We start from the raw sequence: 72,089 nt of genomic DNA on the forward strand, positions 1-72,089 counted from the left end.
GAAGCTTTCCCTGATGATGAAAAGCTATCGTGGATGCTACTTGTGGATGGATGTGCTCTTCTACAAATCTTGGAGAAAGCAAAAATACATTATCCAGAAGAAATGAAAGTCAAGGTTGACCAGTTGGTTCTTTTGTGGCAGGATGTGTTCTTGTTAGAGAACCAACTTCCCTATCAAGTGCTTAAACTGCTGTCAGGCCCCAACAATGATGCCACGCTATTAAAAATCATGAAAGATTTTGTCAAGTGTCATCATTTGTCGCCTGAAAAACCAAAACAACAGGTTAAGAAACAGGACACGGTCAAGGTTAAAACCAAGGATGAGGACAGGTATATCTCAGATTAAAGCTTATATATAATTTGAGTTTTGGTATGTATTTCTTGTTTTGTTAAAAAAGCAAACACTTTAAGATTGTGGATTATCGTGAGTCTTATTGCATGTTGACATGTGAGATAAGAATTCATTTTAGATTTATGAATAAAACACATCAATAATGACACCTTAGAGAGTGATATGTTCTAATTGCATGTCACATTTCAATCTAGATATAGAAAAAGAGACATGAACTAAATAACTCTAATTTTGGAAAAGAACAATCTTGTACTGTTGTTTATCTCTTCACAGATACATGAATAATACCTCAAAATCTATCATAAAAATATATAAACATTTCTCTAGAAATCTGTCCTAAAAATCTCTAAGGATCTCTTTAGAAATTTGTCCTAAAATTTGGTTTGATACACAAAATAATTGATTTGGATTAAAATATATCTAGACCCTCAAACTAATAACAGTATGATTAATTGTGATATGAACATGTTATGCGTTTAGTAAATCCTCAAAAGGGCACACCCTGCAAGGAAAACACACAGAAGAAATACCCCTGGAAGAAGTCACACAGCAAGGAGAACACAGAGTAGACATACCCCCGGAATCACCTATTCATCTTCTTGATCAGCTTCGCAGATATATCCTTGAAGACTCTCACATAAAACACCTTGGTGGCCCAAGAAACACGAACACGGGGCAGACGAGTGAGGAGATAACATACAGGAACATAAAGGAACTGAGAGCAGCAGGGATTAAACTGAAGACAAACAACTCACACAGTCTCAGAGACATCTCTTTCTCTTATCGCTGGCTGTGTCTTTGTGCAGAACTGAAGCTTCCTCAGATCACAGTTGATGACACAATAGCTCCTACTTTTCTCAACCTTATAGCATATGAGGTGTGTCCAGATTTTAAGAACAACTACGAGATTTGCTCCTTTGTGGCCTTCATGGACTCGCTTATTGACCACCCTGATGATGTTAAGGAGCTGAGAAAAGCAGGGGTTTTGCACAATGCCCTTGGGAGTGATGAGGAAGTGGCAAAGCTCTTCAACACCATAAGCACTGACTTGGTGCCTGACTCAGAGAGCTATTCGCATGTTAGAGCACAAATTGAGAAGCATTATAGGAACAAATGCTGGACGTGGATATCTCTTGGTTGTCATAGATACTTTAGCAACCCTTGGTCAATCATTGCTTTCCATGCTGCTGTTCTTGCTATTCTTCTCACTTTCATCCAAACTTGGTTTGCTATTCACCCTGCTCATGCTGGCTAATTCACTCACCATTTCAACTAGGTTGGGATTATGTGTCTTTCTTTTCTTTTTATGGACAATATTTAGATGAACTGCTCAGATACTTTTCGTGTTGTTTTCTTATCAGAATTGGAGTTTTACTTCACGTTTAAGTTAAATATCACAATTGACTACCAAAGTAAACTCCAACTCTTTTGAGAGAATAATAACATTAAAAGTAAAAAAAAAAAAAAAATTGCATCTAATTGTGTTTTTTAAGTATGTGTGAAATTAATATTCTTTTTATAATATAAAAAAAAACATATATTAAGATTTAAGTTAGTTCAAAGGTATATGCTCGTGCATAACTCACTTGGGATTTCATGTTTTGAAGACTATTAGATTCCTTTATATTAGAGCTATACAATCATGCTAATCAAAATGTAACCCAGATAAATAGACAGAGTCACACAGACAAGAGTAACACTTGATCAACAGGTATATGATTCATTTGCCTCGCATTAGAATTACACAATCATGCAAATAAAAATTAGAATCAGCACAATATATTACAAGAAAATTAGAGAAAGTTAAGAAATTTTCAATCTGATATTTGGATTCTGACTTCTTGACTTCGATCTTAGGAACAGTAACAGTGAGGACCCCATTTTCCACGGTTACTTTGATGGCACATGTTGTTCTTGTCTTCCTTTTCAAAGTTCCTTTCACCACTTCTTTGAAGGAACCTGTGATCCTCTACTTTTTCAGCTCAAGCACATCCTTTTTCCTAATAGCAAATTTGAATCTCTCCTTGAATTCATGTAGAATAAACTTACCACCTTTGAATTTAAGAAATTGAAAGAAAATCTTCAATTTTAATGCTTCGTGAATTTAGGTGTGACTGTCCCTCGCAACCATTCTTAATAAAAATTGAAACGGTTATGAAATCAGTCTAAATAGTTTAATAGTTTATTGGTCAAATCATATTCACATAATTAAAAAAAAAAATTAAACTACATAAAACTAGTGGGACTAAAATAAATTTCAAAACACTAAAATTAAACTATATAAAAATAGTAAAATTAAATTAAATCTTAAAATAAATTAAAACATCAAAACTATAATTTAATCGAATTTTTGTTACTTGTGTACAAATCAAGTAATTGTTTGTTTAAAATATATTAATCTAAGGTTAACTAAAGCATTGAGGCATTACATTGCAGGGATTGAAATGCTTAATCGTATTGTGATTAAAAATAAAATCGTAAAGAATAGAATAATGTTTTTTCAGTAATTAGTATATTAAAAGAAACTTTCAAGTAGCATAAACTGACATGGTTATACAACATAAAAAATAATTGACATGTTATAAAAACTAAAACAAAAAAGGTAGCATAAACTTAAGGAACTAGATAGGCTAATTTTTATGCACTTAGTGTAGGTTCACTTCTATAAACTATTGCAGCTCTTCATTGGCTATTACTTACTCTCATGAAGTCCAAACTAGATAACATAAAATAAAACATTAACAAAAGTAAATAAGCCTACAATCTTTATGATAAAATCTGATTCTACAAACTTGTTTGATGAAGCTTTTTCCCCACGAATCTATTCACGCTAGAAATATTAGAAAAGCAAAATGCACCCAACTTTCCTTTCTTAAAATTGTTCAGTAAAAGATCCCAAGATTGTTTATTGAGGTTCCTTTTCACAGTGAATTTTCTATCAGTGATTCCAAACTTGACACATTAACAAAGCTAAATGCATCTAGTACTTGGTTAATAAAAATATAGCGCAGAAGTACTTTTAATTTATTTTCTTCATTTTTCCTTTTCAATTCTGTATACTCCCAACTAATCGTAATCAAGCAAAGGATATTGTTTAATATATTCCTGAATTACTGAACTCATAATTCAAATTTGAAGTACGAGCAAAGCTCAGTGATTCTTAATACACCTTAGTTCGACTATATAAACTGTTACATTAAGTGTTTTTACGGGTTATCAACTTCATTAATCTAGAAAACTAAACATACCCACCAATCTTCCAATAGCATTATTCCACAACAGACTGAGACACCATCCGTCAGCCTAAAGTTTAATTCACTGGTGTTAGATTATTTAATTTAATAATAACTCGTGTAATTAAAGAATAATTTTTAATTAAAAGATGTTTAATATGATGATTGTTAAGTTTAAAATATATTAAAAGTCAATTAAAAATTATTTTAAAGTTATTAAAATCAATTCTCTCTTTTTTCATACCATAAGGATAATTTTGACATCAAAGAAAAACATTGAAAAAGGAAGTCGTAGAAATTAAAGTTGATTATTTATAAAAGTATAGTTTTTTTTTCTCATGACTTGGTTTTTAAGTATCTTTTAAAAACTTGTTTTCATAGAGAAAATTGTGAAAACTTAAAACAAAACTGTCAAGAATCAATTAAAAAACTTTTAACATTATTATAGAGACAAAGTAAAAGAAGTAAGAGAAGGGGAATAATTTATTAGAAATTTTAAATTACATTATGAATTTAGGTATGTCTTTTAAATTTTCCGATAGATATTAAAAAATATGATAGAAGTAAAAAATGTGTTATCTAAGATCTAAGGAAAATATAATTTTCTTGTATGATATGAACATTACAGAATTACATGTAATCATAAAATGTAATCATAAAATTTACTAACAAGCAGATCTAAGTAGCACAAAATCCAGTTCCAAAGATACAAAGGGTAGCACATTACCTCTGAGATCGAAAACATTTTGCCAAGCTACTCACCCAGGTTGGTGTCAATTGGTCCAATCCATCATGGTGCAAAGAACCTCCATCCGGGAGAAAAATACAAATATATGTGAGCAGCAATGTACCTTAAACGCACCAAACAAGAAGCACAAGCTTTGTACCAAAAGATTGAATCAAATATCGAAGAGCTGAAGGAACTGTTTTCTGAGGATGTCATTGGAGATTTCCCTGATGATGAAAAGCTATCATGGATGCTACTTGTGGATGGATGTTCTCTGTTACAAATTTTGGATAAGGGAGAACTTGATGAACCAGAAAAAATTGAAGTTTAGGTTGACCAACTGGTTCTTGTGTGGCAGGATGTTCTCTATTGTTAGCTATGAAGCACCGATACTTCAATTTGCTTCACGTATCCGTATCCGACACGATATTCTTGAATACTTCATCGATACGTGTCAATGAAGTATCCTAGTCTTTAAAAATATTATGAAAATTTTATTCAATTCTGATACTCTCAGATACTTCACCGATACTTATTAGTGATACGTATCGATAAAATATTCAAATTTTTTAAAAATTATGAAATATCCATTACAGATAAATAAGATATATAAACATATTTAATATAAAAACATAGAAATATTGGTCCTTGATGAACTATAAATTAAAATTGTCTTCTATATATGGATAATTTTAAGAAAGGAATGAAATTGGTAATATTATTTCTATTTATAAATAATAAAAAGTAATTTATGATGAAATGATTTATAATTGATTTATTTTTAGTAATGTACAATAAGTATGTTTTTAATTTGGATTTGCAAAATAACAATTATATATTTAATATTTATGAATTTTGATCAAAATTACAAGTACACAATTATTATATTGTATGAACATCGATATATATGATGACACGTATCTTACAAGTATCATATCCTATATATTTTAAAATAATCATATCGTCATATCGGATACGATACGCGTATCGTATCGGTGCATCATAAATTGTTAGAGAATCAGCTTCCTATATTATCAGGTGCTTAAACTTTTGTTAGGCCACGAGAATGATGCCAAACTATTAAAAACCATGAACAACTTTCTTCAGTGTCATCATTTGTCACCAGTTAAACCTGCTATGAAACAGGACATGTGTGAAGACAGGTATACCTCGTATTAAACACTTTAACAATATACCGAATTTCAGTTTTAATTCTTAATTCTTTTATAATTTTAGCTTTGATTTGTGTCTGTTAGATTGTTAAAACAACCAATTAACCAAACACTTTAATAGGTTCATTACATGTTGATATGATAATGAGCTCAGAATTTATATAACTTGGATTTTATGAATCAGCAAAAAGAAACTATCAGCAACAAACATGATACATTTTAATCGTATTTCACATTTTAATTTAGTTATAGAAAAAGAGACATGAAACTTGACAGATGATTTGAGTCCAATCATGAAAACAACATAAAACAGCACCTTGTTTTTCATCAAAGCTCATTTTGAATAATTGAAATATAGATAAGAATGTATATGAAGAGACTTGATATAAATTTTATTATGCAAGTTCTTAAATATGATTGAGCCAGTATGATTATGCTACGAACATGTTATGTTTCTAGTGCACTTGTAGAAGAAGGGGTATACAAGGGTTTATATAAAGAACAATGACACCCTGCAATGACACTGCACCCTCCTAAGATCATAGTTGATGACACAACAGCTCCTACATATCTAAACCTGATAGCATATGAGATGTAATATTCTTTTTCCTGATTGGTTTTTTGGTTGTGTACTTTCTTGGCAAGTATCTCAATTGAGTGTCATGTAGCCATGAACAACAGAGAATCTTGATTAAATCATATAACATTCATCCACTTATTAGTTCTAAGGTGCTATTGGAGAAGCTTTGCCTTCAAATTCAGATAAATAGACACAGACAATACTAACACGTGATCAACAAGAATATCTTATTTATTTGTCTTACATCAGAGTTACACAATCACGTAAGTGAAAATTACGTAAATTCAGAAGCAGAATAACATATATTAGAAGAAAATTATTAGAGAATATATAGCAGAAGTTTCAATTTGGATGGCTTTGCTTTGATCTCAAAGTTATTTGAACAACTTCCACCTTCAAATCCTCTTCTCTTTTTCGTAATTCTAAAGACGAAAACAAGGATTGTAGACTGTTGAAAAGCAAAGTGTTTCTAATTCTTTGATCGTCTTGTACCCATGTTGAGTTGTTGACGAATACGTGGTGAGGGCATTCTCATAAATTCGGACCAAATGCTTTTGGTGTTTAGAACTTTCTGCAAATTTTGAGTTTATTTCTCATGCTAGTCTTTCAATCTCTATTTTATTTATTTACCTTTTTGTGTGTTTAGTCTGTAGTCTTTCAAAGCATAGAAAATTCTTACTCCTACCAATACTGTAGTATATAAAGAAAAACAGAAAACTCTACTTCTCCACCTATTTATAAATTAAAATCGACTAATTTTACATTAAAAATTAATTAAATATATTTAATTTTTATAATTTTACATAAAAATATATATTATATTTACTAAAATATCTTTAAGCGCATATATATATATATATATATATATATATATATATATATATATATATATATATATATATATATTAGATAGTGTTCTTGTTTATTATCTAAAATGTATTTTAGTTAAAAAAATATTAAATAATGTTGATCGATTAGATTTAAATTTGTTTATAATTTTAGTTTAAATATTTTAAATATTTTTTCTATAAAAGTCCTGAAAGAATAATCAAATTAATATTGTTTGTTTTATTTTTTAATCAAAATCCTTGGTATGTACCAGTATTTTATTTAACATTTTATTTTAAAATAATAAGAATATTACTAAAAAAATTGTAAGTGTATTTAAAATTACATAAAAATCATAACTCAAAGTATTATTAAAATTAAAGGGTTTGAAATACTTCGTGTCTCTAACAATATTATATAGATAAGATATTAGATAGTTGTGGTTAGTTATTCAAAAAAAATGTGAGAAGTTTTTTTTTTAACATATGAAAGGTATAATGGTCTACTAAAAATAGAGACAAAAAATAATTATATATTATTGTATCCCTTTTATAATATGTATAGAATAAATGTATAGATAAATAAAATGAAGATAATACATCCTTTAAGAAAAATGACATTTAGGGGTGTAAGCAGATACGAGTGATCTGTGAACCCAAACTGACTCAAAGCGACTCAATAGATTCAGATCAAATTTTTTCAATGTTTGGATCAGAATCAATCCAACCCGATCAAATCTCAACATTGTACGTGTCAAGTAATGAGTTTTGTGTTTTCAACTCGTTATCCAACCCAATCCGATCATATAATAATAATAATAATAATAATAATAATAATAATAATAATAATAATAATAATAATAATAATAATAATAATAATAATACATTTATTCAAGACAATACTTACTTTTACTCTTATTTAGTAACAAGTTTTGTGTTTTAGGTTGATATCATTGTAACAATATAATATATTTATTTTAAATTTTATTTTGTATTAATTAATATTGGGTTTTTGAGTTGATAATGATATAACAAATTAATAAACTTAATTTAAAATTTAATTTGTATCATTGTTTACTTTATAAATTCATAACATTATATTTGCGTCAATATATTAATGATTTACATATATTTTGAAATATTTAAATTTTCACAAAAATAAATAAATTTAATTATGTTGAAACAATTAACCTGAACCAACCCAACTCAATCGTGATTCGATTGGGTTAGATTGATTTAAAAAAAAATTGCACAAATTAACTCATCCAATTAGTTAAATTTTGATTTAATTGAGTAACGAATCTGTTCAACCCAACCCACTTACACCCCTAATAAAATTTATATTTTAAAATTTTATTAGCCATGAAAATTGAGAAAATAGGAAATAAAAAACATCTTTAGAAAGGAAAAGGGATAATATAAACTAAAATGAGACGTTTGTTTTGATGTTTAATATTTTATTCTCATAATTTTATTTTTTTTAAAATGTTATATCCAAGTTTAACGTGTTTAGTTGTCATTGTTAATAAAAAAAATTAATTAAAAAATAAAATAAATAATAAATGTGAAAAGAAGTAGTTTATTAAAAAAAAAAAAAGTAATTTTCATTCTCATGATTATATAAAATACCCGTTTTTCACTTGGAAATGAGTAACATGTCAAATGTAAAAATTTTAACAAAAGAATAAATTTTCCTAAAAATAAAAAAAATGCAAAAATATGTTCTTAATTATAACCTTTTTAACAAAAGAATAAATATCCTTACTTTCACATTTATGAGAATAGAAAAGTATTACTCGAAAGAAACGTATTCAAAAGACTTTTTAACAACCCATTTTCCCATCATGTTCCACTTTTTGGGTTTCAACTTTGAACTCACTCTTCATCCCCTTGTATAAAAGGGATCCTCTTCCACACTTGTAAAACCAAAAGTCATGGCTCTCATGGGCTTGTTGGGTTTTGTTGCTTTGATCCTTTCTTTCTTTCTCTTACAATTTATGTCCCTTCAAGCACACGCATCAAGCCGTGCCTTTCATGGAAGAAAATACGTCGCAGCTCAACCTCCACTTCATGGCTTATGCACCTCTTCTGTCACCATTCATGGATACAAATGTCAGGAACTTCAAGTAAGACCTCTAAACATGTACTATATACTAATACATATTTAGAATATAACTTGCAAATGATTGTGAAAAAGATTTTATATTGTTGTTATTATCTGTTAAGAAATTCAACCAACATTAGTTGGCACTTGGCATCGTATTTTTTATTTCTTAACCAAGTTATTCGATGTTTAAGTCGTAGTTTTAAATATGAAACATATTATATTAGAAGAGAAATATTTATCTTATCTGTATTTATACTTTTAATGATAGATACTCATATCATATTAAGAAAAATAAAATACATTTCATGATCTTAAGAGATATTCTGAGTATATATATACTTCTTCTTCTTCTAACACTTTATCATTTTTATTGAAAATCATAAATTTTGTAAGTTAATTTTATATCTAATTTAGAGGGTCTCTCTTTTAATTCAGAAATAAAACTTATCAAAATTTATAATTTTTAGTTAATAAAAAAAATATTAACAGTAAAGTGTCACGGAAATTTCTCTAATCTTAATATACATCAAGTGACAAATATTGTTACATGTCGATTAATTAGAATAAAAAAAACAGTCATACACATATCTAATTACAAAACATTACATATAATAATTTATGAACTTTTGCTATAATTATTTTAAAATTTATTCTAACGATAATATTTGATTAATTGATAGAAGAAAAAAAAGTTTTTATAATCAGAAAACATAATCATTTAAGTCTTAGAATAAATGATTAAATGTTTCATACAACTTTACTCAGGTTACAACAAAAGATGGGTACATTCTTAGCCTTCAAAGGATCCCTCAAGGTCGAGGTGAGGTTAGTGGCGGTGTGACCAAGAAACAGCCAGTGATACTACATCATGGAGTATTGGTGGTAAGTTAGCAATTCACCATTTTCAATTTGGTCCTTCTTGAATGAAATAATAAATGTGTTTATAGTTAATTAAGATTTTATAATAATTTTATGTAGCTATATTATTGATATAAAATATGTAGTTAACTATTATGTTGATAACTAATTTTACCAAAAATTAATTATATTTAGTAAAATATATTTTTTAATCATATTCTTTTTATCAGATATAAATTTAAATTTTTGTTTAAAAAACTAAATCTAATATTGTTCAGATTAATAATTTGATAATTAAAAAATTTAACATGTTAAAATAATAGTAATGAAAATTTCAAAATTATTATTTTAGCATTATCTCGAACATTAAATTCATGTAGAATAGTTATTTATTGATCAGCCTTTTTCATTTTCCAAAAACATGCTATTCATAAATATCTGTTATAGCATTCATTAAAGAAGAACAGATCCACCAACCAGAAATGTCACACTCTCTCATTGTGTGAATCTGGCTCTGGTACAGAAAGGGTCAATTTTCGTGTCTGATATATTATATATACACAACTCTCGAGGTTTTTCCTTTAATTTCTTTTGATTTTGCCCCTATTCAAAGTATCGTACGTCACAACGAATGGGACGATCTAGATTTTGGCTTGCTTAAGACTCAAAAAGTTGGTGTTATAAATAAGCTTGGAAAAATAAAATTTTGTTGTATGATTCGGAGTATCCTTAGACTGGACTAGTATATATTTGATGAATTTTTATATATGTGATATGTAGCTGACTTGATAAACTCTCCCTAAAACTTTTTGGTAAAACATGATCCATTTTTAATTTCATCAAATTTCAATATTTAAGTGATTCATGAATTCTAATATTATTGTTAAAAATAAAAACTCTTTCTATAAGAAAATTGAAAAAGAATGCCTTATAAAGAAATAAGAAAAGACTATACAAATTTATTTATTGTGATTCAACTATTCATTATTTCTAATTGTATTATAAGTTTTATGGCAAAATTTGAAAAATTTTTCTTATAAATTTTTTCACAATAGTTTATAATTCTTCTTATAAGTTTTCTAGTAAAGTTTTTGAGAAACTTTTTCTTTAAATTTATCTCAGAAACTTAATAAACATCGTGGGGATTTTAAATTACCAAAAAATTAAATTGTTTGTGACAACAAAATTAACAGCTGGAATTATAATATTTTCTTGAAGTTTATTAAAACCAATAGAAATTAGCTGTTAGCATATACTTTTTTTTTTTTTTTTGTAGTGATCACTTCTTTATAATTCTTCTTGTTTCAAATACTTCTATTTATTAACTTTACATTTAATATTATAAAAAAAATTAAAATAAATAATTTTTTTAATTCTAATTAATATCCTAAAGATCTTTTTATATCAAAGAAAATTTTAGAAATTTAAATTATTTTTCCAACCATACTTTTCTAACAAAAGTTAAGAAAAAGTATCAGCACAAAAAATGAAAAAAGGTTATTAGTAACTTATTAGATAAAAAAAATAGAGAGAAATTCTAAAAGTAAAGAATAATCTTCAAAGATACTAACATCTATTTAAGATATCGACCTCCTACAACAACAAATGTTTTTTAATACAGCGACTTACTTAGTTTCATCTTTTAACATCTTGAAATCATTAATATATAAGCTTTTCAAAATGAACTGTTCAATGATTGATAGTTTCAGAAAAGAAAAGTGAAACCGAGATTCTCATTTCAATATTATTTTTCACTGTAATGGATAAAATGAATTAAAATGTAATATATTCTAGTATTATTTATAAAGGTTACAAAAATGAACATAATAAAGATTAAGTTTAGATTTTCATATTTTTATTATCTCAACTCCTTCCCATCAAATCAATAGGCTAATCCTAATTTAATATATTCTAGTATATTTTAAGGTAATTGACTCTCATTTTTACATTTTAATGGAGTCATGTGGCATATATATTGAATCTTTGGTTTCTTCTCTCTTTCTTTTTCTGTGAGACTTTAATGTGAAAAAAAAAAAAAAATATGGATCATCACTTAATTTTATTTTATTTTACAAGAAAGTTTAAATTAGTGTAAAATATGACTTCATATAAAATTAAAATCAATTACTAACTTATTTAAAGATTTCAAACAAAATGACAGATTGAAAGTTAAATTCGAACCTAAGTTCTAACTAATAAAATTGAAAAAACTTAATTAATTAGTTCTATCACTCACCCAATATGAATCATCACTTGATTTACACATGATACTATTTCACGAACAAACTAAAATTGACGAAGTTGATAATGTCTTGATAGGTGATACCAAGTTAAATTTAAATCTCATGTTGGCATGACCAACAAAAAAAGAATGTGCTATTTAATTAAAATAAAATAGGCTATGCATTTAAAGCAGTTTTCAATAAGTTAGAAACCACCGTAGAGTATAGGCTTATAGGTTCTAGCCTAATTGTTGCAATTGTAAATTAAAAAAAATATAAATATTAATATTGTGCTTAAATAATTTGCATGTCTTAAAAATATTAATCTTAGTAATGAAAATAATAAAACAAATAATACATATTAAAATAAATTTTATCACCAAATTATAATAGAGTATGAGAATTATTTGATTGGAGTTTAAGGCAACACTTGCAGTTGCCATGGAAATTTGACAAATCAAAATAATGCACCGTCTCAAACATACTTCATAGTTTAGGAACCCACTTGCTGATTTCTCTTAGTGCCTCATACAAACTTGAAACTATGCACATATATCATTATCATTAGACTTGCACAGATCATTGATGGATAAGTTTTGTTTGTTTCTTAATGCAAAGGAGTGCTTAAAAGTGTCGTCTGAATATGTTAGGACATGGGTTTGCATGCAGGATGGAATGACATGGCTTCTGAATCTTCCAGAGCAAAACCTGCCCTTGATTCTAGCTGATAATGGCTTTGATGTGTGGATTGCTAACGCCAGAGGAACAAGATATAGCTGCAGACACACCTCTCTGGATCCCTCTAGCCCAGTTGGTTCTTTTTATTTGCATGTTATTGTTTAATCAATCCTTATTCCTTAATGTCATCATTATTTTCAAGTGAATTAACATTTGTATGTGTTATGTAAATATGCAAGGACTATTGGAATTGGTCTTGGGATGAAATGGTGACTTATGATCTGCCTGCTATTTTTGATTATGTGTCCAACCAAACAGGGCAGAAGATAAATTTCGTGGGCCATTCTTTGGTATGTATCACATACATATCATACCTAATAACAAAAACTAAGATGCATTTTTTTAATTATTATTCTCTAAGTAGAAATGAAAATTTACTTGAATATTATGGTAATCCTTAATGTGAATGTGTATCATTCATCGTGAAATTTCAATTTTGATTGGAAAACATATACTGAAATCACTTTTGTCCAACCATTTATGTATCCAGCAATTTTAGATGTAGTTGATGCTAAAACTTCAAGGCCATGTTTGGCAGGGAACTTTGGTAGCTTTGGCATCCCTCTCTGAAGGGAAATTGGTGAATCAGGTAAAATCAGTAGCCCTATTAAGTCCAGTTGCATATCTGAGCCACATGAGGACAGCACTTGGAGTTATTGCTGCAAACTCCTTTGTTGGTGAGGTACATAAACTAACCAATAGGTACATAAACCATATATAGCAGGTAGAGGTTCCTAATTCTTGGGTTTTTTGGTTTTGGTCAAACAGATCATCAACCTTATTGGTATGGCAGAATTTGATCCAAAAGGGTAAGAACATGCAAATAGGCAATCTTACAATACTTAAATGCAGTACCATATGTAATCTTTGTGTTGTCTCTAGTCAGAATTGAAATCTTATGTTGATATTATATGTAATAAATGATTTTATTAAATGGTAATGTATTATCAAGATAAAACTATAATTCTGATCGAAGAACAACACCAATACTATTTATGATATTGTATCTAAATTTTGTCCAAATTTAAAACCTACTAGTATTCTACACATAATTTAATGTTCTTTCAACATTTATTTTGACTAGGTTACCTGTTGTTGACTTTATCAAGTCTCTCTGCCTTTACCCTGGGTTAGACTGCACAAACTTGTTTACTGCAATAACTGGTCTAAGTCTTTGCACAAACTCTTATGGCTTGTTACCAATTTGATTTCAGGCACTAGACACATTTTCACACATATCCAGTGTTTGACCATGTGTATGTACGGCTGAATTGTCCTATTCAGGTGAAAATTGCTGCCTCAATTCTTCAACTGTTGATCTATTCATGGAGAATGAACCTCAGCCAACATCAACAAAGAACATGGTGCACTTGTCTCAGAGTAAGAATTTCCAATCTGGCTAGTCAAGTAGTTAACTAATGATTTAATACTTTTTTAATTCCTATAATTTTATAAATTTTCCCTTTTAATCTTTGTAATTCAAGACATGTTATTTTAATATATATATATATATATTTTTTTTTTTCTTTTTCTTTTTAGTCCTTTACTTTTATAAATATTATCTTTTAGTCTTTATAACGATAAATGACATATTAAAACGAAAAAACATAGTGTGTATAGACATTAAAACGGAACGTTTTTAACGATAGGAATCAAATGAAAAAGTTTATGAAATTATAGGAAACAAAAAGGTAATTAAACTTTAATTAATTAGTAGTTCAATGAATGTAATTATTTTTATGACTGAATAAGGAAGGATCTTCTGTGATTTCATGCAGCTGTTAGACTTGGGGTTTTGACAAAATTCAACTATGAGAGACCAGAGTATAATATTATGCATTATGGAGAAATTTATCCTCCAATCTATAACCTTTCCAATATCCCCCATAACCTCCCTCTCTTCATAAGCTATGGTGGCAAAGATGCACTCTCAGATGTTATTGATGTAAGAAATATGCTTGATCACTTGAAGTTCCATGATGAAGACAAGCTAAGTGTTCAGTTCATCGAGGAATATGCTCATGCTGACTACATTATGGGGGTCAATGCCAAGGACATGGTGTACAATGTTGTTACTGCATTTTTCAAGCATCAATTTTAACACTTGAAAGGGAGTCTAGCTTATAATTGCAACAAATTGCTTCTATATATGATAGAAAGTCATGGATTAAGTTATCACTAACTTCAATCCAACTAATTATTAGAGGATCACAAATAATTATTTGGATCATATATAGTTACATGAACTAGCTACAGAAAATATTTGGAAAGGTCATAGTACTACCTCTGGATATCATTATTTCTTGATCAAAGAATATCTACTCTCGAATATCTGAATGTCTTAAATTTCTTAGATTTGTATTCCTGTTATTTCTCAAAGTAATGGATCAGTATTATATGTAGATCAAAAAGTCTATTTAGATATTTAGGTTCACGATGTTATATACGAGGGATTGGCCCCTTTCACTAGGGCCAATTCTTGTTAGTTCTATCAACTTTATCTATAAAAAAAATTATAACCAAGAGCCACAAAATTAATAGGATATATTTAAAATTAACTGTTGATAATGCCAAGAATCATAACAATGAAAGAAATATTCTTTTAATACATTAATTTTACTAAGGAAGAGATGTGTGATTTAAAAATAATATAGAGTATGACAGCATATTCAAAGATCTCTTATGGTTAAGAGTATAGTTTACTCTACAAACTAACCAAAGTGATTATAATAATCAAGTAAAAACTATTATTGAGATACATGTACTTTTAATACTACATATAAAGCATATGCAAGTCCCTTATCTGCCTCGTAGCAGCTCAATTAGGGACTAGCTCCGAATTATGTGAATACAACGAGATGAATTAGAATTGCCATGCCACCATAACCAACAAGTGTATATACTTGTGACATTTATAAACCCAACTTCATATTACGAATTAAAACAAGGAAATCATTATTGTGACTGATAATGCAAGAATGAAAATGAATGAGGTGAAGCATTGTGAGGCTGAAGATGTATCGGTTGTAGTGGTAGTAGAAGAAGATGGTGATGATGAAGGTGAAGATGATGATAACGGTGACGATGATGGTGATGGTGATGATGCAGGAGAAAGTGCATTCCCTTTCACTGTGGTAATTTTCACCTTCATCCCTTGACTACAGTGTCCCAAGGTACCACAAGTAAAGTACCTTGTACCTGGCTTGTCCAGTTTCACAACATCGTTGCCAGTGCTCAAGGACTTGATTGGACTGCTAATATCACAATTCTTGTAGGCACTCTCACTGCCTAGTTCAACCACACTATGCAAAGAAGTGTACTTGAAAACTGCAAAAATGATCACAACAATAATAACATGTCGATCTCATTTGTCCACAAAATTTGAAATTTTTCATTTATTGTCAAGGTTTTAACGTGTGTTCATGGTTGTTGTTGTTGGAGATTCTCTATTATCTAGTGACATGATCAAATTATATTCTATAAAATTAAGTTATATGAAAATTCACTTTATATAAGAGTTGTTGTTAGAGGTATAAATAAATTCTCACATTATTAAAAAAAAAAAATAAGGGAGAATACTGTTTATAAACACACATGTTTCTTTCGACACGAAACTTTTGGATGACTAATGAGAAAAATTAAATTTATGATAGTTTAAGTTTAAAGTAGATTATATTATACCAATGATGTATATATGTGAACTCTACTGCACAACAATTGTAATTACAACTTTGTCAAAAAATCTAATATTATGAAAAATTATAGAAAAATGCAGTTGATGTAACTGCTACAACACAGAAATTCCAAAATTCTTGACGTTGTGGCCGCCATTACAAGAACTTACCGGTTTTAATTAACGAAATTTGTTTTAAGAAAATTCTTTGTTGTCATGTAATATTTAAAGAAAGAAAAACCAATGTGATAATTATGTAAAAGAAACATACCAAGTTTATCTCCAACCTTGAATGTTTGGCCTGAAATCCATGTCTTAAAATCTGTAGATTGATCCCAGCCTTGGCTTCCACCAACTACATGTTGTGCTGCAAAGGCCTCCTTTGCAATCAAGGTAGCTACGAGAGCCAGGAAAATTGTGTTCTTGTGCCCCATTGTTTCCTTTTTTCTTTGTTCTCAACCTTCTGCTTACTATCACTATGTTGGATATTATCAGGGTCTTGTTTGAGCGTTGTTATGATTCATACCTATTTATACGCGAGGTCAGAAAGCATCATGTGGCACAGTGTTTCTTATTAACATATAATAAGCTATTTTGATTATAGTGTTATTATTATACGTTGAAACTACTCTTAAATTGAATTTGTTGCAATATGATCACTTGACAATATATATATATATATATATATATATATATATATATATATATATATATATATATATATATGTATGTAGATGGTAAAATCTAATTGGATCGTCATCTCTTTGATTACAGGGCAAAACAATGGTGCAATGTGTGAAGTATCATTCCTATGTTTTCAGTGATTGGATTGGCCGCAAAGCATTCTCGGGTGGGTAAAGGTTGATAAATCTTGGCGTTTAAACAAAGTTGTCATGAGACACAAGTTTAGGCATAGCTCGTCTAGATGCTCAATTTTGAATCAAATGATAAAAATAAAAATAAAAATAAAAAGGATCAAATAAAGAAGAAAAAAAAATCAAATGTCAAATGCATCTATGATGACCTTAAGAATGTGGAATCTCCCGCTTCAAATGTATGTTCAGAAGTCAAGGAACCAATAAGTTTTAAGATATTGTTTTAAGCTTTTGTGTTTTATTTTTCTATTTAATTATAAAAACTCACTTTATTTTATTTTATTTCCATATTTTAGAGTTTTGTTATGTACAATAAATAATGAAAATAATAATAAGTTATCTTCACTATTTCTTTAATTGAAATAAAAATATATTTTAAAAGTAGACAAATTCTTAAGGCTAGATAGATAGTCAGAATAAGATAAGATAATATCTTATATTGTTGTAATTTGTTGTTAGATTCATCAATAAGATATGATAATGTTATTCTACCCTTTAAATTATTATGTTGATCTAATGTGTTTCTCATATAAGGAGAGAGTTGGGTTAAGAAACAATAGGAAAAAACAAGTCATCTCCCCATCTAGTGTATTTCTTTGTCTCAACGAATTTTGGGCTATGGAAGATGTGGTCTTTTTAATTCACCAAGCGAAAAGTGTTTGTTTAGAGAATTTCTATTCCTATATGATGGTCGATAAGTGAAGGTGTTTCACTCGGTGAGTATAAGCCACTAAAAGATGGGTATTTTTATTTGCTAAGTGAGATGAAACTCAATGAGAGTGAACTCAACTTTAAAGTTTACTAAGTGAATTTCGTCACTCAACAAATCTCCCTAATGTGAACTTTGGATTATTTTTGCTTTTAAGTGTTTAATCTTGATAATAGTTTAAGATGCTTAATATCAATAGTTTAAAAAGACAATGCATGAGTATACTATTGTGAATGAGTATTGAGTAAAAGATGATGGATACATGAAAGTTATATGTTCGTTGTTTAATGTGGGATCTTATGTTGAGACTTTGCGTATTGTGAGCTATATGTGTGATGCAAGTAAGTTTAAGTGGTGGCTTAGCAATGTGAAATCCAAGTTTGTGTTTGGTCATTTGTTAAGTCTAGATAGTGGTCTAGCCAAGTGAAAGTCTAAGCTTTGCCTAGTAATGTGATATGTGTGTTATGCCTCTTTGGTGTATTGTGTGTTATGATTGAGTCCACGCATTCATGTATAGTTTGTTTGGAGGTAGATGTGAGTATGTGTGGGAGGGTTTACATGGTCTTCTATCTTGACCCTGGGGTGTTATGATAGCAAATATCGTATTTTAGTGGGATAATGGGCAATCATGGCTAACTATAGTACCTCGACTAGCTCCTCAGAAATCTTCATTCTAGTGGGATTTTGTATGTTAATCCTGGTCCATATATTCCTGGAATACTTCTTATGTGTGCGATTTATGAGAAATGAGAATGATACCACATGCAAGTAGAAATAAACGCACGTGTCTATGAGTCTTGTGTAATGAGTTATGATTAAGTTTATGTTTGATGTGTAAGATGTGTTGTGTTTTTAGATACTACATGTCTTCTTTATATGGGCTTAATACATGTGTGAAACATATTCTCACACCCATGTGGTTATGTTATGTTTTCTTGTTATGTTGGATGCCAATTTCAAGTGTTGATCAAATAGATGAATTTGAGCTTGCAAGAGATGAAGCTTGGGCGTTATTAGTTTCTTTTGATAGGAGTTCTTAGTTTAGTGGGATATCGGGGTTTAGAGAAGTACATAGTTACCATATACTTACTTTATTTGTGTTTATTTCATGTGGATAATCAACCTTTCAAAACTTTTATTTTATATTCAAGACTTTTCATTAAAACTTATAAATGTTGTTTTAATGTCTAATTTTCTTTTATTTTAGAACTTATTTTATTATTAAATACTTGAATTTTTTGTAACAAAATATATGATGTGAATCCTTTGCCTATGAGTGCTACTTTGTTATTTATAAACTACCTTATTTTTATCATTAATGTATATTAAAATCTTTTGAGGTAGAACTGTCACAAGGTGGTCGCATCATTTTGTTATTTATTTTTATGTTTAATTTTTATTAAAAAAAATTATTAATCATTGATGTATTTCATTACTAGAAAAATTAATATTTGTGACGAATTTTTGTGACCGAAAAAATATCGTCACTAATAGTGACGAATTTTGTGAGGGAATTTTATTTTTTGTGACGAACTACCATTTAGTGAAATTAGTGACGGATTAAATTTTGTCTCTAAAACATCCGTAAAAAATTTCGTCATTGAATAAAAAAATAAAATTAGTGACGGATTTTGTGACGGATTAAGTTCCTCTATAAATATTTCCTCACAAAAATGGGTCACAATACTATAATAAATAAGTCAGTGACAGATTTTGTGACGAAATTTTTGTCAACATTTGTATTTTGTCACAAATTTCATCACAAATAGCTACAAAATTTGTGAGGAATTATTGATCCCTCTCAAAATATTAAATTTTATTTATGAAATTTTTATATGTAAGAATTATGTAGAATTAAAGAATATATGTTATTTTTAAAAAAAATTATGACAAATTTATCCGTCAGAAAATTTATATTACTGATGGAATATGTAGGACAAATTTATATTTGTCAAAAATTTAAGAATTATTTTACGAAAATTGACAATCATATATTAAAAAAGGTCCATATATATATATATGAGGAGAGTTATAATAAAACCGGTATAATTTTTACTAAGTATTACACCGCTCAATAACTTTATATTAAATGAGAATTTTGTAAATCCAATCTTTAAATTAAAAAATTCTTTACTCTTAAATCATATATACAAAATTTTATATTAATCCAAGATGATTTGATACTTCATTCTTATAAAACAAAATTTGTAACACCCTCTACCCCACATACCATAACACAAATAACAAAAATTGAATAACATATTTTTTTTTTCATAATTGAAATACCGAACATGTTTAAATAGAGGGTATCACATCCATAACTTAAACAGTAGCTTAATCAGCAGAAATTACATAGAAATAATATAAGGTTTTCCTAAATATTTTAATAAAAACATTCTAATCTAATTCTATCTATGTCCCGATGTCACATGTCCTATCAGAGCAAATCCCAACATAGAAGCCTAAGTTTCATCACCAACATCCTCAGTCTCATGCTGATAATTACCTGTAAGACAGTCAAAGAAAAATAACACAAGAAAAGGGAGTGAGAAACATCTCACTCTGGCTCATAGTGTAGGAATATACACTGGATAACCAAACACAAACAAAACATATATAACACAGATAAATTAGTAATAATATCACATCTCACTCATTCAAGACATAAAAATATCAATTTATCATATAACATTAAAATGCACATGGATGGACACAGACTACATTTTATCATGCATGTGGCGCCAGTAAAACATCACATGGCATATTGCCGCTAACAATACACGAAGAGTAGTCTAAGAGTACATGCCGGGTCACACCCTCTGCGCACTCTCACTAGAAGGACATACTACTAGAGTCTCGTCGAGATAGCTAAGCCACACAAGATACATCCCATGCACATAATGGGCGAGACTGAGACTTCTAAACTGAGCTATCCCCAAGGACTAATCCCCAAAACTTTTACACTAGGGGGCCTTCTTTGGCGGTGTATTCCATATCGTACCCTTAAAAACATTTATGCACATGATCCATGCCAATCAAGACTCTATGCATTCTCATATCACATTGTTATCATCACATTTCATCATCACATTTCATCCTCATATTTCATCATCATACTCACATTATCACATTATCACATTATATTCACAATTATCACAAAACACTTTAATTGCGAAATTAAACACATATTTACACTCTGCAAACATTAAGGAACACAACAAAGCAATCAGAAGGCAAAACAGAAAACATTCATATTTTGCCCGTTTTCTCATAGGGTTTCCCGTAGGAACCCACATAGCACTCTAATTCATATAAAAACATATTCATTTTTAAAATTAACCACATACTCATGCATCACATCCAACAAGGAACACAACAAAGCAATCAGAAGGCAAAATAAAAAATATTCATATTTTGCCCGTTTTCTCATAGGGTTTCCCGTAGGGACCCACAGAAATCTCAAATCATACAATTACAATTTTAAAAGTGAAATTAATCATTCATTCAAGCAATTTATACAAATTAATTACATACAAGAGGAACAATAGATGAAACAGATACAATTGGGGAAAACTCCTCATACATGAGCATACAACAAACACAGGATTGAAGGTCAATCCCACTACCCAACATACATTCCTACACCAAGAGTAAGGTTTCTCACTCCCCTCTTACCTGGATGACCAGAAGACGAATAATCTTAGTGTGATCTAAGATCGTTCCTGAGTACTCTTCCTTAGAACTCTTTATTTCTCCTCTTTTTTTCCCTAACCCTTCAAAACGCAAATGAGGCAGATAGGGTTAACGTTACCTGACTCCTTTCTTAAAATTAACCCATTGGGCTGGATCAACCCAACTCGTTTTCCTTCTCTTCTAACCCACTTCTCTTTTTCCTCAAAATAATTAAATAAAATAAATACATGTATATTATAAAATGTTTTTCCTCTATAACAATAATATATTTTTGACACAAAATATAATAATATAATTTCAATAACAAAATATCATATAAAATCAACCTTCTCTTAAAACACATAAATATTTATTTAAAAACACTAATAAAAATACGTATTTAATACGTACAAAATAATTGTCCAAAATAATAATTATTTAAAACGTACAAAATAATATTCCTCTATAATTATTAAAATAATTATGACCAAATACCATATAATAATAATAATGATAATAATAATAATAACTTTTTTTAAAACTGGGGTGTTACAAAATTAACGTAATATATACATTTCAAAATATACTAAAATATGAACATTTTGATTACCTTCACGTTGTTGTTCAATTTTAACAAAATTTGATATAAACATATAAATTGATATGAACTTTTAATCTAACGGTTGAATTTACAAAATTCATATTTAATTTAAAGTTATTGAACGGTGTAATACTTAGTAAAACTAAGTTACACTGGTGTTATTATAACCTTCCTCTCTCTATATATATATATATAGACAGACAAAGAGAGTCGAGGAATCAAATAACTTACAAAATAACTCTTGGTAAAGTTCTTCTGCTCAATAACTCATGGTGTGTGTTGAATTTCATCGATCCAACTGTTAATAAAAGTTATTAAATTTTACTAATAATTAATATAGAAAAAATTGATTAGCTTTGGAAGAAATTATTTGCTCATTAACAAAATAATTGAGACATTAATTATTTTAAATTATTAAACTAAAATCTTATTGAAAATTTACTAAATGATCTTAATATTTTTGTATAACTAATATCTGGTTTTAAATTTGATGTGAAAATATTATGATATAATTATATAAGATTTTAAGTTGGTATTTTAATAATGGTTGATAATTAGAAAATAAACAAGGATAAATAAATTTTTTAAATTTTATATCTTAGATTTAAGATAAATAAATATATTAAATTATTTAATAATTTATTTAAAATGTTAAAATTTAATTTATAAGTATGAAATAAATAAATATTTATAATTTTTTAAAGTATATTATCATTATAAATTATAAAAATAAATAATTTAAATTATAATTTTAAATACAAATAAGTAGATTGTTAATTATAAAAATAAGTATATATAAATAAAGATAGTTAAATATATTATTATTATTATTCGTAGTACAATTATTATATATTATATTTTTATAGTAATTTAACGGTTAGATTTACAAAATTCACATTTAATATAAAGTTATTGAGCGGTGTGTAATACTGAGTAAAAGTATAACCCTCCTCTCTCTCTAAGAGAAAGAGAGATAGAGAGAGAAAGAGAGAGAGTGGAGGAATCAAATAATTTAAGATATAACTCTTGGTAAAGTAATTCCGCTCAATAACTCATGGTGTGTGTTGAATTTCATCGATATCTAATTATTAAATTAAAAGTTATTAAATTTTATTAATAACTAATATATAAAAAATTAATTAGCTTTGGAATAAATTATTTGCTAATTAATAATATAATTGAAACATTAATTATTTTAAATTATTTAACTAAAATTTTATTGACAATTTACTATATGATCTTAATATTTTTGTATAACTAATATTTAGTTTTAAATTTGATGTGAAAATATTATGATATAATTATATAAGATTTTAAGTTAGTATTTTATTAATGGTTGATAATTAGAAAATAAAATAAGGATAAATACATTTTTTGAATTTTATATCTTTGATTTAAGATAAATAAATATATTCAATTTTGTAATAATTTATTTAAAATGTAAAAATTTAATTTATAACTATGTAATAAATAAATATTTATAATTTTATAAATTATATTATCATTTTAAATTATAAAAATAAATAATTTAAATTATAATTTTAAATAGAAATAAGTAGATTGTTAATTATAAAAGTAACTATATATAAATAAAGATTAATTAAATATATTATTATTATTATTCGTAATATAATTATTATATATTGTTATATTTTTATAGTAATCTAACGGTTGAATTTATAAAATTCACATTTAATATAAAATTATTATGCGATGTGTAATACTTAGTAAAAGTTACACCGGCGTTAGTATAATTCTCATTTCTCCCTCTGAGAGGGAGAGATAGAGAGAGAGTGGAGGAATCAAATAATTTACGAAATAATTCTTGGTAAAGTAATTCGGCTCAATAACTCATGGTGTGTGTTGAATTTCATCGGTCCAATTGTTAAATTAAAAGTTGTTAAATTTTACTAATAATTAATATAGAAAAATTTAATTGGCTTTGGAATAAATTATTTTCTAATTAATAATATAATTAAAATATTAATTATTTTAAATTATTTAACTAAAATCTTATTGACTGTTTACTATATGATCTTAATATTTTTGTATAACTAATATCTGATTTTAAATTTGATGTAAAAATATTATGATATAATTAAATAAAATTTTAAGTTAGTATTTTATTAATGATTGATAATTAGAAAATAAAACAAGGATAAATACATTTTTTGAATTTTATATCATTGATTTAAGATAAATAAATATATTAAATTATTTAATAATTTATTTAAAATGTAAAAATTTAATTTATAGGTATGTAATAAATAAATATTTATAATTTAATAAATTATATTATCATTATAAATTATAAAAATAAATAATTTAAATTATAATTTTAAATAGAAATAAGTAGATTGTTAATTATAAAAGTAAGTATATATAAATAAATATTAATTAAATCTATCACAAATTTGTGACGAAGTCACAAATTCCGTCATATATTTGTGACAGAAACAAGTCCTTCACTAAGTTCGTCACAATTTGTGATGAAATTTTTATTAATTTATGAACATTTAATATTAGAAATTAGTGACGGAATTTGTGATGCCTTAATTCCATCACTGATTGTGACGGACTGAAATTATCCGTCACTAAATATTTTGTGACGCCAATTTTTGTGACGAATTCAGTTCCGTCACTAATTTTGTCACTAATTTGTCTTGTGACAGATTTTATATTGTTTTGTGATGGATTTTATACTGTTTTGTGACGGATTCATTCCCTCTCTAATTTTAATTTTTCTAGTAGTGTTGTGTATGTTTAGTTTTTCTACTCTCCATTAATAATAATGGTGTTTGAAGGTTTTATTTTGATAATCGTGACATAAATATCTATTTAATCTCTATAATTTAATATTTTTTAAGTATTGATCTTCTCTTGCAAAAAGATGGATGTGGTATTTGTTAAGTCAGATGAAGCAATTTTCAATAAGGTTTTGAATCAGACAAATATAATACATGTTATTATTTCTAACAAGTGTGTTAGTGTTTCAGAAAGACATAATTACAGGCAAGTTGTGAAGAATACATTGCATAAGAAGGCATCAAACTGAAAGGTCAAAACAAGACGAGATAGACGAAAGCTTCAAATATAAATGAAAAACTCAATGAAGCCAAACCAAGCACAAGAAGAAAATTGATTTTTCAAGACAGACAAAAAGTCAACACAAGTGTCAGACAATGGATAATCTAAGATGAAATTAAAAGTGACAAAGGCTGTTCAAAGGGGAGAAGAAAGTCAACAAAGTATCAGACTAAGGACAACATAAACTGAAAGATATTCCATACGGAAACAAAGTCTGTCTATCTATAATATTGATCAGACCAAAAAGAAGTCAAAGTATCAATGTCAAATACTCAGACGAAGGTCAAGACTTGAGACGCATAGGACTAACAAACGTAGACGAAGAATGCCATGAAAGCTAATAAGGAATCATGTCTCAAAGGACAACTCAAGCATCGTCTACGATCAAATGAAAGCTCTCAACATAATCGCGTGATTAAAGGAAGAGAAGAAGAAAAAAAAAAGCATGCAAAAGTAAAAACATGCATGTATCAAAAAAAGTACATTACTTTTTCAGCTAAGGACAACGCTCTACAGATACATGACCAGAAAAGGACAAAAAGGTTCATAGGTCTCAGTTAGAGTCAGACACAACAACTAACAAATGAAGAAAACTTTACACAATGTCTATATACAGAAAGCAAGATTTAATGCAAAAACTCAAGCATTAAATGAGAAGATCGAACTAGTCATGAACGACTACATCTGCTTCAACAGACACTTGCAACAGGCAAATTCTACAAGACAATATATATCACAACTTCAAACCTGGAAAGGTTGACTTTTGGCATAAAAGAGAAGTGATATCACGCCCATGAAGAAACCAGAGATTGAGCTTATGGAGTCAAATCTACGATGATGTATTTATCTCTGTAGAATAAAGTGTTTTAAGCGTAACTTAAGAACATGTACCTTAGTGAGTGTAGAAACTTTTGTATCCTTTCTGTGAGAATAAATCAAACACTCAATCCTTGTAAAAATAAGGTTGCATACCTTAGTGAGTGTACAAACATATGTATCCTCTCAGTGAGAGTAAGCCAAACACTCAAATCAAATCATCCGTTCATCATCTATAAAGCCTGAAGAGGTTAGGGAAAGAATACTTGTAAAAGCCTAAAGAGGCTTGTCAAAGAATACTCATTGCGAGCCAGAAGTGGCTGATTAAAGAATAGTAGCGTCGATGGGTGAATTTGACGGGCCAAGAGTTGGTTGATAATACTCATTGAGAGCTAGAAATGGCTGAATAAAGAATACTAGCGCTAATGGTGAAGTTAGCGGGCCAGGAGTTGATCGATAATACTCACTGAGAGCCAAAAATGGCTTAATAAAGAATACTAGCGCTAATGGTGAAGTTAGCGGGCCAGGAGTTGGTCGATAATACTCATTGAGAGCCAGAAGTGGCTGAACAAAGAATATTAGCATCGACGAGTGAAGTTGACGAACCAAAAATGGTTGAGAATACTTGGGACCAGGAGTGATCGTGACCTGGGTGGTCTATAATACTCACCACGAGCCTGAAAAGGCTCAACAAATAATACTTGTACTTCATTGAATATCTAGTAGAACCCTTCATTTGAAAGAGACTGGACGTAGCACAGTTTGAGTGAACTAGTATAAAAACACTTGCATTATTTTTCAATGTCTCAGACGTACTTTTATACAGTCAATTTAATATACTGAAAACTTCGTCCAACGGTTATCATCCATTATAACTATTTTCAGACGAAAGCCACACTTGTCTAATTAATTATCATAAAGTACGATTTTCATTTAAGAAGGATTTTCTTTGTGCAAAATAAAAACTTTTAGACACAAATATCTTTTGTTGAAAAAATCCTGCACAATTTCAATTAAGCATTGAAAGTAACATTTGTACTAGACGATGAAGGTGTCCCTTTTGAAAAAAAATTTAAAATTCCTTTATTCGCACATACACATATTCAACCCCCTCTTCTATGTGTTTATCCGCTAACTTCACTACTAGAATCACTATGTAAGGGGGATCCTAACTAGGTTAACACCCCGCCTCACAACTATCATATGCTACACATCATAGACTCAAATAGTAAAGAAAATAGAAATACAAGTGGGGGGAACAAACCTAAACCCACAACAAAATTACAAAATGAAAGAAAAAGTAAGGAGAAGAGAAAGAAGCCTGAAGCCACTATACAACATCAAAGCAAAAAGCCTAGATTAATACAAAAACAAACTAGTTCTGAAACTTATATTCAAGTTGCCGCAAATCAAGATAACTTGGAAGATTTGGCTCTCCGTGATCTAGTTCCAAGCTTATCTGGTGCAGATTTTTTAGGCTTAGGATTCTTAACCTTGTGTAGATAGTGAGACTCTTTCTTCCAATCAAACCCACTTGCTACAAGGACATCAAAGTCTTCCTGAACAGATGGAGGAAAATCTGACAAATCTGATTTATTGGTTGCTTCATCAAGACTAGGTTCCGACCTTAAACTATTAGGACTCGGGAACATTGGTTTATGCTTAGGTACATGAGGGGGAAAATCCTCATGCTCTTCTTTGAACTTAGAGGCAGCATCAGCTATTGCAACAAAATCCCATTTTTTATGAGATTTAATAGTGGCTGATCTAGTTATTTTTTATGCTACATTTACTACACCAGTAACATCACCATCCACAACACTTGATCCTTGATCTTTTATCTGAGTTAATATGATTTTGATCATTTGAAATATCTTCCAAAGGTGGCATTCCATCTAGAGAAGATTCCTTAGCCAACCCATGAGAAGGTTGAGCTTCGTTGGCAGCCAGAACCACAACAGAATTATCATCCAATTGAGTGTCCGAAACACCAATTGCAGTCGGTGGAACCTTTGTAATTGGATAAGCAATTATATTCCCTTAATCTATAGCAGTATAGGATGCACCATAATCCTCTGAATTATCATCAATTACTTGAGGAGCAGCCTTGTCTAGCAAAGCACCATCCAGCATGTTTGAAGCCTAAGCTACAACTTCTAGACCAGCAAAATCTGATGCAGCCTTTCCAGCAAACGGTGCAAGATCAGCTGCATTTTCCACTTGGATCATGTCATCATCAAATGGATGAATTAGGCCAGCACCAACTACACAAAGCTCCTCATTATTAATTACACTAGTCACACTTGCAGCTGCCTTTCCTAACAAATCACCATCCAACTATGTCAGTAAGCTAGCACCAGCTACACAAGGTTGAGCCATTTGCAAATTTGGACTAGTGGTCGAGACATGAATTGCATTATCCAAGCCACCGACCAGCTGATCATTATTCGGTGCAATTGGTTCAGCTGGATCACCTACATGTTGACCAACTTCTGAATTATCAAACACACGTGAATCTTTCCTAGCAGCTGCTGCACCGGAAGGTTTACATGAACCATTCATCTTTTGCGCATTTGGTAACTTTTTTCTAGCATCTCCTGTATGGCTTTCAACGTTGCATGCAAAACTTATGTGACCAATGCATTAACAATTAGAGTAAAACATAGGAAGCCTTTCAAATTCAAAAATGACAAAGAATGCATAACCTTCCTTTTCAACCAACAGCTAATTCATAATCTTGTCTGCAAGATTAACTTCAATCAAGACCCGAGCAAAGTGTTCGTATGTCCGTTGCAAAGTTGATTTGTCCAAAGATATTGGCATTCCCACTGCTGAGGCAATTGCAAGAATGATTCTTGAACTGCAATATTCTTGGGGTAGCTCCAAGATGCACAACCAAACTTGAGCAAAAGAATTCTTGTGACTTCTTGGATTAAAATCTAGCTTCCAAAGAGAAAGCCTTAACAATCCTAGATCCAAATTCCACAAGTCAGCCACAAGAACCATTCCAAGATCACTACAATTTTGGAATTCTAACTCAAAAAATCCTCTACCGAGAGGGATGATATTCCAACCAGCTATATGACTCCACAACATGGAGAATTTTGATTTCAAATCAACTACCTTGATTTGCTTTTGGCCTTTAGCCAAAAGAACTCTACCGTGAAGATGCTTGGAACACCTTGCAAAACCCTCTTGGTATGCATCTTCAGGAATTTGGATGGCAAGGGAGTCCCCTTTCCAGCAAGGCTTAGGAAGAGAGGTTAAACTCGGAACCACCGAAGATGTTACCACATTAGCAAAGGATGGCTTCGAAGGAGGCTTGGATGAGCTCAAAGGTGACGGAGTGCCAAGGCAAGGCCAAGGACACGAGAACTTGTCCACCGTGCCTAAGCATGGATGAATAGAAATTTATTAATCTTCTTATTTATTGTTGTTTATATTTTAGCTCTATGAATTTTTGTTTCCAATAATTTTCTATTATGCAGTTCTAACATTTGTATAACAATTGTGGAATTTTGATCTCTAAGTTTCAATTGAACAAACTAGGTCTAGGTCATGTAAAAATAAGTGAAAAAACATTTCAAAATATAAAAATAAGAATTGAACTTCACAATAAATTTCTATACCAATGAATTTATTTAATATACAAATGAAAATTATAATATATATATATATATATATACTATCAAAGGAAACTTAAATTGCACATACATTTGTTACTTCTAAATAAAAAAAATTATATTATAGTATATATATCAGTAGTAGTATTAATAATATTTTTTGATAAATTAATACTAATATTATTATTACTTAATTAATATCATTTTATTTATAATATTTTAAAATTACATATTTGATTAGTATTAATAATATTTCTAATAAATTAATATTAATGATATTATTAGAATATTTATAGGTAAACTAATATTTTTATAAATGTAAATTAGTGTGTATAAATATATATATATATATATATATATATATATATATATATACTTTTAAAGAAACGTAAATAAATAATTTTATTTTGTTTTCATGCCAAGTATAATCATTGTAGTTTCAACAACAAAGAAAAGAAATGGTAAGTTTGTGATAAAAAAAAAAAAAAAAACAACAACAACATAACATTATTCAACATAAGATTGCAACAATACACTATAAACAATGTAATCAAAATTTCATGCAACACAACTTAACAACTTTCAACTTGTGAACAACATCTTTATATAAACAACATGCACTACAAGAAAAATGACTTATGCCTACACACAAAAAATGTCACTAAAAATCTAAATTCCATAGGTAAAGGTATCATGCACTTTGATCTACAGACAATGAAGTTGTTAACTTTGAGGGGCATATAGCTACAACTAATAGCCTATCACTATAAGTTTTACCTACATAGATAATTTTACCTACAACTACATTTGACTGTCACTATAAGAGCTACCTACAATTTGCAATATGCGTGGGTAAAAGTCATTGACTTATATTTACACTCCCTACTATAGGTAAACACCATTAAGTTGTATTTATATGTTATGACTGTAGGTAAAAGTCATTAACTTATTCTTACATGCTCTGACTATAGGTAAAAGTATTTTTTATTTTATTTATTATTATTATTATTATTATTATATGTGTACTCTATATGAAGTGTAGTTCAAATTTTATTATTATCTTGTATAAAAAAAATGGCATTAAAGTATAAAAAAATTCAAATTTCATTAACTGATATATTTAATTTAATATTTTGTTCTTGCTAAATTTCATTAAATAATAAAAACTATATATACAAAAAATAAAAAAAAGGAAAAGATAAGTAGATGACTTATTCACATACTAGTCTAATATGGAGATTCTATATCAGTGTCAACAACCAATAATTGTTATCATGTTATTCTAAACATCATGTATGTATTATATTTCAAATATCATTGTTCATAGAGCTAGACATATAAGTATCCAAACTATGTTAAAAAAATGACAAATTCATGATGCTAAAGTTGCTAATTAGAAATAAAAAAGGAAAGTATATTGCATTGATAAATCTCATCCTGTAAGTATTTCCATCTATGTTGATCCACTGCATGTAAATCCTTCACCAATCCTAAAAAGAATATGAAAAATGCCACTTGTGCAGCTTGTGGCCCACCAGGCAATCCTCGTTCATTTATGGCATCAGCCATGTCAACAAAAGGAAGGACCAAGAGTGTACCAGGACCTCCATACTCCGAGTGCAAGAAAGTGCTAAAAATCTGTTCAATTCAACATATAATCACAATTCACAGCAGGTTAAATATGGACAATAATATTTCATCAGCCAACACAACTAAAAATATAGCAATGGCATACCAAGAAAATCCACACAGAATAAACTACCTTGATGAATCAAATATTGAACAGATTCATCATTTTATGCCAACAACAGGTTTTGGCTGCATCTAGTTAGCATTTGAGACGTTGTGCAAGACAAATATAAGTTGACAAACATTCAAGCAATATGAAAGACATTCTAAACGAACCTTTCAAATCTAATAACTAAATAATGGAAATATTGATATCATAGACAGATAAAACCCCATTTTCTTCCTTATTCTCTTTTCCTGGTTGTTGAAAAGTCCTTATATACTTAACTTCCTAGTTTGGTACACTTACACAGGAATTTAACTCAGTTTGGGAAATTTTATATTCTAATAATGACAACGGATGAAATAAGTGCAACCTGCAAAGTTTTACAAACCAAACTACAACATAACCAACCCTGTTTTATTTTCCATCTCATAATATTAGATATAAAGCCTCGGGAGCTCTTCTATTGTAAGACAACAACTATCACAAGTTTCTACAACAGACAAATAAAATCTCTTCCAATTCCAAACATAGTTATCAATATAAGATAATAGCACATAGCGACCAACCTAAAAAATGATAGAACAATATATAGCACATAGCAAGATGGTCACTATTTTTTATATACAGATTGAATAATTTACACCATATACTGATAAATGCTAAAAAAACTTTTAAAAAATACTAAAAATCATGACATTCATATTTAACAATGAAAGCTCATGGTCATGGGTTTTAATCAACATATCCATATCATGATCAAACTCCCCTTCTAATTGAGATGTTTCTAGAGAACTAGAAGAGCCAACTTGCTCACCATGAAAGATCCAAGTAACATATCCTTTTAGAAATCCATTACATATTATGTGCTCATAAACATCCATTCGAGAGCGCCACTTGTAATTGACACATTTAGTACAAGGACATAAAACTTTTCCATCCTTGGAAGATTTAGCAAAGGCAAAATCAAGAAAATTTAGAACCCCTCTAATGTACTTCTCTTTATTTAGAGAGTTGTCATGTATCCAACTCTTATCCATTTGATACAATAAACTGGAAAAAAATTGAGTGAAATGGCCTCAATAAACTAGTGATAGAATGACAAAAAAAACTCATATACTATTTTCTCTTGAATTTTTAACAAGCTAAAAAACAATAATAGAATAAAAGTGATATAGATTCGTATATACCTAGTGATCAAGCTGCAATGTAGATTAGGCTGAAAAACTCATATATACCTGGTGATCAAGCTGCAATGTAGATTAATCTTTAAAAGTGAGCCCGGAAGATCTTATTGGCAGAAATAATACTATAAAATTAAAAAGTAATTAATTAATCTTTTTTATTTCAAGTGGATCAATTATAAAAGAATTGCAAAACTGATATAGATTTGTATTGTACATTCTCTTTTGAGGGATTGGAGTCTCTAGTCATTGTATCATTGTATAGTAGCTTAACAAATGTACATTTACATAGAAACTCCGGCACTTGATAACTATGCTTTGGTCCTAACTCACAGACCAATTGAGTAACAATTCAACAAACTAGCTAATGTTTTTTCTTTGTAAAATTACATCTCACAGAACCCCCATTCACACCAAAATAATTTCACAAAATCAACTTTTGAAAAGGCTGCAAATGGACCTAAGAATGGTCTAGCTAATGGTGCTAAAAAAGAGCATTTAGTTACTTGGGTGCACAAAAGTTTTCAGGTGACCTTGATATACCAATTTAATGTTTTTATTTTAGCATGTTATGTTAAATTTAAGAGTTTGGACACAAACTAGAAGGTTTTATTGAAAGAATTCTGGAATTAAACTAGAGTACGCATACAGAACATTGACAGTGACCTCTTCCCTACAATGAAAGGGGCCCACTTATATCGTATTTAAGAAATGTAAAAATAAAATAATAGTAATATTAATACAGAAATTTACATTATTATTAATTATTTGTAAAAAAAATCTAAAAGGCAGTAAGTAAATGGTTTTTCTCATTTTGTCACCTCGGTTAAACGCTGAAAAATATGAAAAATAATATGATGAACAACGTAAGAGATAAGTTATGATATACAATGAGAGCTAGAGAGGTGAGAAGAGTAAATTTTGGCAAACAATTATATACGGATGATCAAGGTTGATTTAATTAATTTTAATCTTAGTTGTCCACTTCAATTATACAGTTAAGATTTGCTTCTTTCACACACTCATCTTTCACTGATTTGTTTTTGTGCCAGTTCTTCAGATCAATGAACACATGAAAACATATGATGATAAAATTGTTGTTGAAATGGATTTTATGGGCTTGTATGTTAAAATGGCTATTCTATGGGTCTGTATGCCTTGTTTTGAATGATTTATGGTTGTGTTTATTGCTGATTATATCAGCTTTGGCATTGAATTTACAATTCGTCACATATTATTAGATTAGATTTATAGTATGTTTGTGTGCATTTTTTTTGTTGCAGAAAAGTTTACTTGCTTTTCAAAAGCTCTCCTAGGAAGCTGAAAAAAGAAAGTAATTTGTTTTTAAAAATAGATTAAACCAAACATGTACTTAAATTATACCATGTATAAATGTATATTAAAAAAAAATTCAGATTAGAAGTCAACTGCATCATCTAAAAGGCTTTAAAGCTTGCTTGTCAAACAGTGAATTGCTGTAAACTGCATTATTTGGTTGTTAGCTAATGGACAAGGGGGTGCCACCTAGCCTCTTCGTCAATGATGGTTCTTTCATGGAGAGGTTCAAACAACTTCAACAAGAGCAGGAGAAAGGGAAGAATGTCAAATTAGAGGATTCTAAACCTTCCAAGTGCGTGTCATTTTGAATGTGAATATAATTTCTGTATGTTTATATATCATAATTGCTAACCTACTTTCTAATTCTTTCCTTTGTTACATTTTCTTTTTGTTATTTTTTTTTCTGTCCAAATATCTGTCATAATTTTCTATTAGATACAATAACTGTTCATGAGGCTTTACCTATAAGCTGGGTATGTTTCATCTGCTTTCTTAATTTCACGTGATTATTTTTTTGTTCACTAAAAAGGAATTTTCTTTAAACTAAGCTTGAGGATAGCTTTTTAACGTGATAAAATTAAAATCGGACTCTGATGCAAGTATATACGGACTATTATTAAAAAAATGATAGACATGAGACAAAAGTCAAAACATTACGCTGCGTGACTTGAGCCCATCAATGACTGCATCAGAGCTTGATGTTTGGACACAAACTAGAAGGTTTTATTGAAAGAATACTGGAATTAAACCAGGTTTTATCAGGGCTTGATGTTTGATAACATCATTAAGCTGGAATTTCCTACATTTTTCATTTTTAATCTCAAGTTTGAGCTTCTGTCTACAAATTAAATCCACATTAGTTTAAAAATAAAACTATAATGGAATATGAAGACATGTAATTACATGACAGATTCAAGTATACCAGATCAAATATACAAGAACATGCAAATTAACTTGTCAAAAAAAGAGCAGATATATTATACACCTATTTTTTCCTCTGCCTTCTCATATCAGCCTGTATTCAGAACCAAGATTTCAAAAACCAATAAAACAATCAGATTCCAGGAAAAATGTAAAATTCTTCAACCATGAATTAAAAAAAGAGTTGCAACGAAAGACGTGAATGAAATTGACTACCCACAGACAAAATTGCATTAACCAACCAAGGGAAGTTTTAAACTATCATCAGTTAAATACCAGCAATGAGACAACTTTGCAGAATGCGAAATCATGCAATTCACAAATTGTAATCTACAAAGGAAGAATCCAAGAGTGAGAAGATATAAAATACCTACTGACAAACTGGTGAACGTTCGAATACGAGATCTATGAGTGCTTCTTCGACATTTGTTAGCAAACTTAGTACCAATAAAAAAATCCTACATTAGAATCAAGAAGAAAAAGAGTATTAGATAAAATTCGAAAGTAAAGCGCAATGAAGTAGAGGACCTGGGATTATATGAACCAAAAACCTAGATTAGAAAAAACAAATAAGTTGTAGGAGATATGCAAATTCATGATGAAGAAACCTGTGAATAAACAATATTGAAGAAGCATTTGAAGGTTGTCAAGACTTAGAACGTAGACATGATTCGAGACTTAGAACGGAGACATGATTTGAGACTCAGAACGTACACGAGCGAGGAATGGGTGCGAAAGAATGGGTGCGTTTTAGGCTCACTGTCGTATATATATAAACTTTTCAATGAAATTATTTATTTTGGGTGAGGAGGAATGGGTGCAGAGGAATGATTTGATACATTTTTTATGGAGGAGGCCCATGGGCCAAGGGCCCAACTACTAGGGCTATGGCAAAGAGGATCCAAGAGGAGTGGGCCCAAGCTCAAGGAAAGCCCATCACACTTTCTAGTTGGGTTTTGATTCAAGCCCAAGTAGAGTAGGAGTAGTGTAGGTTTGGGCCTTAGGGCTTGTATTTCATTTTAGGCCTTGTATTTTGGCCACTTAGACTAGGAATTTCATTTCATGGTCATTTGAATTTAGGGTTAATTTAGGGTTACATGTGTATTGTCATTTGAATATAATTAGAATGGCATTTGGAATGCATTTTGGCCATGTGCACACATGCACATGGTGTGACAGAAATGCAACTCAAATGGATGCCAAATTACATCACAAATGAGTGCACATGGGGGGTGACCGGGATTGGCTCCAAAATTTGAATTTTGAATTCAAATTTTGGGCGCCTAAGGTTAAGTAAACCATACCATGGTTTCACTTAACCTTAGGCTAACCCATGGTTTACCTTAACCTAATTTTCCCTATAAATTCTAGTTGGCCGAGAATTGTAAACACTTTTGGATTAATTGAATGAGTTTTCTTCTTTTGAAATCTCTCCCTCCGAAAGTCTCTCTCAACCTACCTCTACCCTCCTTGAGCTCCTCTCTAGAGCTAGGTTGCTACTCTTCTATCCGGACTTAGCTAGAGTCAAGCTTGGTCACATTGTTTCTTCTTGGAGCTTCATTCCTTGCAATACTTCCAAGGAACCGAGAAGGATTTGAAGGCATTCGTTGAGGATTCTTGAAGTGGAACCTCAACAAGTGGTATTAGAGCTTAGGTCTTCAAGAGATAAGCTCCTATTTCTTGTCTTTTGAATGGTTGAATGATTCGTGTTCATCTTTGTGTTCTTGTCAATTTTTTATTTGATTCTTTTCCTAGATCTAATTGTGCCATAAATTGATGGATCTAGTTGTTGATGTTGCTTGAATGATTCATATATGCGTTTATATCATTTGCTTTTCATGAATCATGCTCCATCTCTTGTGCTTTTAGGAAATTTCTGCCTATGAACATTTTGTTTTGTTTGAGTCTTATTTGAAAATATTTTTTTCGGTCAATTGTGTGTTTGAGTCTTTTTCTTTTTGAATCCATGTCTAGAAGTCATGTGTAGCTCTTGCTTTGTTGTTAATTCTTAGCTATGCTTGTTTAACTTTTGTTTTCATTTTCTTGTGAAATTTTTTTTTCTCTGGATTTGGCCGAGATCCTTTTAGTCATTGTGTGCTCATTATTTTGTTTTTGAATTGAGTTCATAAACTACTATTGGTTCATTAGTAGTTTTCTTAGTTTTATAGGTTTCCTATGATATAAAATGTCTTAAAAAAATTGTTGCCTAATTTCGTGAGTTTAATCTTGTATGTTTCTTGGTTGCTGAAAACTTGTGTTTAGATCTTTTTGAAATTCAAAAATTCGAGCCAAAACCGTGGCATGTGTTTAAGACAAAGCAAGTAACAAAAGCATGTTACATTTCATCTCATTTTGACCTAATTTGCTTTTCATTTTACATCCTAATTTGAAACGGTTTTTGGTGCTTTGAAAAAGTGTGACCGAGAGTGTGTGCTTCGAAATTTACAAAGGAAAAAGGCACCTCATAAACATATATATAAAAAATATAGAACAAAGTTCAAAAGAAAAATGCAAAAGAAATTTGATTATAAAAAAAAATAGTCAAAACCTAATTGTCAAAGTAAAAGCCAAACAAAGGAGATTGTGTTGAAATTGTTTTATTGCTCTTCTCGGTTTAACATTGCAATACTTGAGTCATACATTTTTCAGCTAGCCAATTTTCAGTGTTTTGGTTTTGTTATTCAATTCTAGAACCTATCTAGGTTTATTCCTTCTTGTTCTAGCCTTTTCCTTGTTATTTGCTCATCTATCTTGTCTCCTTTTATACTCCATTCTTGTCTTCCTTAAATCTCAATTCTCTTGGCTGTTTGTGTTCATTATTGTACTCAAGTGTGACCTATTTTTGACCTAGTCTATCTCCATAGAATCTAGTTCTACAAGGGTCATCAAAAGAGGACTAAGAAAAGGAGGAGGAAGGTGACAAAGAGAGCTCTAGGATTGGCTACCAAAAATCAAACGCAAAACACTCTAGTTGCTGGAATTTTGTGGCTGCTGCACTTGTATCAATCCGTGGAGACACTTTGGAGATTATTTTACATTGTTTTGAATTTTTTTATAAAAAAAAAAACAGAGCATTAGTGACGGATTTAGAGACCAAAGTTTCCTTACTAATTTGAATTTTTCATTACAAAATTGGTCTCTAATTCTTCACTAATTTTTGGTGGCTGTTTTTGTGAAATTCTTGAAGCCACTTGTTTAATTTCTGTTCAGTTTTTAATTACCTTGTAATTGGCCATTTTTAGGAGTGTCTTGAGAGTGTCTTTGGTACACAACCATCTCTCCTTAGTTTCATAATTTCGTTAGACTTGGTGGGAGTGGTCCTTGGTTGGTCTTTGGTACCTCTCAAGCTCTCACCTTAGGAAAATGTTTAGATAACTTTTAATTTCTTTCAATCATTGTTTGTTTAGTTGCTTATTCGCCTAGTTATTCACATATCACAATTCATTAAAAATATTTTCATTGAAAATATTTTTGGTAAGGATTAACTACAAGGAGGATTAGTAATTTTTACTTGAAGAGGCTTGGTTATTAAGTGGCTCCTAGTAGCTCACCTCCCTCCAAAGTTCAATTTGTATACTTAGTCCTCCAAGTACTTAGTCTTAAACTTTGAAAATTGCTTTAAAAACATCTTTCATCAAAAGAAATCTTTCCCCTATAATGGAAGAATTTTCTACTCCTCATAATGATAATAATTCAAGTGATTACAATGATATTGCCAAAGTATCACATGAATTAAGATCACTAAAAATTTGGAAAGAGCAAGAGTCCAAACAAAGACTTAAAGAAAAGCTTGAAAGGGAGGCTCAACTTGATTTTTTGGAGGAGGAAATTCATCTATTGAAGGAAAAAGAGGAAAAATTGCACAATAAACACCGCAATAGACATAGTTCCCAAGCTCATAGTTCATCCATAGGAGAATCCATGCATGATGATAACCTAACTTTAGGTGATCATTATCAACAACCTCCTAGGAGAGTTCATAGGACCCCCAAAACTAGGGAATCTAGGGTAGATCTCCCTTACTTTCATGGCCACCAAATTAGAATCAAGGAAGGTGATGAGTGGAAGACTGTTTTTAAGACTAAGTTTGGATTATATGAATGGTTGGTAATGCCTTTTGGGCTTACTAATGCACCTAGCACATTCATGAGGCTAATGAATCATGCCCTTATGGATTGCATTGGTAGGTTTGTAGTTGTTTATTTTGATGATATTTTAATCTATAGCGAAAGTCTAAGTGACCATGTGGATCACCTAAGACAAGTCTTACTTGTTCTTAGAGACAATCACTTGTTTGCCAATGTAGACAAGTGCACTTTTTGTGTGGATAATGTTATATTCCTAGGGTTTGTGGTAAGCAAAAAAGGGGTTCATGTGGACCCTGAGAAAATCAAAGCCATCCAAGAATGGCCAATTCCTACTAATGTTAATGAAGTTAGGAGCTTCCATGGTTTGGAAAGCTTTTATAGAAGATTTGTTCCTAACTTCTCTACTTTAGCTTCACCTCTCAATGAGTTGGTGAAAAAGGATGTGGTCTTTTTGTGGCAAGAAAAACATAATTTAGCATTTCAAGAGCTTAAGCAAAAACTCACCCAAGCACCTGTTCTAGCTCTCCCTGATTTTAGCAAATTTGAGCTAGAATGTGATGCTTTAGGTCTTGGCATAGGAGCTGTGTTGTTACAAGGTGGTCACCCCATAGCATATTTCAGTGAAAAACTTCATGGGGCTGCCTTGAACTATCCTACCTATGACAAGGAGTTGTATGCTTTGGTTCGTGCCCTTCAAACTTAGGAACATTATCTTGTGACCAAGGAATTTGTTATTCATAGTGACCATGAATCACTTAAATACTTGAAGGGTCAACATAAGTTAAATAAGAGGCATGCAAAATGGGTTGAGTACCTTGAGCAATTTCCTTATGTCATCAAATATAAGAAAGGCTCTACAAATGTAGTAGCTAATGCTTTGTCAAGAAGACATGTGTTGTTGAACATCCTAGGTTCTCAAATACTAGGGTTTGATGACATAAAGGAATTGTATGAGAAAAACCTTGATTTTGCTAACTTTTATTCTCTATGTATTCAAAAACCTTATCAAGGTTACTATATTTCTGAGGGGTTTCTTTTTAAAGAAAATAAACTTTGTATTCCCCAAGGATCTATTAGGAAAATCTTGGTAAAGGAGAGCCATGAGGGTGGGCTCATGGGGCATTTTGGAATTGAGAAAACTCTTTCACTTTTGAGAGAGAAATTCTTTTGGCCTCATATGAAAAGAGATTTTCAAAGATTTTGTAGTAGTTGCATAGCTTGTTTACAAGCTAAGTCTACCACAAAACCTCATGGACTATACACCCCTTTGCCAATATCCAATGCTCCTTGGGTAGACATTTCCATGGATTTTATCCTTGGTTTGCCTAGGACCCAAAGAGGAAAAGATTCCATATTTGTGGTTGTGGACCGTTTTAGTAAAATGGCACACTTTATTCCATGCCACAAAGTGGATGATGCAAGTAGTGTTGCTAAGTTATTCTTTTAAGAAATAGTGAGACTTCATGGGTTACTTAAAACTATAGTCTCAGATAGAGATGTTAAGTTCCTTAGCCATTTTTGGAAAACTCTATAGGCAAGGCTAGGAACTAAACTTCTATTTTCTACCACATGTCATCCCCAAACTGATGGGCAAACTGAGGTAGTTAATAGGTATCTAGGGACTATGTTGAGGGCAATCCTTAAAGGCAACAAAAAGTCATGGGATGACTATCTCCCTCATGTGGAGTTTGCCTATAATAGGGTAGTCCATAAAACCACCAACATGTCTCCTTTTGAGATTGTTTATGGTTTCAATCCTCTCACTCCTTTGGATTTATTACCCCTTCCAGATGTTGCTTCCTTTATCCATAAAGAAGGCACATCTAGGGCTGAATTTGTCAAAAACTTGCATGAGAGGGTTAGAAATCATATTCAATCCCAAACAGAAAAATATGCAAAATACAATAATAAGGGTAGAAAGGAAGTTGTCTTCAAGGAAGGAGACTGGGTTTGGCTGCACCTTAGGAAGGATAGGTTTCCTTCCAAAAGAAAGTCCAAACTTAGTCCTAGAGGAGATGGCCCCTTTCAAGTCCTTAGAAAAATAAACCATAATGCCTATGTCCTACATCTCCCTTCTGAATATGGTGTTAGTCCTAGTTTTAATGTTTCTGATTTGTCTCTTTTTACAGGACTTGCTACCCACGAGGAGGATGCTTTGGATTTGAGGACAAATCCTCTTCAAGAGGGAGGGGATGATGGAGGAGGCCCATGGGCCAAGGGCCCAACTACTAGGGCTATGGTAAAGAGGATCCAAGAGGAGTGGGCCCAAGCTCAAGGAAAGCCCATCACACTTTTTAGTTGGGCTTTGATTCAAGCCCAAGTAGAGTAGAAGTAGTGTAGTTTTGGGCCTTAGGGCTTGTATTTCATTTTAGGCCTTGTATTTTGGCCACTTAAACTAGGAATTTCATTTCATGGTCATTTGAATTTAGGGTTAATTTAGGGTTACATGTGTATTGTCATTTGAATGTAATTAGCATGGCATTTGGTATGCATTTCGGCCATGTGCACACATGCACATGGTGTGACCGAAATGCAACTCAAATGGATGCCAAATTACATCACAAATGAGTGCACATGGGGGGTGACCGGGATTGGCTCCAAAATTTGAATTTTGAATTCAAATTTAGGGCGCCTAAGGTTAAGTAAACCATACCATGGTTTCACTTAACCTTAGGCTAACCCATGGTTTACCTTAACCTAATTTTCCCTATAAATTCTAGTTGGCCGAGAATTGTAAACACTTTTGGATTAATTGAATGAGTTTTCTTCTTTTGAAACCTCTCCCTCTGAAAGTCTCTCTCAACCTACCTCTACCCTCCTTGAGCTCCTCTCTTTGTAGAGCTAGGTTGCTACTCTTCTATCCGGACTTAGCTAGAGTCAAGCTTGGTCACATTGGTTCTTCTTGGAGCTTCATTCCTTGCAATACTTCCAAGGAACCGAGAAGGATTTGAAGGCATTCATTGAGGATTCTTGAAGTGGAACCTCATCAATTTTTATTTAATTTATTAATTATTTATTTTTGAAAGATTGGTTATTTAATTCTAATTTTTAATTATATATTTTGTATTGATATTGATTTTTTATGAAATTAATTAGTCTTATATATAATTATTTGTTTGTTTTACATGGATTTTTATTTATATTAAATAACTGTAGGTATAAATTTTGTAAATTTTTTACCTACCTAAAATAGTAGTAGGCATAAGTCTTTGAAAGCTTTTACCTACATTGACAATTTTTTGGTAGAAGAACTTTAAGTTGTATTGAGTTTTGCCTACACAAATAAAAGTGAGTATAGATTTTTGAGTTATACCTACATTAAACATTTGTAGGTAATTTTTTTTTTTAGTTTTACCTACACTAATTCAGGTCTATAGGTAAAAGTGTCTGTAGGCACAGGTTATTGTTTTTTGTAGTGATGGTAAGTTACAACACAAATTATATTATCATCAGAAAAATCTTTAAACAACTAATATGTCATCACACACATCAACTATGGAGATCTCATACAACAAAGGTAAGCAGTTAAAATGGCTAGAGCTACTGAACCACAATATATGATCTATCGCAACCATGTTAAGTATAGACAACATTAGGCATCTCACAATGCCAAGTAAACAACTTAAATTGATTTCTTAGGTTTTATCACTTAAACTTGGAAAGTCTAGTACTACTGTTAGGATAAAACAACTTGGATATGAGCTTATTACGATCTTAACATGCGTATTTAAGCCTCATATGAAAAATTAGCTCAATGACCACCCTCTAAATACTATACACCTTTCTAGTTATTAGTTAAGGATTTTACGCATTGACTTCATACTTTATTTAGTTGGATACTTTATACATGTATTACTCAATCTGACTCCCATATGGATTCCTCATAAAACCTAAAGAAGACAACTTAAAAATAACTACTCATTCAAAAGTTGACTTACTTACTGAAGGATTCTCAACTTGGGCTCATTGAGCACCACAACTTATATCCACAGAATGAGACATTTTAATTTTTAAAACAACTATACTCTCCTCTAGTTTATTTTGTACCTTAACTAAGACATGTATCTTCATCACTTGCTTAACATCTTAAGAACTTAATCAATTATAACATCATACAAATTTACAAATTAATCAACATTCAATCAACTATCAACTTATAACTTAAGCAACTTGAAACATCATTATACATAATCATTCATACAAGGCAATCATCATACTTCAATTGTTAAACAACTTAAAATATCATAATTTATTTTAGCACATTATGCCCGACACTATCTTTCTCACACCCAGCATCAATTAAGGTAGAGAACCTCAAACTCGCTTATGCCTGATGCTAATCCACATACCACCGATGTGGATGAGGCAAAGAGCCTTTGAGTCAATAGTGCCTAGCGTGGATAAACCCATGCATAATCTCATTTAGGTAGAGAGCCTCTACTCAACTCAAGTTCAATGTCACAACACTAATGCTTAAGTTGTTTAAGCAAAGAGCATTTGTCTTGATCATGCCTGAAACCACTCATCTTAGGGCACAACAACACCAAGTCAAATAGCTTCTCGAGTTTTCATGCTCGACACTCCTCACTCCACACCCAACATGACCAAGTTAGAGAGTTTCTCATTGACCTATGTCCAATGGTACCAATCTTACGCCCAAAGTTTTTAGGGTGGAGAACCCTAACTTGAGTCAAGCTCGACGCCATGAAGGTGAGCCTAATGCTATGAGAAGTTTTGCACTTAGTAGAATCTCATTTTGGCTTAATCCGCTTGAAACTCAGAAAAGGTCCAACATGTAACATATAATTAATACGATATCTAGGCATCATAAACAACTTGAAATTAATTGAACACACAACATGCAACATTACATTTCATTGATCATCAAATTCTCCACCAATACACTAATAAGTGTTATAATTTCACAAATTTTGTGATACAATTTATCCAATTTTTCTTGACTTAAGACCTTGATTTGCCCAAGATTTAACTTATATATGTGTGTGTTTGCGTGTGTAGAAAGTTAACTTAAGTCTCTAACTCACATTAGTGGGTAACTTACAAGCTTTTTGTCATCATTTTGTAGCTAAAAAGAAGGTTGGGACATATTGAGAGTAGTAAGTGACAATTGGTAAATATTTAAGAGAGAAGAATTTTTTTGCTAAGTCTTCACTCTTAGCCTCAGTTCTCATGCACAACCTCAGCATGGTAAAGAGTCATTAGAGAAAATTCAATTTCCATGTCGAGCATGGAAACTAATGCTGAGTATCACAACTCTAAAGGTCCCTCCTTTTTTGTTTTGAGTTCCACACTGAGCATAGCAGCTCACGCTTATCGCTAGAAGTGTTAATATTTCATTATTGAGATGGGACAAAATGTTTTATGACCTAAGTGAGGGGATATTCGAGGATAATTGTTAGAGAACCTTTCTTGAAAACTATATGGTGGTTAAAGAGCTTTCGAGCCTCTAAGATCAGGTATATGTGAAGCTAAACTCTCCCTTGTTAGGGTTTGGTGTTACCTAACTCATTCTCATTTATATTTTCTAAGTTATCAATCTCAGTTGTTATTTAGTTTTATTGCTCTATCTTTTTTTACTTAATGCTTGTAATGGTTTGACCTCCCTTAACTTGAACTTTGTGTTTTAAAGTGATCGAAAAATACTTATGAATCTTTAAACTAAAATAGAGCAACTAATGGTACTTACATATAATAATCGAGTAAATTCCATTAGTCTTTCTTAAGCTCTTGTTTTTAAAGTCGGTTTCTTGGTTAAACTATTCAAGGAATTGATAAATTAATCAAGGGTCTTATGATGGAAGACCGTTCTTGGAGCTTCATGTGGGACCCATCACTAGGCTCATGGTTAGGAGATTGAAAAAGGATAGGGGAGCTAATACCCCTAAAAACATGCTTCTCATATTGATCATCCTCCTAAACCTTGTTAGCATAGACTTTATTTTTATTCCTATTTTACCCTTATCTTTAATTTTCCCATTTTCACCCTTGTATTTTGTGTATCTTAGACACAGGATTTATTTTACTTGTATTTCTCATTTTACCCTTGTATTTTGGGGTGCTTAGGACCTAGAATTTATTTTCACTTGTATTTCCCATTTTACCCTTGTATTATGGGGTGCTTTAGATCATAGGATTTTATTTTTGGGCTAAGGTATTTGATTAGGGTGGCTAGACGCATTTTTGGTGGTGTTTGGACCTATTTTTGGACTTAGAAAGGCTTAGGCCCAAGTGGAGGGCAAAGGTTGCATGGTCTTATCATGCACCTAGATGTAGCCTAACTAAACCCAAAGATTCCATCCTTGGCCACCAAGTTGCATCTAGGGTTAATTTGGATTTCATTTGGTGTGCATTTGGCATTGTAAATTTCAGCCAATGCAACCCTAGATGCCTCTCACTCCTATAAATACCCTAGGCACCACACCTTGTAAATAATTTAGAAATTATAATATTGAGTAAGCCTTTGAGCCTTGATATTTTCCTTAGTATCCCTTGGCTATTTTCGGCCAAACCCTACCATCTCCACCTTGTGAGAAAGACCTTAGAAGTGGCCTTCATCATCAATGAAGTGAGCCAACCCTAGAGTGCACCTTTCAAGCCTTTCATTAAACACCTTCTGCCCTACTTCCCATTCGCCCATTCTATCATCATCCACCCTAAAAGCTTGCACCACCTTTGAAGAACTTGATCCTTGGAGAAGGCGTCCTATTCGTTGTTGATCAACTCAAGTTCATGCAAGTAAGGATGCCATCAAGTGGTATCTAGAGCCTTGGTTCTTCAAGGGTAACATTCTGTTTGTCTCTAAATATATTCGGTCATGTCATGTCTTCCTTAAATGTCTTCTATGTGTGCTTAAATGAATCATCATAATTGCCATATTTTGATGATCCATAAATCTCCTCTCATGTGTTGATTCATACCATATATTCCTTGTGAATCATCTTGGCATTTTAGGCTTTCTTATTTAGGTTCTTGCCTTTTTCTTTAAATTTTTGAGTTGCTGGAAATTTTGGGCTGCATGATATATTAATGTTTTTTATTTTTTTAATCCATCCGGTTTTGTCATAAGCTTGTCTCTTTGAACTACCTTGAAAAGAAATTTCAAGTTTTTATGTTTAACCATTGAAATGAGAAAAATATGACATGTATGCCATGTGTTTGATGAATTGGCCGTGAACTTATATGTGCTTTAGGGAGTCAATCATGCATGCTAATTAGTTCTAGCATGTTCTACATTCCTAAAATATCATGTGTGATTACATTCTTTGCACATTTTTGTCTTGAAATTTTTGGCCAACTTTGTGTATTTCCTAGTGCACTTACATGCCTATATGTTGTTTGATGATTTGAGTGTGAAAATATGACTTTGATGTGCATAATTTGTTGTTGTACTTTTGCATACTAAAACTTTAAGAAAACACTCAAATCTTATCTCATTGAGCCATCATAAGTTACAATGAAGGATACTCCAAACAATTGCTAATCAAATCAACTTTCACAAGTGTAAAACCCAAGCAAAGGAAGAGTACAAAATTAAAAAAAAAGGATATTATGGCTGGACCTTTGGACATAAAACCGAGACCTGTCCAAGCCTAAAAAGGAATAAAAGAATCAAAGACAAAAGAAAAAAGGAACCTTTGCTAGACTTGTGAAGTTTGGACCAATTTTCATACCTTAGCACTTGGAGTTAATTTTTAGACCATTGGACAATGCTTAATGGCCGAATGAGACATTAAATCAAACATATTAAGTGCATCATTCCATTGCTTAGCCTACTTGATAAATTCTATTCTAGTGTCATTCTAGGAATTACTCTTTTGTGTGCTTGCCTTTTGTTAATGTGCCTTAATTTTAGTTTTTGAGTCTTTCTTTCTACTCTTAAGTTTGTCTCAACAAATCCACTTGAGTTTAGCCTTTTTAATTGTGCCTTTTTAGTTTTTCTTTCTTGGCCTCTTGTACTCTTGGGTTTTGGTTTCTTCTTGACCTAGGTGAGGAAAGCTTCTAAACACCACACCCTTTCTTGGTGGATTGAGTGGAGGGGCCCCCCGATTTGAGTTCAAGGAGCTTTGGAGGATTACACTAAATCAAAGAGTGCAAATACAATTGAAAAGCTAACCTTGGGTGTTCTATGTGAAGGGGTGGAGAGTTGAAGACTTGAAGACTTGCAATTTTTCTTTTCAACTTGTTTCTTTCTTATTAAATTTTTGGCCTTTTTGTATTTTGGCCTTTGCTTTCTTTCATTTTGATTGTAATTGGCCATTTTAAACCTCTTCAATTTGGTGGTAATTTCGTGTAGTTTGAAGGTGATTTGAAAACCTTCACCTAGGAATCTGACTAGCATATGTTTTAAGTGCTTTCCTTTGCATGCTTTAAAGTTTTGTAGTATATTTGTCTAGGACTTTACTTTGTCTATTTTTCATCTAGAAGGCTTCAATTTTCCTACTAGGGGGCCGTGCACACACACATAATTTTTGTGCAAAAATTGTTTTGTGAGAAAAGTATGAAAAGGCTTAGTGATTTTTGCTTGAAAAGGCTTAGTTTTTAAGTGATTCCTTGTAGTCCACCTCCCTTGATAGTTCACTTTGTACACTTAGGCCTTTTCATACCAATCTTGCACCTTTGAAAACCTTTTTCATCACTCACTCTTTGTGAAAATCTTTTTACCAAACCTTTTGAAACAAATTTGTGAAAACCTTTTCTTGATTAAAGATGAGTGGTCATTCTAGTGTACATGGTCATAACTCTTGTAGTACTAGGTCCAGTATTGGGGAAGAACTTAGGGAATTGAAAGAGTACCTAAGAAAAAAATAAGAAGAAAATATAAAAAGAAAGGAAGAGTTAAGAAAAAGAGAAAAAGAGAATGAGAAAAACAATGAAGAAATAAAAAGGTTGCTTGCTAGGTTAGTTGTGGGAGGAGAGGCTAGTGGATCAAGACCAAGAGTCCCTTCCCCTTAATCCTCAAAGGGCAAAAGGGTTAGAATACCCTCAAGTGTTCATGAGGAGGAAGGGAATCATACCCAACTTCCAAGTGATAACTTTTATAGTAGTCATCACAATGATGATTACTATCAAAGACCCTCAAGGCAACCAAGACATAGGGAGTCTTCCAATAGGGAACCCAACATCACTCTTCCATCATTTCATGGCAAAGACAATGTTGAAAATTATTTAGATTGGGAAATGAAAGTAGAACAATTGTTCTCTTGCCATGGAGTGAGTGAAGAGAGAAAGGTTTTTTTGGCAACCCTTAGCTTCTAAGGGCATGCCATGTATTGGTGGACCTCCTTAGAAAAAGAGAGGAGAATAGACCAAGAGATCCCAATTCAATATTGGAATGAGCTCCATAGTGCCTTAAGAAGAAGGCATATTCCTCCATACTATGACCGAGAGCTTATGGATAAGCTACAAAGGTTGAAACAAGGGTCATCTAGTGTGGAAGAATATAGGCAATCTATGGAGTTGCTAATGATGAGGGCTAGGATTAGGGAGGAAGAGAGGACCACAATCTCTAGATTTCAAAGTGGTCTTAATCTTGAGATAAGAGGCAAAGTTGAACTCTTGCCTTATAGAGATTTAAATGAACTTGTTATACTTTGCTCAAGAGTAGAGCACCAACTTAAGAGAAAATCTTTTCGAAAAGACTCCACTCCCTCTTATTCCAAGAGTTTTAAGAAGGAAGGCCACTCTTCCCTACCTTATCCCAAAGAATAAAAAGAAAAAGCAAAATCATCTTTCAAAGCACCTTCCAAAGAATCTAAGTCAAGTGAAATCAAGTGCTTCAAGTGTCTTGGAAGAGGGCATATTACTTCCTAATGTGAAAACTATGGTTTTAAAGGCCCAAGACCATTATAGTAGCCTTGATGAAGCTACTTCATCTTCCTCTAGTAGTGAAGAAGAAGCCATAGATTTCGAGGAAGAAATTTTACCTTGTGAAGAAGACTTACTGTTGGTTAGAAGGCTTCTTAACAATCAACCTAGTAACATTGACCAATCTTAAAGAGAGAACTTGTTTCAAACAAAATGCAAGGTTCTAGAAAACACTTGTTCTCTCATTGTAGATAGTAGGACTACTTCAAATTGTTGTAGTACTAGATTGGTTGATAAGTTAGCCTTGACTACAAAACCTCATCCTAAACCTTATATAATGCAATGGATCAATGAGGAAAGAGGTATTGTAGTTAACCAACAAGCAAGCATACCAATCTCCATTGGCAAATATAAAGAAGAAGTTTTGTGTGACATAGTGCCATTGGAGGTTAGTCATGTCTTGCTTGGGAGGCCATGACAATTTGACAAGAAAACAGTCCATGATGGCCTTACCAATAAAATAAGTTTCCAACACTTGGGTAAGAAATTTGTGTTGTGTCCTCTATCACCTTCTCAAGTGAATGAGGACCAACTCAAATTAAAAGCCAAGAAATATGAAGAAGAAAAAAGCAAAAGCAAAAACAAAAAGAAAAGAAAAGAAAAGAATTCTCCCCTTGGAGAGAAAGAAAGGCTAGGTTCAAAAGAACCTTAACCCTTGTGTCATCCTCATTCTTTTGGTGCCCAAGAAAGATGGCAATGGAGGATGAACACCTTTTATAAAAGCCATCATTGAATAAAATATAGGCACCCAATCCCTAAGCTAGATGATTTGATGAATGAATTGCATGGGGTCAATAACTTTTCAAAATTTTCTTGTACGTACTTGGTTGGTGATGCCTTTTTGGCTCCCTCAATACCCCTAACACTTTCGTTCAACAAATTGTGTACTTAAGGATTGCATAACTAAGTTTTAGTAGTTTACTTCCCTAATTGTGGTCTCACATCTTTTGAAGGACCAATGGAATGGAAGAGCTTCAAGATTTGAGGTCAAATCCTTCTCAAGAAAGAGGGGATGATGGAAGACCATCCTCGGAGCTTCATGTGGGACCCATCACTAGGCCTATGGCTAGGAGATTGGAAAAGGATAGGGGAGCTAATACTCCTAAAGACATGCTTCTCATATTGATCATCCTCCTAAGCCTTGTTGGCATAGACTTTATTTTTATTCCTATTTTACCCTTGTCTTTAATTTTCCCATTTTCACCCTTGTATTTTGGGTATCTTAGACAGGATTTATTTTACTTGTATTTCCCATTTTACCCTTGTATTTTGGGGTGCTTAGGACCTAGAATTTATTTTCACTTGTATTTCCCATTTTACTCTTCTTGTATTATGGAGTGTTTTAGATCATAGGATTTTATTTTTGGGCCAAGGTATTTGATTAGGGTGGCTAGACACATTTTTGGTGGTGTTTGGACCTATTTTTGGACTGAGAAAGGCTTAGGCCCAAGTGGAGGGCAAAGGTTGCATGGTCTTATCATGCACCTAGATGTAGCCTAACTAAACCCAAAGATTCCATCTTTGGCCACCAAGTTGCATCTAGGGTTAATTTGGGTTTCATTTGGTGTGCATTTGGCATTGTAAATTTCAGCCAATGCAACCCTAAATGCAACCCTAGATGCCTCCCACTCCTATAAATACCCTAGGCACCACACCTTGTAAATAATTTGGAAATTATAATATTGAGTGAGCCTTTGAGCCTTGATATTTTCCTTAGTCTCCCTTGGCTATTTTCGGCCAAACCCTACCATCTTCACCTTGAGAGAAAGACCCTAGAAGTAGCCTTCATCATCAATGAAGTGAGTCAACCCTAGAGTGCACTTTTCAAGCCTTTCATCAAACACCTTCTCCCCTACTTCCCATTCGCCCATTCTATCATCATCCACCCTAAAACCTTGGGCCACCTTTGAAGAACTTGATCCTTGGAGAAGGCGTCCTATTCCTTGTTGATCAACTCAAGTTCATGCAAGTAAGGATGCCATCATCTTAGATTCAAACTTTTAAGGAATTTAGTAGTGATTGATAGTAAACATGAGAGGAGGGTTTGGTGAAGTTGAACCCTACCATCTTTCACTATTGTGTAAAAATTAGTTTTTTTTTACTCTTAAGTGTTCATAAAAATTTCAAAAAGACTTCTCATAAATTTATCTTGTTCAAGTACTTTATTTCTTACAACCAATCAATATTTTCATTCCTAATAACTCAATTTAGTATAGTTAGTGGTTTTTGCCAAGTATTGCATAAGTCCCTTGGGAGACAATACTCATACTTATCATTAAACTACTTGTACAATTTGGTACACTAACCAAGGAGTTAACAGACACCTTCCAACACCAAAAACTCAAGTAACCTTCATTCCTTCTAAATTCAATCAAAACAACCAACATTCTATGAAATTGATAATCACACAAGCAGTACAATACAACAAATTCATCAACCACAAACTTCCCTTGCCTCTAGTTACTCCAAAAGAGAATAATTGAGGTAGAAGAAAGTAAAACTTCATAAAGTCCTTGACTTCAGATTTATCAGCCTCCAAGCTTCGAATCTGACAACTTATCATTGTTTCCTTGCTGAAGAAAGAGATTATGAAATTTAGGAAGAATAAAAGGAAGTGAGAATCTTCTCTAGCTCTAAAGCTTATCTCACTAGCATTTCTCTAACTTTTCTTAAAATATGAACTTATGAGGTTCACTTCTTTAAAAAATGGCATCTAACCCAACCAAAAAAACAATACACAATATAGAGGAGTGAGAATATATCTCGCAAATATAGAGAGCACATATAAAGAAAAGTAGGCAGTATCCAAACAACACCACGTATATCACATATAAAACACAATCTCATTCATAATTTAGAATTTAAGACTCATGGATTCATATGCTCTTATCTTTAAATGCATGTAGTACCATTTCATTTCGCATAAAGCTTGAGCATATAAAGTAGTTTAGGAGCACATGGATAAGAAAATGATATCCACACTATAGCTAATCAACACGCAATCCACTCTCACTAGAACGAAATCTATTAGGAGTCAATTGGGCTACTAGAGTTGTGCACGGTTGCCCCTCATCCCAGGGATTCCCACTATAGCACTCCCGAGGTCAAGGTAAAAGACCACAAAGACCCTCCCACATAAACTCACATCCACCTTAAAATGTATTATGCATGAATGCATGGACTCTATCACAACACATAACATATCAATGCACATTATACATATGTCATGCTTATCCCACATATTGCATTACTAGGCAAGTCTAGACTTTCACCCTATAAGACCATGTCTAGACTACACAAATGACCAAGCACAATCTTGGTTTTTTTCCTAGTAAGATATAATTACATCACGCATATAACCTATAACGCAAGGTCTCAAGCATAAGATCACACAAGCACAATTTCATAGATTCATCATAATCCAATCATAACTCTCTCATGCTTTTAATTTCTTAGTTGTTGATATAATTATCTCAAATCACTCCAAAATTAATCACTTAAAGGATAAACAACTCACCTTTACAATTCACAATTTTTATCTTAAATTTCTATGACCTCGTGTGATCTAAACAAGATATCTAGAGTATACATATGTTATCAAGTTGATACTTATCTTGTTTGAAAGTTAAGATAATTATCTATAATTCTTATATTGACCTTAAGTTTTTGTTTAATCAACTACTATGCTTAAAATGAAAATTTGTGACATTTTTGTCTAATGTTGACAGCTCGATCTTTTCTCACTAAAATGATCATATGTGAGTTTTATATCTCTTTTTTGGATGATTCAAATGGCTCTTAAAACCTAACATCTAGGATTACATAAAAGCTAATTTGGTTATCTAGTTGTTTGAGCGAGCTATTCTTTTGCTTAAGTGAGATACTTAATCTTCTTGAGCAAGATAAATTCACTTAACCAAGCTCCTACCCTAGACTCTTTGTTACAAACTCAATTGAGTGAATCTAAAGTCGTTTAAATGGCCCATGACAGTTCAGATTGTGATATTTTGTGATTTTTTGGTTTCTAACATTTTCTTAAACCATTTTTTAACACTTCCAACCCAAAACCAATCAATGAAGAAATCTTAAATAACTTTTATAGCACTTATAGACCTACAATATACACTCAAACACTTAATTCATCCAAAATCTCCAATTTACGCACATGAATATTGTCTCCCAAAGAGGCAAACTCATGAGAACACTCAAACCAACACAAATATCCACAAAATTACAATAATACATGATCATATAACTAATCCATGAAACACATAATATCACCAAATGCATGTAATAAGAAACCTAAAAGAGCTTAGAGATCACCTTATTACTACCCATAGTTATTATATATGCATACATAAGAGACAATCTTATTCCTTCTATTATCTTGAATGATAATCTCTGATGCTCATGGTGCAATCCTACTACTCCAAATGTTGTTCCTCATGGTTCTTATTTAAGTTCTCATTTACAAACTCTCTATGCGTTAGAAGCACAAACACAAGATTCAAAAGGCTTCATCTCTAACACCCTATATTTTAGCTCTTAATAAGAAAACCTTGGATCGTGCTTCTAAAGTCAACCCACAAAACCATTTTAACCCAACATTTTTTATTTATTTTATTTAAAATACCTTTTATATTACAAATTCAAATGATAAATTAATTAAGTTTATAATATAATTATTTAAATAAATAATTACATTATTATTAAATTTCAAAAATCAAATGTTACAAAAGGACTATATTATATACTCTCTCCTTTCCATTTTTTTTTGACAAATTGATAATTATTATTTGTTTTAATTTGATTATCATTTTAAAATATCAGTATAATATTACAAAAAATTATTATACCCTTAACCATTATTAATGTCTTTAATAATAATGCTTCTTCTTTCCTTTTCAATACATGTATTATTGGTGAGATGCCAAAAGGTTTAAATGTATCTTAGAAAGTTGCATAATTTTTTTAATTAAATCAAACATATTAGTAATATTTCTTAAGTCTTATACCAAAACCTTAAATTTTAAACAAAATGAAATTAATGTAGTATGTCTAATTAATATTTTTCTAATACATTTATATTTCATTAAAAATATATTAATATATTAATTTAAAGTTATTAAAAAATTAGTTTACCTATAAATATTCAATATATTATTAATATTTATTTTAATAATATTAATAATATATAATGTAATAGATAATGTTTTATTTCATAATAATAAATGCATTTGTAATTTTAGTTATATATATATATTATTTGTATATTAAAAAAATTCATTGATATAGCCACTAAGTGTTATTCTTGACAATAAGGGAGCGGAATTCAATTTTCATCTTTTGACAATTTTTTAATCATATTTTAATATGATATATCATTACGCAGTGTCAACATATATGTCATTCACCTAATCAAAATTGTTAGATTTTTAATGAACTAAAGATTGGCAAAGGAATGAATCAAAGTTGTCCAATTGTAATATTTTGGAGACTTAATTTATTCGATTGTCCTACTTGGGGAGACTAAGACTAAATGTACATTTTAGTCTTTCCTATTTTTCTTTTTTAGTTATTGTAATTTAAAAAAAAAAAAAAGAATAAGGTACAAAATAAAATAAAATAAAAAATTAAAAGCAAAACACCCTATAGAAAGGGACAAAAAGTTATTTAACCAAAAAACAATTATTAGCAGTTTCTCGAGCGGAAAAAAGAAAAGTTACTATTCGCATTATTTTTGAATTTTAATGTTATTTTAGCCACGGGGAAGGAATGAAATTTAATTACTTGATAAATCTTGTGTGGCAAGAATAGGAAAAATTGAATATGGATTAACATCACTGTTGTATCTTATCCTTCTCCATGTATTGGCCCAAATAATGCAAAACTGAGGGAAAAGCTTCTTGCTGAACAGAGAAAATGGTCCCAATAAAGCTGTTTGTCCATTCATTCATTGATATTTGATTCACTTCCTCTTTGATTTTGCCAGGTGAGGAAACACTGTCAGAATGTTGTAGGCCAGTAGATCCTGCCTGGTCAAGATCCCAATCACAGGAGACACCTATGAGGAGAAAAAATTACAAGGTTAGTCATATATGGCTGTTTAACATTTTCTACCCTTATATTTAGGATAAAATAAGTGTTAATGACATTCTTTTTAATATTTTCTTTCTAATATTTACTCTATTAGTAGCCAAAATTTATTGAAAATCACAAATTGTGAGTTTAACATCTTATTTAAAGAGTTTAGATACTAATTTCGTTAAATCCTACCGTTATATTTCTAGAAACTCATTAAATAAGATGTTAAACTCACATTGTGATTTTAAAAGAATTTCAGCCAAAAATAAAGAAAATATTTAAAAGAGAATGTTAGAATGAGTGTCATATACATTTCTGATTACTATAATGTTTGTTTTTAGTCCCCTAGCATATATATCTCTTTTTTATCCTTCATTATGAAAGTGTGTGCATGTAGTCCTTAACTTCAGAAACAAAAACCACATCTGACATAATTTCACAAATGAGAGAGTAAAAACAAAAAATTTATTTTTGTACAACTAAAAACATATTTAACTGTCTTTCTTCTTTTATCTCATGAGACATATTCAAAAGAAAGGACTGTAATATCATATTTAATGTTTGAATGGAAATAATGTTGAAAATGTGCATGATAAACTCACCCCAGATCCTTGATACTTTGGCACAACAAGCATATGGCGAAGTCCTACTTGTCTGAAGAGAACCATTGCTTTTGCAACTGACATACTCTCGAGCACTGTAAAGGGAGTTGTATTGGTGAGAGGATGCAGATCAACAAACATGTCCATTTCCTCTTTAGTCACAGCCACATCTTCAATATTCCCCTCTCTCTCAGCCAACTCCACCCATGTAAATTTCTCCCTCACTTCCCACTCCTCAGTTCTCCTTCTCTCCTTCAAGAACCACTTCTTCTTGAGCACTTGTATAAGGTGTGCTCTCAGAATGATTCCATGAAGTTCTGTTGCCTCATTGGCCACTCCTGTAGGTGGCACCACCCCATCATCCATCACAGGAAAACCATTGTGTGTAGTGTTTCTCAATGCATTGACAATGTTGGCCACCTTCTCTATTCCCTTGAAGCTAACCACTGCTGGCTTCACATCAACAAGCTCTCCAACAGTGAGGTTCCTCATCCAAGGCTCAGGGTTTGCATCCATGAAAGGAAGGCCCTTCAAGTGGAGTATGATCTCATAGATGCTGGGGTTGAAGCTGTCTCCAACGGTTTTGGCTATGAGGAGAACAATCATGGTTATTGGCAATAGGAGGAGGTTGTTGGTTAGCTCAAGGAAGATGACACAAACGGACACTGTCATTCTCATTGATCCTGCCATGAGTGATGCTGCACCAAGGACTGCAAACAGCCCTTGATCAATGTTTGTGAGAGGCCCCATGAGGATGCCGAGAAGCCGGCCATAGCCGGAGCCCATGAGGATGATGGGGAGGAAGAGCCCTGATGGCACAGCAATGCCAAAGGTGATTAGGCCTAGGATGCAGTAGAGTGCAAAGAAGATTAGAATGGAGGATGGTTGGTATTCAAGGGGAGTGTTGGTTGAGAATATGTTTCTAACAGCATCATCATTGGTTGTTAGTAGAAGAGTTGCAAGATCATTGTAGTGGCCATCTGGACAGTTGAATTGTTTGAAGTTTCCAGAACGGCCGTTTGTGGGGCAGATATCTGGAAAGGATGGATCACAAGGGGTGCATTTTGCAAGGAATGGAAGACCATATTGGCATATTGATGTGAAGAGTGCAACCGAGAGACTGAGGAGTAGCTTGTACATTTTTCCTTTCCTGCAATAATTGAAAGTAGTTAACTCACTAATCAGTAATCATGCAATCTGGAATTGGTGATCATTGTTCATTGAACTCCAGGTTGCAATTGGTGATCAAAGGATGAAAGTTACATGAGATGCCTTGATTAGTTTGCCTTTTCTTTGTTCTTTTCATTCTAGGCCTGATCAAAGCACTTGTTCTATTTTAATATATGACACTTTAGTAAAGAGCGAAAAAATAGTTCCCTCTCTGTTCACTACATGGATTTGTGATTTGTGATAATATGCAAAAGGTTATAGGTTGAAAATTTATTGTTGTCAATATAATATTCTCTATTGATCAAAATACATAATTAGGATTTGACATTTTAAAATCAGACTTAGTCCATAATTGGGTGGCCACTGGCCTACTTAAGGTTCTAAGCTCTCTAGGAACTTTTCCTTCATTAGCAAAACTCAAACTCAAGATTTAAGGGAGACTGATATTCTTCACTCAGACCAACAGACTTTGGTTCAGTTATGGCATTGTTAGTTTCATTTACAGAAAGCTTATATTCGTATGCATTATATAGTATACTATTCAAAAGAAACAATAAGACATGTAATAATATGTTTTGATATTAAGATTAGATAAGTTTGCTTACTGATTGATGAGATTGTAGACACGAAGGACCTTATGGAGAAGATAGTTGTAAAGGCTTCCCAAAACCCCACCAAGGACTCCAATGATAACAACAGGGATGGCATCCATCGCATTGTACCTCACAGTGACATTGCTCACATCATACATGATGAGCCCTCCTTCACCAAAAAGGCCACATTTGCCTTCGTGGCAAAGTTCAATAGTGGCCCTTAGCACTACCACCACCACAGCAGTGCTGAAAAATGTTCTCCAGAGGAGAGCACTTCTCCACCAAGTTGCCACCTCTTCAAGGGCAAAGAGAACTCCTCCCACAGGTGCCCTGAATGCTGCACAAACCCCTGAAGAAGCACCACAGGTGATGAAATCGCGTCGGTCACGATCGTTGTTGAAATACCGAAGCCATCGCCACTTGATTCTGTAATTGTCAGGGCCTCCTTGGCCTAGTAAGGAAGCAATGCAGCTACCAATGTGCACCAATGGACCCTCTTTCCCTAAATCTAGTCCTGCAGATACAGCTCCAATGCTTCCAATTATCTACAAGAGCAAACACATTTGTTAAATTTTACTCAAGACATTGGTCATGTGATGCTACTTAAATGTGAAAAGTTGTACATTGTTTGCAACTTTGCATTATAAGCAATGGCATCGAGATCATATGATGCCTTTTTCTTTTGCCAATAATGATACATTTTTTTTGGGCATAAACTTGACTTGCCATATCTGTAAGTGGTAAAGAGAATACTATTATTGGCCCCATCATGGTTATTTCCTGTCATACATCTTAGACAAATTGCAAGTTTTAATGTTTGAATTCCATAAATACTATGTTATTGTAAGAATAAGAAGCCAATCCTGAATTCAATGATGCCATTACCGAAAAATTTGTCCTGAATCCTCAAGACAAATTGTACTAGCTTTACAGCTCACTGTACAATAACAAAACAGTTACCGATTGGGAAATTAATGATGAAAGAAACAATCATGATGAAGCACCGACAGTTGGAATGCATCAAAATTGTCTTTTCCTTTTTCTTTCATGTATATAGTTCATATAATGTCTAAAAAATAATGATCAATAACTAATTTGTATTCCTCAGCAATAGTTTAGTTTCCATTGGCTAAACATTATTTTAATATTGATGGGAATTGATTTTGGGAGTATCAAGTCGACATCATGTCACAAGATAGACCTTACAACCAAATGTTTGTCACTTTACCTTCACTTTTGTTCCTTCATGAGCCTCTTTTACAACCCTCCAACAAATACTCGCAAAATAACTTACAACATGCCTTATGTAAGAATATTCATATTCTTCTTTGATGTAAGTTAAGTAAATCAGAAGTAAAAGAATTGAGGCAGTGTAGCATATAACATAACAAACTAACCTTAACAAACAATGTTGTGGCACCATACATGTTGGGAGTATCAACCCCATTAAGATAAGCTTTGATTTCTGGTATTCCAGGTCCAGCAGCTGTGGGTGCAAAACACACACACAGAATAGCAGCAACAAATGTCAAAATGAAATTCAAGCCCGCGAAATATAGGAAACCCATCAAGTACCTGCACCATATACCATATATTCAAATTCATTCATAGTTTACACACAAATCCTATTAGAACAAAAATACATTTACTTACGTACTTTCAATATTATTTTCTTTTCTAATTAGAATTATAGTTTTATCTTATAATTTATGTTGACTTTTAATAAAAACCTTTATCACGATAATTATTCAGGTGAATCTTTAATTCTAAATAGATAACAAAACCATGATATTTAATAATTTATCCGACATATTATTTGTTTCAAATTATAGAACCTATATGGCATCACTAAAGATGAATATCTTGTAAAATTGTCTCTCACAAAAAAGTGAAGAAATTTTTTCATTATTAGAAAGAATAGAAGGTGAGGCAGGTTTGATCTGATTCTGACCTTTCTTTTTGGATATATTTGACCACAGCAAGAAGCTTGTACCCTGCAATGTTCTCAACAGCAAGATTGATGAGAGTGGCTATGACACCAGTGAGAAGTCCAACAAGGAATGCCAGAGTCCATTTCCAGAATATGTATTGCAACACTTGAGTTCTTGATCTGCTCCTCCAATCTTGTTTGAACAAATCATTCTCATTGATCCTGCACAGATATAGCCTCTTCAAAATGAGTAACTTTAAGGTAGGAACTGCAAAGTTTCATTTACCATGATGATGATAATTGAGCATGGATGGTGCCTTATTCTGGATTCTTACTCATAGTCCAAGCTTTCTATGTAGGAAACTTTTGCTCCAACAAGAGCAAGAGGATTGGAAGACAAAGTCCTGTTCCTCTTGAGAAGTGGCTCATTCAGTGGATTGCTTTCTGGATCTCTCTCTTCAACCTCTTCCTCCATGGTGTCATTGATTGATGTGCTTTCTTTATGCAGACTAGATTCCTCATTCATTGGAACAACTGTGCAATTGAGGCAGAGAAACTGATGAATGTCTGAAGTTGACAACCTTATGAAAAATAATGTTTTGAATTGGAACACACTAGAGGGCTCCAACCAGCTTATAAATGCAAAAATAATTAAAGTATTTGCCACTTTCATTAAAATTATGACATTTGGTATTTAAGATTGACAAAAGTAAAACTAGTGGACCTGTCATTAGATAAGGTTATTGTTTTTGTTGTTAATATGTATGATTGATTTTTAGTGTTTTTAATTTTTAGAAAATACACAACAAAAAATGTCAAATCAAATGTAATAATTAGAATTTAATTAGAATCACTTATAGGTTCGTCCCATTATGACTTGTTATATAAGATAAATTTATTATTTTTATTTTAAATTTGATATCAAGAAATTTATAATACTTACACATCTCATTCAATTCAACTAACTGAAATAATATCAATGAATTTGTTAGCTTTTATCATAATCATTTTAAAACTTTTAGCATAAATAATTTTTATTAATTGAGAGTGGAGAAATGTACTTGAAAATTAAACTTTAGTGATCATAAAAAAAAAAAAAGTAATTATTATTTCTAGGATATCGAAAATTTGTTCAAAAATCTCATGAATGTAAAGCGGAAACTCGTGGCTGTTATCTTTTTGGTGTCTTCATGTCTATTTGCATATTTGTCTAACAAATAATTCATATATTTGTGTTTTTTTGGAAAGGTCTAACCAATAATTCATTGTCCATGGAAAACATGACATTTTTTTTTCTTCACATTGTTGATTTCTATCACATTATGAGGACCACTTGCCTTGAATTAATGCCACATGGTGGGCATGAACTTAAAAATTAAGCCTTTCAAAAATAAATAAAAAAAATGAACTTAAAGAATAGTTGAGGCTCAAATTTAGGGACCTATATTTAAGAAACTTGTGATTTTAAGTCACTGACTCGTGAGAGTGACACCCAAGTTTGTATATCCTTGTAACAGCTCCTAAAGAAAAATTGTCCTCAAACCTACTTCATATTTTTAATAGAAAGAGAAAGTGAAACCCATGAAAACACACCTTTGTTTATTTAATCTTTTCTCACCAAAATAATCCTTTATTAATTTTACTTTTTTTATACATAAATCATACAATATTTCAAAGATTAAAATTGACAACCAAAATGTATTTGTAAGAGGTGACTTTCTCTGATTAATATTACTTTTACATTAATAAAAAATAATCTTAAAAATTCTAAAACGATCTCATATATCTATCTTATAATCATATATCAAAAGTCAAATTAACTTTTTTATGGTTAATGTATTATATATTTGCTGTCAAAAAATCTATATTGGATTCGTCAAATATGCTCCAATTATTACGGTTAACATACACTTAAATAATTGCATGATTTGTTATCACTATATGCATTAAATTATAATATCAGTTATTTTCAATTAATAGATATAATTTTTCTCTTCTTTATAATCAATCTCTCTTTTCAAAAGGAAGAATCAAATCTAATTCCAGTTATCGCAATTTTTTCCTGACATACACCTCTTGATTATTGGAATTTACACTCCAACTTTCGTTTGATCCAAATTAAAGATATAAAAATTTTATGGTACGAAATTTTGGGAAACTTCTACGACATCCAATCTTTGAAAGAAACACTTTCTGTTCATAAACTATAATAATTTATTTTGATGAGTATAAAGTATAATAATTAGGTCATCGAATCATTTTTTCCAACTATAGACCAGAGAAATTATCATCACGCGAGGCTCGTGTGTATATATTTTAGTTATATGCTTTAGTTTGCGTTTTGTTTTTCAATTTTGATACATCATTGCCATAAAAGTCTTTCACATTTCACCAAATCTTATGTTATTTTTCAAATAGCCATGCTACTTATCATTTAATATGAAATAAATTTGCACTAACAATATCCAATATTTTTTAACACCTAAAAATAAACCAATGTATTAGTAATAAGATTGTAAAAATAGAATTCTTATTAATCAAAAAATACAGAAAAAAATATTTATATAAACATCTATGGGAAGATGACAATTGACAAAACAAACTAAACAATCTATTAGCTATATCCAAAAGAAAACAAAATACAGAAATATTAAAAAAAATAAATTATTTACGGGTTGTAATAATTTGTGTCAAATTTAATCACAATTTTTTTTTCATCATTAACATTGGTATCACTACAATTATATTAATTAGTTTTAAAAAATTACACGATTCCTCACTGAAGTTAACTTTTTTTGTATTAATATTTTATTTTTTTATCTCTCTTTTAATTATGACAAAAATATCAATGACACATTTTCTAACACTCTATCATTCATCGAAATTTATTAAAAATTTTGAAGTTTTATGAGTTTCACTCATCATTTAGTAATTTTTTTTTTTAATTTTATAGTTTTTAATTATTGTGAATATAAGAGAGTTAAACATGGAATGATTAACCAAACACTATAAGAAAATGTTACATATATATTAATATATAGTGACATACAAAAAAATGTTACTATATATATATAACTATAAAACTATTCAACATATACCCACACATAATTTTAAGATTAATTCTAAATGAGATTCAACAACATATATTGTGTATCACTATAATTTATACATATACTTTTCAACAATTATGAAAATATAATTATAAATAAAAAAAATTTTAATTATAAATATTGTATCACTATAAAATGTATTACTACAAGACTTTTTTTTTTTAATAGTGAAAAGATACAAATCAATCACACAAATAAAATTATACATTATCTTAATTCAAAACCTTAATATATCACATTTATGAGTTCTTTTCACATATTTTAACGTAGTCTTTTACATTTTAATCATGTAACAAAAACATTTTTTTAATTCTAAATTAATTTTATATAGAATGGGTGATATTATCATTATTCATAGTTAATGCCGAAAGATGAAGACATGACAGATAAAAGGAGACAAATCAGCGAAAACATGTTACATGTGCTACCTAATTTAGTAATTTTTGTGGAGGGGTAAGGGATATATATATATTTTTTAGGCCTGAAGAGGAAAAGTCAAAAAACCTAAGGAACTAGGGGAACGTAGTAGAGTAAGAAGAAAAATAAAGAAACGTGAGACGATATACAAGAGAAGAAAGGAAAAGTTACTAGAAACTAGAAAGAGAGGTCCATTAATATTGATGGTTCTTATCAATCCCAATAAATAAAATAAATGTTAATTCCTTTTGTGTGTTTCTGCTTTCTTGGACAAAATGAGAAGAGTGTTTTTTTATTCCATTTAGAAAAGAAGATATTCTTTTCGATAGATCCACATGATTTGTTCCATCCATGCATTGGTATTGTTTATTTAAAAATATTGAAAACATCAATTCGTTTTTCTGTCCCTTAAATTAATATCCGTTTCTCACTTTCTTCTTAGATAAGATCGGATTTTATTAGTAATGGCAGAAAGCAAAATGAATAAAGATAGTTGCTACAGAATAGATTACTGTCTTGATTTATGACAGAGCAACAATTTTGTTTAGGGTAGGTTAAATTTAAGTTTTTTAAAAGTTATCTAATAACTTCGTAAAAGAATGTTCATATATAGGAATTTGTTAACTTATACACATTTTTTAAAATATATTTTAGTATGTTATACCTTAAAATTTTAAGAATATTAAAATTATAATGTATTAAACTATTTGTTCTTACCGGAAATCTGCTGTAGAGCTGTTCCGTCCAGTAAGATCGGTGAGTCTCATTTGCCTGGTGTATTGGTGCTCCAAGATGGGGGAGGTACCTGCAAAAGAGACTCCGATGCCAAAGTTAAGGTTTGCATGAGTAATAGTCTCATATATATAATGCACGTATCTTGAGGTGATCTAGGTTTGCCTTGGGCTTTTGGGCTTGAGATAAGATATATCATGATATGATATGATATAATTGAAGGGCGGATCTGGTCTGGGACGAGATCCTCGGAATCAGGTATGATTTGCTCAAATACCGGGCTGACGTCATGCACTGCGTGCCCAAGGTCACCTATTTGCATTACTAATCCGGGCTAGGAGCCCGGGTGCGAAATACGGTTAGTACACTAGCCCCCCGAGCTCTGAAAGCCGTAGGTCGAGGAGTTAAGACCGGGCTCATTGGAGGGGAGCGACTTTTCGCTATACGTTGTCCGAAGGTTTGCCATGTGTCACGACTGTTCATTTCCCGAGGGCGTTCGAGCGACGCGTTAAGGGAAGTGACGGTTGTGTAATGATGGTTTTGCAATAAATGTGTTGTCAGTTGTGCTTTTCAGCCGACACGTGTCGCGTCAGTTTTGAATTTTGGGGGAGAGTTTTTCCTTTTCTTCCACTCGCGCCTCTTCGTTTTTACTCTTTGTCTTTCTTCTGACTTCCCGAGTACGAGAGCTTTTCTTGCTTTCTTGCCTTTGCGCTTCCGTCATCGTTTCCGGTAACCCCTTCTTTGTTAGGGTTGTTTTCTGAGGAGGAGTACCAGGTACTTCCTTTTTATTTGCTTCTTCTCTCTTTTCATGGCCGGTGGAAGTGGTGTCGGATTCTCTGCGTCTGCCAGGGGCAAGGCGCGTGGCAAGGCGGTGGCCGCCGGAAGGGTCACTGTTGAGAAGAAAGACCCGCCGCCGCCTAGGGGCCCGGAGCCAGGCGTTCCTGGTTACGACTGGGTCAAATATTGCGAGGTGGCTGAGGCTCAGAGCATTTTTCGCTCTTTCCTCGAAGTGAATGTGTTTTGGAGAGCGCATAGGGTTTGCGATTCCTCCATCTCCCACATGATTCGGCTTGAGGCCTCTCAGGCCGATGAGGGCGTGTACATGGGGAGGTCTACTGATCCCCCCCCATTTCTATGTATATCAATGCTTTTTTAGGGATTTGGGTGTCTGTCTTCCCTTCACTCAGTTTGAGTGCGATTTTTTGAATTTCATCAACGCGACTCTTTGCCAGTTGCATCCCAATAGTTGGGGTTTTTTGAGGGCTTTTCAGGTTCTGTGTACAGTTCTAGGTATAGAGGTGTCTCTTCGCGTCTTTCTTCATTTTTATCAGTTGAAGATGGGCGTTCCGCCTTATGGCATTTTGTCCCTGAGCGGGAGTAGGGATGGGGATTTGTTTACTCCCTACTCCCAATCGTATAAAAATTTCAAGCAGGAGTTTTTCCGGGTCGCCCTCGTGGGTGTTGACCCTTTGGAAGATGAGGTGTTTTACTTCGGCGATTTGCCGAGGTTTCCGTTCTATTGGCGTCCCAAACCGTCTAGGTTTCACGGTTTGGGAGATCAGAAGGTGACGGTCGCGGAGGCGGCCGCCATTAAGAATCTTGTCGCACTCCCTCGTCCGCTGGATTGCAAGCTCGTTCTGTCGCTTGCAAATTCACCTTATAGGGAGAGGGGCCTAGAGAGTGAGTATTGCACGCTTCAATAGATTGTCGGGCTTGTGTAGTTGCCTTTTACTGATGTGCTTCTGTTTCTTATCTGCAGGCATTATGGGGAAGAACTTGTGGCGTGAGCTTAAGCACCATTACAATGTGGCTGAGCTCGAGGTTCCCGAGCTCCCGGAGGAGGATGCCGCCCCCTAAGGACACATCGCAAAAGAAAAAGGGGAGAGAAGGAGGTCGGGGGGACCTCTGCCCCTCGTAGTGCCGAGGAGGTGACCTCCAGGGCCGCTGATGACGATACGGTGGACCTTACCGAGAGTCCGCCATCCAAAGAGGTTTCCTCAGTGGTTGCTGAGGGTGTGACTCGGGCTGCTGAGCAAGTTGTTCGAGTTGCCGAGGTGGTGAGTATCGTGTTTTTTCGATCGTCTCTTGTTATAATCTTTGGTCTTTTGACCTGGGACCGTTTTTTACAGGCAGGAAATGCCACCGAGGTGGCGACGCAGGCTGCTGGGCTGGCCGCCCAAGCTGCCGAGGAGGAGGTTCCGGCCGCCGAGCATGTTGTTCATGCTGCCGAGGTGAGTGGTATTTGTTCTATTTGTTGTTTTTGTGGTTCCCCGTATGTCATCTTATTTGTTCTTGACATGGGGTTGGTCTTTTCAGGTGGGGTCGGGGGTCCCTACCGTTGACGTTCAGGATGCCGAGTAGGGGACGCCGGTCTCTGCTGTAGCTTCGGCCCCGCCGGCGGGTTCGTTACAAGGGCCTTCTCGGACCCATTATCTGGCGCATCGCTTCGGGAACAGTTTGGATAAGGTGCGGCTGGATCACGTGAGTGCTTCCGCCGACGTGAACTCGCTGTGGAGCGCGGGGGTGACCGCTGAGAAGTTCTTTCCTCAGGGTTCATTGGGCTCCAACGACCAAGGATTGATAGATGAGGTCGGCCCTGAAGATAGTTTTGATGCTGCCCAGGTCATGCTGTAGAGGGTTATGGGCATAATGGGCCATTGGAAGCCTAAGTGGAAGCAGCAGCGGGAGGACCTGGCTAAGCAGCAAGAGGATTTGGCCAAGTTGAGGGGCCGACTTCATCTTTGGAAGGAGGCGAACAAGATCCTGAGGGAGGAGAATAAAGTTCTCAGTGCCTCCATCGACGAGGCTAAGCGGCAGGAAGCTGAGCTCCGGTTTGTGCGTGGCGATCTTGCCAGGGTGCAGAAGTCTCTAGAGATCACTTTGCGGTCTAATGAGGCTTATGCTACTCAGGTGGGGGAGCTGCAGCAGCTCGCTGCCTTCTCACGAGGTCGCGTCCGGTCCTTGGAGGATGAGGTGACGTCGTCTCGTGGTCAAGTGCGGGCTCTGGAGGACGCCGTCTCTTCTCTAAAGGGAGAATTGGCGGCGGCGGCCGAGGAGCGCCTCCGCAGTGAGGTCGTTCTTGGTGGCCGAGAAGACGAGATTGCTTCCTTGAGGGCGGAGCTTGCAGAGTTGGCGGCGAGGAAGGCGGCCGTGGAAGAGAGGCTCGCGGAGGTCGAACGCTCCGTTGTGGCCGAGCACAAGAGGGGTTTTCAGAAGGCTATTCGTCAGGCACGGCTCCTTGCTCCCGGGTTTGACTTCTCCTCCATGCATGTGGAGAAGGTGGTTCGCTTTGGGAGGCTGGTTCAGGAGGATGATGTCAATGACAACTCTAGTGAGAATGCCTCCGCCTAGGTTGCCTTTGTAATAGCGTAGTTGTTTTTGTTTTTGTGAATTGTATCTTGAGGACTTATCTTATATGTACGTATATATGCCCCTTTGTTTTCTATTTTTCCTTGCGACCGTATTTGATTGTTCGACACTTGCGCATTTTTAAGCTATATGTCTGGTGCCTATGGTGTGTTTTTGGGCTGAACACATAATTAAGCTATATGTCTGGTTCGAATTCGACCCTGCTTTTAGGATGAACAACATAATTAAGGTTCGAACTCGACCTTGTGCTGAGAATGTCGAGGTTCGTATTCGACCCCAGATTTTCATGTTCAAGGTTCGTGTTTGACCTCGCTTTAAAATGAACAACGTAATTAAAGTTCGAATTTGACCTTATGCTGAGAGTCCCGAGGTTCGTACTCGACCCCGGATTTTCATGTTCGAGGTTCGTGTTCGACCTCGCTTTAAAATGAACAACATAATTAAGGTTCGAATTCGACCTTATGCTGAGAGTCCCGAGGTTCATACTCGACCCCGGATTTTCATGTTCGAGGTTCGTGTTCGACCTCGCTTTAAAATGAACAACGTAATTAAGGTTCGAATTCGACCTTATGCTGAGAGTCCCGAGGTTCGTACTCGACCCCGGATTTTCATGTTCGAGGTTCGTGTTCGACCTCGCTTTAAAATGAACAACGTAATTAAGGTTCGAATTCGACCTTATGCTGAGAGTCCCGAAGTTCGTACTCGACCCCGGATTTTCATGTTCGAGGTTCGTGTTCGACCTCGCTTTAAAATGAACAACGTAATTAAGGTTCGAATTCGACCTTATGCTGAGAGTCCCGAGGTTCGTACTCGACCCCGGATTTTCATGTTCGAGGTTCGTGTTCGACCTCGCTTTAAAATGAACAACATAATTAAGGTTCGAATTCGACCTTATGCTGAGAGTCCCGAGGTTCGTACTCGACCCCGGATTTTCATGTTCGAGGTTCGTGCTCGACCTCGCTTTAAAATGAACAACGTAATTAAGGTTCGAATAAAATGAACAACATAATTGAGGTTCGAATTCGACCTTATGCTGAGAGTCCCGAGGTTCGTACTCGACCCCGAATTTTCATTTTCGAGGTTCGTGTTCAACCTCGCTTTAAAATGAACAACGTAATTAAGGTTCGAATAAAATGAACAACATAATTAAGGTTCGAATTCGACCTTATGCTGAGAGTCCTGAGGTTCGTACTCGACCCCGGATTTTCATGTTCGAGGTTCGTGTTCGACCTCGCTTTAAAATGAACAACATAATTAAGGTTCGAATTCGACCTTATGCTGAGAGTCTCGAGGTTCGTACTCGACCCCGGATTTTCATGTTCGAGGTTCGTGTTCGACCTCGCTTTAAAATGAACAACATAATTAAGGTTTGAATTCGACCTTATGCTGAGAGTCCCGAGGTTCGTACTCGACCCCGGATTTTCATGTTCGAGGTTCGTGTTCGACCTCGCTTTAAAATGAACAACGTAATTAAGGTTCGAATTCGACCTTATGCTGAGAGTCCCGAGGTTCGTACTCGACCCCGGATTTTCATGTTCGAGGTTCGTGTTCGACCTCGCTTTAAAATGAACAACGTAATTAAGGTTCGAATTCGTCCTTATGCTGAGAGTCCCGAGGTTCGTACTCGACCCCGGATTTTCATGTTCGAGGTTCGTGTTCGACCTCGCTTTAAAATGAACAACGTAATTAAGGTTCGAATTCGACCTTATGCTGAGAGTCCCGAGGTTCGTACTCGACCCCGGATTTTCATGTTCGAGGTTCGTGTTCGACCTCGCTTTAAAATGAACAACGTAATTAAGGTTTGAATTCGACCTTATGCTGAGAGTCCCGAGGTTCGTACTCGACCCCAGATTTTCATGAAAGAGGCCAGTTTAACTTCGAGTGTTACAAAAGCAATTCGTGAGGAAATGGATTGAGCAAAACGTATAATTTTATTGATTTGTTCTTACGTGCCTCATTAAAAACCCTCTCAGTCGAGGACTGAGGCGGGAAAAGAGTGCACAGCTTGTTCGTACTGAAAGTAAAAGAAGATTAAGCAAAAAACTTAAGGAGCTATAGTGGGGGGATTCTCCTCGCTTTGCTTGCTCGACGAGGAGATCTTCAGGCTCTCGGTGTAGCATTGCCGAGCTATCTTCCGATTAGCTTTGACGGAGATGACCTGACCGTCCTTGCCCGGGAACTTCATAGTGAGGTGTGGGGTTGACACTACCGCTCCGAGTTGGTTCAAGGTTGGCCTCCTGATGATAATGTTGTAGGAAGTGTTGGCTTCCACGAGGAGGTACCGGACCATGACCCGCCTTGTATCTGGTGGCGTTCCGAAAGTTGTCAGCAAGTCTACGTATCCCCGAGTGTGAACTCGTTCTCCCGCGAAGCCGACTAGGGGCTCCGTGTGAGGTTGAATGAGAGAGTGGGGGACGTCTAGTTTGAGGAAAGGCTACTACAGGACGTCAGCCGAGCTTCCCTGATCAATGAGTGTTTTCTGCCCTTTCGAGTTGGCTATCTCCACAACGATGACCATGGGGTCATCCTGGTTAGGGATGACGCCGGCGTAATCTTCATTGGAGAAGGAGATCGGCGGCGAACTTAGGTGCGAGGTCGAGGTGGTAGAGTGGACGCAGTTGATGTTCCGCAAGTGTCTTTTCCGGGCCGCGTTGTTGGCGCCTCCTCCAGCAAAACCACCTGCAATCGTGTTGATTACTCCCCGTAAGGGAGCCGACGCTGTTTCCTGACTTATTTCGGCCTGTATCGCGCCGTTAGCATTTTCCTGGGACCCTGTGGGTAAATCTGTGCGAGCTCCTGACCCGCGGCCTCTCCCGTGTCCCCGGCCTCCAAAGCCACCTCGGGAACCTGGCTGTCACTGGATGTAGTGGCCGAGGTGGCCTGCCTGGATGAGCTCTTCGATGCGGTCCCGAAGCGTGCAACACTCGTCAGTGGTGTGGTCGTAGTTCCTGTGGTACCGGCAGTGTTTGGACTGATCGGCGCTGTTGGGGGTGTGGCCGGGTGGTGGAAGGGCTAGTAGGTTATTGTTACTAGCTTCTTCCAGGATGTGGACTCTCGGGGCGTTTAGGGGAGTGTAGAAGTCATACCTCCCGCTTCTGTTGGCTCTGGCCGGCTTCTTGAATTGGCTGTCATTATTAACTTTTACCTTATCTTTGTGGCCCTGTTCCGGTTTTGCGGGGCCCTTCCCGCGAACTTGGTCGCGGAAGGCCGAGTGCTCTTCCATCTGAATGTAGCCGGCGGCACGGGCACGCAGCTCATCCATGTCGCGGGGGGGCGTCGCGGCATAGGCTGTCGACGAACGATCCGGGTTTCAGTGCCATGAGCATGGTGTGCAGGGCGACCTGCAGGTTTAGATTCTGGATCCGAACCGAGATGTTGGAGAAGCGCTCCATGAAAGCTCGCAGAGATTCATCATCGTTCTGCCTGAGGTTGGCCAAGGCGGCCGAGGTTGTGTGGTGAGGCCGGCTGGTGGCGTATTGTGCCACGAATCGCCGCATCAAGGTGGCAAAGCTGTCGATGGATCCGGCTGGTAGTTGGGTGTACCAATGAAGCGCGGGTCCCTTGAGTGAGGTCAGAAAAACCCTACACAATATAGCGTCACTGTTAGTGTAAAGGTTTACTTGAGTTGTGTACGAGTCGATGTGCTCGTCAGGGTCCGTGGTGCCGTCACAGCGATCGAGGTGGAGGGGCTTCCACCCCCGGGGCAGTGGGGTCTCCATGATGCCATCTATAAAAGGATGACGGCGGAAGGGTTCTTGGCCCTCGGAGACATGGGTGGGGGCCCTGCTAGTACCCTGCCCTGATCTGTGCGTTGATGCATGAGACCGGTGCGTGGCGAGCCGTGAAGTCGGTGCCTTGGTCGTCGCTCGGGATTGGGAGGCTGAATGTGCCTCCTCCTCATGAGTGTCGCTCTCGTGCGGAGGTTGTTCGGAGTGGTGTCGAGGGAGCTAGGCGCGAATGCGCTCATTCTCGGCACGTAACGCTGCGAGGTTTGCTTCATTAGCGGTCCGCATCGCTGCAAGGTCGTTTTCGTGCTGGGTGCGCATGTTTTGAAGGTCAGCGTCGTGCTGTTGTCGCATCTGCTCAACTTGGTTGATCAGCCGCCTTAGGGTTGCAGCGTCGCTGTCCATGTTGATTGAGTGGCTTGCGTCGTCTGTCGCTCGTCTGATATGGCTTCTAGTAGAAACCATGCAGGTAGCCGATAAGAGTTGTCTTGATCGGCCCCACAGTGGGCGCCAAATGTTCTTACCGGAAATCTGCTGTAGAGCTGGTCTGTCCAGTAAGATCGGTGAGTCTCCTTTGCCCGGTGTATTGGTGCTCCAAGATGGGGGAGGTACCTGCAAAAGAGACTTCGATGCCAAAGTTAGGGTTTGCATGAGTAATAGTCTCATATATATAATGCACGTACCTTGAGGTGATCTAGGTTTGCCTTGGGATTTTGGGCTTGAGATAAGATATATCATGATATGATATGATATAATTGAAGGGCGGATCTGGTCTGGGACGAGATCCTCGAAATCAGGTATGATTTGCTCAAATACCGGGCTGACGTCATGCACCGCGTGCCCGAGGTCACCTATTTGCATTACTAATCCGGGCTAGGAGCCCAGGTGCGAAATACGGTTAGTACACTATTCATTTTAAAAAAATAAGTAATAAATTAAGAAATTGGATATAAGTAGTTAATATATTAAACTCAAAGTCAAACCGTTTGAACAGTCCTCAACTTCAATCTTTAACAGAAATATTTTTTTTATGACTTAAATTAATTTCTAGCCAAGTCAAATTAGCATAAATTGAAGTCTTAAGATACTGATACAAAATCAAATACAAAAATACTCATTAACAAATTTTACAAAGGTTGTTTATGTATACTTAATCACTTTTTTTTATATAAGAAATATGTTAATAAGTTATATCTCAAATGAATTTTAGAATAATCAAATATATAACTTGTTAATATATATACTTTCTTTTTAAAAGAATTTTGTTGACCATTTTTAATAGGTTCTCCCTTCTCAACTACGATTTTTTGATTCATAAAATGTTTGAATCTAAAACTA

General features: G+C 33.3%; 4 protein-coding genes across 5 annotated transcripts in view; 2 read left to right on the forward strand and 2 right to left on the reverse strand.

Annotated features, from left to right (window-relative positions):
- LOC109817221 (UPF0481 protein At3g47200) overlaps positions 1–1,821 on the forward strand; it is a 2,142-nt gene extending 321 nt beyond the window's left edge. Inside the window, exons 1-2 of the mRNA XM_020382436.3 lie at positions 1–329; positions 832–1,821. The exon at positions 1–329 is cut by the window's left edge and continues 321 nt beyond it. Coding sequence (XP_020238025.1) covers positions 1–329; positions 832–1,606 — 1,104 coding nt within the window. The 3' untranslated portion in view covers positions 1,607–1,821. The remainder of the gene's footprint in view (positions 330–831) is intronic.
- Positions 1,822–8,374: 6,553 nt separating this feature from the next.
- On the forward strand, positions 8,375–15,456 carry LOC109817224 (triacylglycerol lipase 2). The gene is made up of 9 exons (XM_020382439.3): positions 8,375–9,016; positions 9,763–9,879; positions 12,747–12,887; positions 12,995–13,105; positions 13,354–13,497; positions 13,584–13,624; positions 13,900–13,979; positions 14,100–14,195; positions 14,594–15,456. Exons 1-9 carry the CDS (start codon positions 8,825–8,827, stop codon positions 14,914–14,916), a joined length of 1,245 nt encoding a protein of 414 aa, XP_020238028.1. The 5' UTR covers positions 8,375–8,824; the 3' UTR covers positions 14,917–15,456.
- Positions 15,457–15,539: 83 nt separating this feature from the next.
- Positions 15,540–17,076, reverse strand: LOC109817223 (mavicyanin). The gene is made up of 2 exons (XM_020382438.3): positions 16,760–17,076; positions 15,540–16,142 (listed from the first exon to the last, which is right to left on the reverse strand). The coding sequence occupies exons 1-2, from the start codon at positions 16,920–16,922 to the stop codon at positions 15,754–15,756; spliced, it is 552 nt and encodes a 183-aa protein (XP_020238027.1). The 5' UTR covers positions 16,923–17,076; the 3' UTR covers positions 15,540–15,753.
- Positions 17,077–54,728: 37,652 nt separating this feature from the next.
- On the reverse strand, positions 54,729–60,023 carry LOC109817220 (chloride channel protein CLC-b). 2 transcript variants are annotated; one of them, XM_020382435.3, is made up of 6 exons: positions 59,734–60,023; positions 59,420–59,620; positions 58,866–59,043; positions 57,481–58,013; positions 55,706–56,855; positions 54,729–55,083 (listed from the first exon to the last, which is right to left on the reverse strand). In XM_020382435.3, the coding sequence occupies exons 1-6, from the start codon at positions 59,922–59,924 to the stop codon at positions 54,988–54,990; spliced, it is 2,349 nt and encodes a 782-aa protein (XP_020238024.1). In that variant the 5' UTR covers positions 59,925–60,023; the 3' UTR covers positions 54,729–54,987. The 2 variants fall into 2 exon arrangements, with proteins under 2 accessions (XP_020238024.1, XP_082917005.1); XM_083060879.1 differs by having other exon boundaries at positions 59,685–60,022.
- Between the last annotated feature and the right edge of the window lie 12,066 nt (positions 60,024–72,089).

This window comes from Cajanus cajan, chromosome 1 (assembly GCF_000230855.2).
Source record: "Cajanus cajan strain Asha chromosome 1, NIPB_CcT2T_4, whole genome shotgun sequence".
NCBI classification, from domain to species: Eukaryota; Viridiplantae; Streptophyta; class Magnoliopsida; order Fabales; family Fabaceae; genus Cajanus; species Cajanus cajan.

Excerpts from the sequence above, each read along its gene's own strand:
- LOC109817224 (XM_020382439.3), top strand. The coding sequence starts at position 8,825 with ATGGCTCTCATGGGCTTGTTGGGTTTTGTTGCTTTGATCCTTTCTTTC. Across the intron at positions 12,888-12,994 it reads CTCTGGATCCCTCTAGCCCA|GACTATTGGAATTGGTCTTG; the intron begins GTTGGTTCTTTT and ends TAAATATGCAAG. Across the intron at positions 13,625-13,899 it reads GCAGAATTTGATCCAAAAGG|GTTACCTGTTGTTGACTTTA; the intron begins GTAAGAACATGC and ends TATTTTGACTAG.
- LOC109817223 (XM_020382438.3), bottom strand. The coding sequence starts at position 16,922 with ATGGGGCACAAGAACACAATTTTCCTGGCTCTCGTAGCTACCTTGATT. Across the intron at positions 16,143-16,759 it reads CAAGGTTGGAGATAAACTTG|TTTTCAAGTACACTTCTTTG; the intron begins GTATGTTTCTTT and ends TCATTTTTGCAG.
- LOC109817220 (XM_020382435.3), bottom strand. The coding sequence starts at position 59,924 with ATGAATGAGGAATCTAGTCTGCATAAAGAAAGCACATCAATCAATGAC. Across the intron at positions 59,044-59,419 it reads AAATATATCCAAAAAGAAAG|GTACTTGATGGGTTTCCTAT; the intron begins GTCAGAATCAGA and ends TATATGGTGCAG. Across the intron at positions 56,856-57,480 it reads GTCTACAATCTCATCAATCA|GAAAGGAAAAATGTACAAGC; the intron begins GTAAGCAAACTT and ends CAATTATTGCAG.